Source organism: Haliotis cracherodii, unplaced genomic scaffold (assembly GCF_022045235.1).
Source record: "Haliotis cracherodii isolate W230 unplaced genomic scaffold, xgHalCrac1.p SCAF_2, whole genome shotgun sequence".
Taxonomy (NCBI): Eukaryota; Metazoa; Mollusca; class Gastropoda; order Lepetellida; family Haliotidae; genus Haliotis; species Haliotis cracherodii.
In genome coordinates, this window is record NW_027266275.1 from 49294869 (window position 1) to 49355816 (window position 60948).

General features: G+C 38.6%; 3 protein-coding genes across 10 annotated transcripts in view; 1 reads left to right on the top strand and 2 right to left on the bottom strand.

Annotated features, from left to right (window-relative positions):
• LOC139468166 (spermine oxidase-like) overlaps positions 1-5471 on the bottom strand; it is a 27778-nt gene extending 22307 nt beyond the window's left edge. The window contains exon 1 of one of the 2 annotated variants that reach the window (XM_071249956.1): positions 5359-5471. The gene's annotated coding sequence lies outside the window, so the exon portion shown is untranslated. Of the gene's footprint in view, positions 1-5350 lie in introns of both variants that reach the window. The other variant, XM_071249955.1, reaches the window with a different exon arrangement.
• On the top strand, positions 2846-22738 carry LOC139468167 (stearoyl-CoA desaturase 5-like). Of its 7 annotated transcripts, none has more exons than XM_071249964.1 (6): positions 2846-2979; positions 4577-4644; positions 14826-15066; positions 15762-15892; positions 18827-19032; positions 20733-22738. In XM_071249964.1, the coding sequence occupies exons 3-6, from the start codon at positions 14847-14849 to the stop codon at positions 21154-21156; spliced, it is 981 nt and encodes a 326-aa protein (XP_071106065.1). In that variant the 5' UTR covers positions 2846-2979; positions 4577-4644; positions 14826-14846; the 3' UTR covers positions 21157-22738. The 7 variants fall into 7 exon arrangements, with proteins under 7 accessions (XP_071106065.1, XP_071106062.1, XP_071106060.1 ...); XM_071249961.1 differs by lacking the exon at positions 4577-4644 and adding an exon at positions 5606-5696; XM_071249959.1 differs by lacking the exon at positions 4577-4644.
• Positions 22739-37044: 14306 nt separating this feature from the next.
• On the bottom strand, positions 37045-59530 carry LOC139469202 (RNA pseudouridylate synthase domain-containing protein 1-like). The gene is made up of 4 exons (XM_071251336.1): positions 59297-59530; positions 53921-54044; positions 52997-53204; positions 37045-38480 (listed from the first exon to the last, which is right to left on the bottom strand). Exons 1-4 carry the CDS (start codon positions 59467-59469, stop codon positions 38146-38148), a joined length of 840 nt encoding a protein of 279 aa, XP_071107437.1. The 5' UTR covers positions 59470-59530; the 3' UTR covers positions 37045-38145.
• Positions 59531-60948: the final 1418 nt, after the last annotated feature.

Sequence of the window (60948 nt, forward strand, 5' to 3'; positions counted from 1 at the left end):
ACAGCCTTATGTCATATGACATACCGCACCCGTGTGTACAGCACAGCCTTATGTGATATGACATACCTCACCCGTGTGGACACAATATCTGTTACTATATGTTACACATCTGTCTTTTAGTATATGTAACACATCTATCTGTTACTATGTGTAACACATCTTCCTGTTACTACATGTAACACATTTATCTGTTACTTTGTGTCACACATCTTCCTGTTACTATATGTAACGCCCATCCGTCACTATATGTAACGCATCTACCTGTTACTATTTGTAATACATCTATCTGTTACTATATATACAACGCATCTACCTGTTACAATATGTTACACATCAATCTGTTACTATATGTAAAACATCTACCTGTTACTATATGTTACACGTCAATCTGTAACTATATATGGCATATCTACCAGTTACTCTTTGTAACACATCTATCTGTTACTATATACAACAAATCTACCTGTTACTCTATGTAACACATCTACCTGTTACAATACGAACACATCCAACTGTTACAATATGTTAGACATCAATCTGTTACTATATGTAACACATCTACCTGTTACAACATGTAACACATCTATATGTTACTATATGCAACACTTCTATCTGTTACTTTATGTAATACATCTTCCTGTTACAGTACTGAACCTATCTACCCAGCGTTAGAAATTGGCACTAGTCATATAGTCCTTGCCAAACGGCCCAATGGTAAAGGTATCATAAGGACTAGTAAAAATTTGCCCTTTTTAAGGGTTTTGCTTTATGTTATCATTATAAGGACTAGTGGCCGAAAACTGGTAGTTTCTAACCCTGTGACTACCTGTTACAATATGTTACACATCAATCTGTTACTATACGTAACTCATCTACCTGTTACTTTCTGTAACACATCTATCTGTTTCTATATGTTACATATCTATATGTGACTATAAGGAACACATCTATCTGTTACTATATGTTACACATCTATATGTTACTCTTTGTTACACATATACCTGTCACAACTATATTTTACACATCTGTTACCATATGAAAAACATCTACCTGTTAGTTTATGTAGCACATCCATGTGTTACTATATGTTACACATTTACCTGTTACTATATCTTATACATCTGTTACTATATGTAACACATCTATCTGTTACTATATGTAACACATCTAATTCTTACTATATGCTACACATCTGTCTGTAACAATATGCAACACCTCTCTATGTTACTATATATAACACATTTGTTTGTTAGTATATGGAACACATATATCTGTTACTATATGGTAAACATCTATCTGTTACTCTGTTACACATATTTCTGTTACTATATGTTACACATCAATCTGTTACTATATGGAACAGAACTATCTGTCACTATATGTAATACATCTATCTGTTTCTATATGTTAACCTTCTGTCTGTTGCTATATGTAACACATCTATCTGTAACTATATGTAACACATCTGTCTGTTATTATGTGTAACACATACATCTGTTACTATATGTTAAACATCTATCTGTTACTATGTTAAACATATTTCTGTAACTATATGTTACCAACTGTTACTACATGTTACACATCCATCTGTTTCAAGGGGGCACGGGTGGCCCGTCGCTATTCGCTGTGCAGAGATGCGTCCCTTTGTCCACGCCAGAAACCTATGATTGTGGGTTCGAATCACGGTTCGCCTCGATTATGTTTCTAGGTTTGTCAGCACCATACCCGTGCTCGTGGGTTTCACCGAAGTGGTAAACGCCTGAGACCTGCATCACTTCGGGCCTTCCTCCCACATTAAGCTGACACGCCGCGATATAACTGGAATACTGTTACAAGCGGCGTTAAACATAACTCACTCCATCTGTTTCTATATGTGACACACATATCTGTTATTATATATAACACATCTACTTGTTACTATATGTGACACATCTGTCTGTTACTATATGTAACACATCTATCTGTTACTATATATAACACATCTATCTGTTACTCTATATAACATATCTATCTGTTACTACATATAACACATCTATCTGTTACTATGTGTTACACATCTATCTGTTACTATGTGTTACACATCTATCTGTTACCAAGTGTTACACATATACCTGTCACTGCCGCAAAGGTTGATACAAAGGCAGAAACGCTATTTTGTTAAACACTTATCCAGTTTTCGTTCAAGTGGGATTGTTTCTGGGGTGGAGTAACATTTTAAGCAATACCGCAGACACTAGCCTCTTATTTTCATTTTCTATCATACACAAGATAGGTCAGTATAATTTACAAGTATAATTTATTTCATGATTTTGTTTTTCTTGTTTCATAAAAGTGAAAATGAAAAGAAATATCAAGATTTTCATGGTGAGTCACAAAAACAGAGCAAATGCAATATCCCGATCACCTAGCTAGCGTAATACCTATGTCTGAGGCAGACATTGGTTTTTTTATACCCACACATAATATTTTCTGACCACTTTTATAGAACTATGCATGTTCCTCCTACATGTTGCATCTGTTACTCCCTGACAAGTAACCCACACAAGTGTAAGCTGACAAGCGGTCAGACAGTGCGTGCAGAGAATCCCACTGTGTAATAGAGAAGGTTATGGGGGGGGGGGGGGGGGGGGGGGGGGAAAGGTGGTTACCAAAACAATAAATAAACCACTGACTAATATTTCGGTTGTTCTCACAAACACAACACTGAAGTCTGTCGCCAGTGCTATCTGACCCGATATCCGTGGCAGAGCACAGAAGTTCGACTTTGAACTCATGTCAACATAATTATAATTGGGTTATACCACCGCGAACAGGGTTTTCCCGTGGTTGTCACTGGATATAAAGTTCAACACACTGCGTTGTATGTATAGTCAGTCAACTGCAGATCTCTGGCCCGTCTTTACAGTCCGTCGGAGCTCTATCACCCTCGCACTTAGTCCGGGCTAGTCCGACTTCATTTCACAGCTTGGATCAGACTAGGTAAGTCTGAAAAAACCCCACATTTTTATGTTCGATCTGGTAAACATTAGGCCTATTTGCCTCCCGATGCCTATTTCATGTTTAAACTCACACTATCGAATTTGATTACCATGCCCCCAACACCTGTATTGTCCAACTATCCTAGTCCCCAACACCTGTATTGTCCGACTATCCCAGTCCCCAACACCTGTATTGTCCGACTATCCCAGTCCCCAACACCTGTATTGTCCGACTATCCCAGCCCCAACACCTGTATTGTCCGACTGTCCCAGTCCCCAACACCTGTATTGTCCGACTGTCCCAGTCCCCAACACCTGTATTGTCCGACTATCCCAGTCCCCAACACCTGTATTGTCCGACTATCCCAGCCCCAACACCTGTATTGTCCGACTGTCCCAGTCCCCAACACCTGTATTGTAAGACGGATTTGAAGTGTAACGAGGCGTACGGGTAGACAGATCATATGATACGTCGCTAGCCCATCACTGCCTCGACGTAGTAGTGGGCTGTTGTGGTGGAGGCTCTCGCGTCGGTTTACAAGTCCAAAGTCGAATATCACTTTACTCCATCAAGCTGTCCGCATACAGAGTATGATGCTGACGCATGACCAACTCACACGCTGTGATGTCGGCAGTGCACTTAGGTGACCAGTCGTACTGCATGGCTAGGGCATGCATGCGGGGACTGGTGGGCTGCTCTAACTGCTTTCAGCTTCACATCGTTCAAGCATGGAATGCCCGTATCAGGCATTTTGTCTTTTCGGGGAGGGTCATGAAAAAATGTACAAGGACATGGGGAGGGTCATAAAAAACGACAAGCATTAGTAAAGGGGAATTAATTTCAGTACCTAGGTGCATAAAAACCTCTGACCCATCAACCCCTGTAATAAATGACCTGCCCCTTAATGTTTAGTGGCGAGAACGTTCTTCCAAGAAGACATTCCTTCAGGGCGCTTTCTCAAGAAAGTAAAGAAAAAAATGTCTGAACTGTCGGGGCGGTGGAACCATATGCCCCTGTTAGAAAATGTGAGAAAATGTTTCTTATGCGAATCTAATGATATTGGAGACAAGTATCACTAGATATTTGTTTGCAATACTTTGTAGATTTTAAAGGGTGACAAATCAATAACATATACAACTACCATTGTAGCAGAAAAACAAGTACTTACACCTAAAATAAGCACATTTTATAAAGAAATAAGTAACCTTAATTTACCATCTATACAGTAAATTATGAATTCAAACTGTATTGGGTTTAACATGATATTTACTGTCTAACTTGAAAACCGGAATCTTTACGCACTTTAGGATTTTCGTGGTAGTTGGTTTATCAAGTTGTATAAGTTATGTCCCCTATAGACGACACGTTGCAGTTGTTTTAATGTAGACCGTCAACAAAGATTGAAAGGCTATTTGTCACAAACACTTCAACGTTAATTCGTAAATCAAGATTCTGCGATTCTGTAAATGACTTGGTGACTTTATATTTAAATAAGTATTTCATTGTTGTGACCAAGGTCTAAAGGTGAGGTCAGTGTTCATTTCAAAGTTGAATTTAAAAAGTACCCAAAAAAACAAAACATTTGTTGTATTTTCAGTTCATCTTGCATTGAGATATCAGTAACGAAGTAACGAAACCTTTAGGACATAAATTGAAGAAATACTCGTAAGTATAGTTGTATGAAAATTTCATATGTAACTATACTTGCCTGCATCGAGATTTAGATTGGTGTGGTGTGTAAAAACACATAAAGTAATATCGATTCGGCAGCATATGTCACCAAACCCTCGATCCCTTGCGCGTTTGGAAAATTGGTTTTGCTTACACTTACAATTAGCCTGGTTGTGCCCCTGACATTCTATGTGAAAATTAGAATCTAGTTTACTTGCTCGCACCCTCTGTAGAGTTGCATCTATTTCGAATCTGTTCGTACGATGATAAGTGTTACCATAAATATAGAACAGGGATTTCCCCAAATCTCACCTTGACCCTTCGAGGTCACATCAGGATCATTGCATGGGGTGGTTCACAAGATGGGTGCATGATCGGATAAAGGTTACTATTCTATTAATAACTTTTGACCGCAATCTGATGTCTGCACAGTTTAAAAACATATTTTATCCAAATAAGAACTGAACCAATACCCAGTTTAAAACGATCCATATGGTTACGAAAAACATTTTACGCGATTATTAGGCCTATCCAGTATCGCTATCTGCAATGAACTTGCAAATGGTTGTTCCACAAACATAAAAAAATATCATCTTAGAAAGCAAAGCGTTTCTGTTTCCTTTTAAAAAACGCTGATAAGAGTTCTACAGACTTAAATCGATCGCGATAGAGACATGTTTAAAATAGGAAGCAAACGTACAATTGTACCTGAGTTCTCCACTCCTTACGGTGCCCCAACTACGTCACACCATGAGATCACGCCATTAACAAATGTCATCAGCTGACACTGCGCCTGTAAACACGCCGCACGATCTTACCGGTACGCCACGTGACAATCGTGGGTAGCACATGCCTTCGCTCAGATTAATATTTTTCCTTGGTGAACATATCAACACTAACAAATTGCTAGTGAGTACTGGACGGAGGAAGAACTACATTTGACCTCTTTGTGCAGAAGGGGAGAATCGGATGTAGACAGGCTCCTACTGTCCATGAAGACATACTCGCTAACATTGCCTAACCAGATACAACGCTTGCATAAATAGGTAATTATCTCCTTCCATTATTGTTTTATAGCTTGTTGTTTGAAACAGACTGTCCCTAACTCACATCTCTCTTCCTCATTGTCATGTTGCCTGCATCGAGATTTAGATTGGTGTGGATATTAGCATATTATTACAAGGCGAGCCTGTGTGCTAATACACCGAGCCGACTAACACAAAGTACCAGCGGACGGACTCCAGCCCGTGTTTCTGACCGCTTCGAAGTAAGATTTCCTGCAAACATCTCGACGTGGAATGGCGATACGCACACGAGAATATCTCATTGGGAAACAAAAGGCAGATTCTCTACTGTGGAGCGTGCATTCGTTATCCGGTTCAGCATGCTTCTCTGCTAAAACTGGTTACGTGTTTTTAAGTGTCTGTAGGATGAGTTAAATTGATATATATATAGGCTAATTCATTTCATTGAGGTTTGAAATGTTAATAATGTTAATATCCGACTGTCCTAATGATATTTTGATATGATGAATTAGATCGACTTGACATAGACAAGCACCATGCACTGTCAGTTTGTGATGGTACACATTGAAGCATTTGCTCACCTCCTTATTGGACTTTGTACTTGCTGGCCTAGAATGTCAACTACCAATTGCTGTTATGGCTGGGATGAGTCAAAATTTACTACCTGGGTGACAACCCCCCTATTGACCAACCCCCTATTAATTAACCAACCCCCTATTTATTAACCAACCCTGACTGAGTGCCAGCTGTAGGTCTCATTGGAGAGATGGGTGCAAAATGTCAAGTTGTTTGACTGGAGTACTGGCAGAAAGTATTAAGATACACATATAAAACGATCTGGTCATGCATACACTGAAGATGACTGAATCTTTATCTATTCAAAGATATAAAAGTTAGAAGGAATGTATGCATAGTCAGAAAGAAATGGGAAGATTAGTGACTTGTAGTGTAACCATGGAGTTACAGGGAATTTTTGTCATTAAACGGCATATCATGTGCCTAAACCATGGGTCCTGGTATTCCTGTGGATACCCAGGTCCTACACAGAACCAACCCAACCTGAGTTACCCATCCCAGCTCTAGTAGGTGCATAATAATTTGACTAGGATAAGGGCTATGACGGGTAACTCACGGAATATACTGTTTAATGACAAAAATTATCTAGAACTCTATGGTTACACTACAAGTCACTAATGTTTGCATTTCTTTCTGACTATGCACCCATTCTTTCAGTCTTTTCATATGTTTGAATAAAGATAAAACTTAGTCACCTTCAGTGTATGCATGACCAGATTGTTTAATATGTGTATCTAAATAAATTTTGCCAGGGCTACAGTCAACATATTCCCAATCAGACATTTTGTACCTATCTCTTGAGACCTACGATGGGTAGGGTTGGGTAATAGGAGATTGGGTACCCAGGTAGTAAATTTGGACTTGTACAAGCCCAAACTATAATATAATATAGTGCTTCATTTTTGGTTTCTTTTAATTTTTATTTTATTCTCCTAATTTATATAATAGGGAAAGTGACCCTGTTTAAGGATTACTCTATTTTGGGGGCAGGTAGAACGTAGTGTTGTATTACCTTCACTTACATTTGAAGTATGGAAAATGAACCAGGGAGAATAGGTTGCCACAGCTGTCATTGGTGATGGTGCACTGGTGGTGAAGCTGTGTAGTGTTGTCCCTTAGATGTGCCAGGATGTGCTGGTGAAGCTGTGTAGTGTTGTCCCTTAGCTGTGCCAGGATGTGCTTGTGAAGCTGTGTAGTGTTGTCCCTTATCTGTGCCAGGATGTGCTTGTGAAGCTGTGTAGTGTTGTCCCTTATCTGTGCCAGGATGTGCTTGTGAAGCTGTGTAGTGTTGTCCCTTATCTGTGCCAGGATGTGCTTGTGAAGCTGTGTAGTGTTGTCCCTTAGCTGTGCCAGGATGTGCTTGTGAAGCTGTGTAGTGTTGTCCCTTATCTGTGCCAGGATGTGCTTGTGAAGCTGTGTAGTGTTGTCCCTTATCTGTGCCAGGATGTGCTGGTGAAGCTGTGTAGTGTTGTCCCTTAGCTGTGCCAGGATGTGCTTGTGAAGCTGTGTAGTGTTGTCCCTTATCTGTGCCAGGATGTGCTTGTGAAGCTGTGTAGTGTTGTCCCTTAGCTGTGCCAGGATGTGCTTGTGAAGCTGTGTAGTGTTGTCCCTTAGCTGTGCCAGGATGTGCTGGTGAAGCTGTGTAGTGTTGTCCCTTAGCTGTGCCAGGATGTGCTGGTGAAGCTGTGTAGTGTTGTCCCTTAGCTGTGCCAGGATGTGTTGGTGGTGATCTGATCTGTAGGTACTTACTTTTTATCTTGGCATTCTCAGAAGCCTATATTTAACTGTCTGCAACAAATGTCTCTACCAATTCCCAAATTAAATTTACAGCTTGTGGTATTTTAATTCTGACTAATGTTATATAATTTCAAAGGCAACTTATATTTCATTGACAGCAGGACAAAAAAGCAGAGGAAAGAATTTAATAGTTGATTTTAAATTATTGCATTGAGAGTTTGGAGAGATGCTTTTCTTGATTTGCCTGGTACAGGCACCTTGCTTGGAATCCTGGATATTTCTATGCTGGTAGTGTTTTATATTGTAACTAACATGATCGGTCAACACATTGATCTATGTGCCTCGAATAAAACACCAAATTTTGTAATATTCCTGTTTTATAAATGTGAAAATGATGCACTGAGAAAGATAAAAGAAAGTTATTTTATTAATACTTCCATACCAAAATTAAATGACCTCAAACAATTGAAGTATTTCATACGATTATTGTACATTTTCCTGCCACTACATACTTATTTCTGTATTTCTATTTGTGTCATACGCATGACCCACACAATGTTATGCGTCTTATTGTGACGTCACAATGTTAGATTGCAATGTGACATTGGTATAAATGTACTCTTGAAAATCACATTTGTGAAACCGGTTGACTAAATTATACAGCTCATCTTTGGACTTTTGTATTTTAACCGAACATGCTGAATAACCTACCAGTATTCCAACCATGTAATCAGTGACGGTGGCCTGAGACAGTGAGCTAATTGCAGTTGTTTATTCTGTACATGACCCACGAGGAAAGAAAAACTGTGTCAAGTACATTAGGATTGTCCCTTGCATGTCACCTTTTTGCAGATATATCTCTGGACCTTTTAGGGACCTGTTCAAAAGTTTGATGTCAGATAAAAACTTTATTCCTACTGTTTAGGGATGGGGGGTTAATGGCCCTGCAAATTGTCCATCTGACATAATCAAGCAAATGATTTCTCAATGTTGTATATTGTAACTAAACTAATTAAACAGTTTGATCCTGTTTTTAACCACAAGAAAGTTTTCACTGTCAGGGCAAATTTAGACAAAAAGCAGGCAACTCGGACTGCCATGACACACTTGGATTTGCCAGGCATATGTCTCAACACATAAAGATTAAGTTTGGTATCCTACATTAAACTTTTGTGCTAGTACAGGTGAATTGGGGACAGTCATTGTTTGCTTCATGAAGACTCAAGCTGTTTTAATTGTACTAGTAATGAGAAATGTAGTACAATATTACTACCTTCTTTGCATGTGGTCCAGCTGCTGGCTGTTGCACCTACAACTGCCTTCATCCAAACAGTAGGAAGGAGCTATATTATTAGACATCACTTTATCATTTGCAAGCATCAGCAAAATATAGTGACGTGTGGACACCTGTGAAGTTTCATTTGCTGCAATTGTAGACTGGGAGTTTGCCATCCATGCACCCATTTCAAACTGATTAGTATTACTTTTTAACCATTGAAGTCTTTACCATACACTCAATTCTAATAGTTTTGTTGAGGCAACAGGGTTTAAAATTCTATGTGTCTAACTCTGTATTGCTTATCATCCCCCACCACGTGGTGGGAGTGGGATAAGGAAATGGCTGCTGTCTGTTCCTTTTCTGAACATAACTCGGAAACCTTGAAATTCATTATGAAACTTTGCACATGTGTCAAACACATGCTGAACTGGTGCCTTTTGATGTTTTTGTATTTCACCGAACATACTTTGGCTGTTTCCATGGCAGCAAACTGGAGTTACCTTCCCTTTTTCCGTGTAAATTTACAACTATATGAACTAACAAATTTCTAATGTGCCCCATGGCGGGGGATGGTGGACAAAACTGTTTTCTTGTTTTGTTTGATTGTAAATATTGCTTGTCCCATTCCAACCATTTATGGCTTTCTATCCGCAGGTTTTTTAAGTATTGATATTTGTGGGTATTATCCTGATTATGTGATGCACATGTCAACATCAGGGGTCCGGAAACCGTCATATGCGCCGGACATTCCGATTGGGAATCTCAAATGTCCGGTTTAATATATTGCTTACCGGACATTTAAATTTTTCTGTCCTGACATTTTAAAAAGTATTGTCCGGACATTCTTAAATTTTGACCGGACATGATCAACAGTTAGGATAGTTTCTGTCTGCAGTTGTAAGATTGTAAGATTATCTACACTGACAAGCTTTGCTTGTTTTCATTGCTGTAAATACATCGTACCTACATGATAGTCCAAGCGGTCAATCACTGTAATAGGCAATAAACTGAGTTGACACTGATTAATCGAGGATTAATTACTGAGAACACCTTGTTAATTTGAGTGAAAGGTGTTTACAACTGTACATAAATACCTTGCATCATTGATGTACCTTAAATCTCCAAAGTAAGTAAGATGTACCTCATTATCCTCAAAATGCTACGATACGTAACTTCAGACAAGAAGCGAAAGCGTGACGACAGCCAGTCGACCGATGCAGATTATTCGAGCGGATCTGCCAAACCCTCAAAGTCTGGACGATCATTTTGTAACGACTTTCACTTGGTTGACATACAATGAGGATTTGCATATTTTATTGTTTTCAGTAGCTAGTCGTATATTGAATCTTGACTGACTGCCATTTCAACATGTCAAAACTTTGCATTAGTTAGATATTTTTAGCCACATTATTTACTATAAATGCTGACATTATCAGTTGTTGATGTTTACTACCAACAGCTTTCATATAACTGTCTGCCTATTGCTTCACACATTGTCACAGATTTAGCATGATGAATACTGGGAGAAATCAGGGTGGCCACAACTTTACACAGGGCTCTATGCTTTTGTAAGAACTAAATTTTTTGGTGTGTAAATGCAGTGTGTAGAGATATAGATGTGGGTGAAAGTGTGAAAAGAATTGTGATTGGTCAATAGGGAAGAACGCTACTGTTAGTTGTATTGTGATTGGTTGAAGTGAAAGGGAGGTAACTTAGGATACTTTCACAGTGGTTTTCTAAACATTTCTTTAAAAAAAGCAATTTCAACAATAATATGGCAAATATTTAACAAGTCTTTGACTGAACACGCTGACCGAGTCCTAACATACATGCTCATGTCCATCCAAAATTGTTCCAACCTAATTAAATTCCAATCATTTACCCTGATGCCTTATCTGTGTGATGATTTGACAAGCCCTTTATATGTCACATCAGGTGCCCTTTCCAACCACCCTAATTGCTGATGCTTTGTAATTCTGGATACAAGCAAGTGATACAATAAGAGCACTATATCTGATTTCTGTATCTTGAAACAAACATAAACAAGAAGTTCCAAATGGAAAATAATAAAGCTTCTCTGTGTGTGTTTTTGATATTTGATACGCCCTGTCATTTCTGAGCGCCAGCTAGTTTGTGTTTTGTTTCATTGTTCTTTTGTTAAAAGTGCAATTACAGAATCTGAAAGAAACTGAATTGCTTGAGAGTGCTGACATCTGATTGATTAAAAAATTCATGCATCCTATTTAAGTTGCACAGTCAAAGTTTGCTAAGGGTTTACCTGATTCAGTCTCCTTCAGTGGGTTGGGCAGATCATGCAGAGAGGAATTGTTCAGGAGTAAGATCAGGTTTTAATGAGATTTAAATTATTCTGGAGTAATTTGAAAGTCTATTAGACACTTGTTTGTGAAAATACACTTGAGTATGTCATATAGTTATGATTGTGTTTTGTACTGAAAACTATTGAAACACTGCTTAAAATGTTGTGAAAGTGTCAGAGGAATGGTGCAGCAAAGTTGTGTAGCAAAAATTAATGAGATGTTTTTAATATAATTACTTCATTTTTGATGACATGATTTACAATTATGGAAAAATATTACAAATTTGACAGTAAGGAAGTCTGTTGTGAAGTTAGCATGGTGAATCATGTTCCTGTGTTGACTGCTGGTAAGGAATGTATTATCAATCATGCCAAGTAAATTCATGTCAGCACAGGTTTATAATACGGCACAAGCATTTCAGCAGTGCATTGAAATGCTCTTTGTTAAGTATCTTTGAAGGGGCTTTTGTACATAGGCCACCTTGCAATGGGGACAGCGAGACATGACGCAGCTCACATGCTGTGCCATCAGCAATACTGCTGCATATTGTCGGGTGAGATGTATTGAATTTGAAGTGGCTATGTGGACATAGACGGGATAATATCTGCTATTCAGCATGCCATGGACAGTAGCTTATATCATGTACATGTCAGGAGATTTCATTAGCAGACTATGATTAAGTTGGAAGCACCCAAAATTTGTGTGGGTAATTGCCAGCCTGTTGGTGTGAGTATTTGTGTACCATGATAATCTTGACAATGGATTGGCCTAATTTAGCATTTAGTCATAGAGCCTCATTGAAACAAAGGTTGTGATTGGTTAATTCATGGAGTGCCATTATGTGTTACATAAACATACAGATGTTGAAGTGAAATAAACTCAACCTAAGTCAGTTATTACATTCTTATGGAAGCAAATACAGATAGCTTATGCAGACACAATTCTCATTTACATTTTAAGAATAATGGAACTTGGCAGATTGTGGTTTCAGGTATTTCTTTTATTGGCAAATTTTGAGTTTTGTGGAATAACGTCTCACAAGCTGAACTTGTTATTTTCAGAATATAAATAGGTATTTTAATAACTAATTTGTCATGCTTCCCTGTTTCTTATGTATGAGCAAGTTGACTGCCTGTTTCCTTGTCAGTGCATGTTGGTGCATGTTGGTGGTCACAGACAGATGGACAGGGGGGTTCTGTTCAGTGAGGCCAACTGGATATATTTATGCTAAAGTAACAAATTACCTTGGGTTGGTTGAAATTACAAAATAAATAAGTTTGCATAACTCAAGGTTTTATGCGACGCAGAGATGCCAATTTTTTGGGGTCAAGGTAAAACCCTGGCGTAACTGAATTTATTTAATACTTCAGCGTGAAAGTTTGAATTTTCTCTCAGTGTTCAACGAACGTTATCTGATGCATCCACCTTACTTCCCCCTCACAACGTTGAGACTGCTCAGAACCAGCATCAGTGAGTTCGATGCTTGATGCTTTACTGCTTACCTGCTGGCAGGATGCTTATTATCCCCGGCCCCAATGAAGTTGGCGGGGGATATTATAGAAATGGGTTCTGTCCGTGCGTGCGTGCGTCCCGAAATCGTTTCCGGAGCATAACTCAGAAACCGTTAAATATTTCTCTACGAAACTTTGCATATCTATCAGACTCATGCTGAACTGGTGCCTTTTGCTTATTAGGAATTTTATAAATTTTTATTTTTTACTTTTCCATGGCAACAAGTTGGACTTAGGTTCTATTAGGGTGCTGTTCGTTTCCAGAGTGTAACTCAAAAACAGTTAAATAATTTCTTACAAAACTTTGCATGTCTACCAGACACATACTGAACTGGGCCAGATTTTCAAAACGATCGTAGCCCTGAAATTAGCGTAAATATATCGTAAGGAAATCGTAGGCTATCGTAGCATATTTTCAAAACTATCGTAGCCGTAAGATATCTTAAGATTGTCGTAAATCTAAGATAGCCCCATACCTGTCGTAAGTTTATTTTATCTTCATCCAAGATGGCGGGATACTTTTCCATAGATATTTTGACAAACCATTAGTCTGCGTTATGTTCAAACATTGACATTTCATTTTGTAAAACTGAGTGATTCAAATTAACACTTCGAAAACACGAAGAACGCATCAAGGATTTTACGTCAAAAATGTTCTTAATCGCGACAACGATGCACATAACTGGAGTCGATAGCTTATATATATTTCTATCCGAGTCCATGCTGAAGAAGTGTGAAACAGCATACCTTTTCGATAATTTGGAAAGGATAAAAACGGAAGGTGTCGGCAGGCTACAGTAATGACCGTGACGTCATTGATAACTCAGGGGGAGCTGATCTTAGTTCAAACTCTAGTTGAGAGTGGTTTCCCTTTGTAATCGGGACACCTTCCTCAATGTTACAGTTTTCATAAAGCGCAGAGTTCCGCTGTTATATTTTCGCATTTGTGTCAATGCTTTAGTCTTTATTTTGGCATTTTATAAAATTATATCAATCTACATATGTGAAAAAAACCCTTAAAGGTTTCGCATAAGTTTTTACATCTAAAATCGTGTGGGACGGGTGGTTTTAATAATTGAATTTTAACTATATAGTGTAGTATTTATTGACTTAACAAGGAAATACATGTGATCAAATATTTATATACAATATCTAATACCTATCACTCGCAAAGGATTACTTATAAAAATATGAATTTATTCAATGAAATTCATGTTAAGTGTTCAGCTATCAGGTACCCATATTATCACACATTAATTAAACAGTGTCCACTCTGAGAGAACAGTTCACCTGAACATTCCCACTTTAATTACAGACAGACAAATGCAGTGAGCTGTAGCCCTTAATACAGGCTGAGGGCACAGTGTAGTAATGCTGTTTATTGTGATAATGCAAACTGTGATATGTATGGGGATGAACTTCTGAGAAGACTTTCATCTCCTTAATGAATTTGTAGTGGGGTCAGAGAATTTTTTTGTATATACCATACTTTTGATCAGTAGCCCTTTAGAAAGTTAACTACCTTTAGATATTTTAGTTGTGTTTCTGCAAGAAAGTTTTAATTTCTGATGGTATGTTTTTTTTACTCCTGTAACTCAAATAGTGACTTGGTTGATTGTGTGACATTGTTCCTGACATGAAATGTTGCTCATAAGATAAAACATTGAATTGGCTGGTTCACACTTGATTACTTTTACCCCACTCAAGTCACTCATATTTTCTGTTGTAGCAGCATCGGGAAAACATCAATATGGCTCCCAAGAATGTAATAATGGAAACCACTCCATCGGAGGACATGTTAACTGGATCCTCTGAAGTGGAGCCAGTCATCACAGCAGAAACACATGCTCAGAAACGTCCCCCTATGAAGATAGTATGGAAGAATGTAGTGTTGTTTGCCATGCTGCACCTGGCTGCAGTGTACTCGCTGGTACTCATCCCCCAGGCCCACCTCTACACCTTGCTGTGGAGTAAGTACATGCAGCAGCACACTGTCCTCTACATTAGACTGTCACACTGCCATCAGATGGTGTAATCAGCTCCCTTGCTGTTTTACCAAGGATGCATGATGCTGTAGAACAGTGTGGAATATAATGCAGGATGCTAACATTAAATATCTATGGTGCCAAAAAGTGTGTACTAAAGACACCCTTGTCCTCAGCTATGTTATTTAAAAGTTTATCAGTGATCATTATTAGCATGTAGTAGTTCTTTAGGTAGTTGAATTATCAACTGTGGTGTCCCCATCAGTTTGCTGTGGGAGGAACCAGAACAATGTCATCCTCAGCATGCTCCCGAGGCAAGTGTGTCAACTAAATTATATAAAAAATCTAGTTTTCACCCTTGCCATTTCATACATACTTTTCTGTGCTAAAATAATGAGGGGACTATCGCACATGTCTCCAATCTTTTCGTTACCTGATGGACCAGGTCGTCTATTGTAGTCATCTTTGTGGAGCCATTCAAAATAAGAACAGCAATCTGACACAACTCGTTTTGTAAATGGGGTGGCGCCACAATTGAGCAAACAAAGTAGACTTGAAAAGGCACAGGCAGAATCTAGGCTTTGATTTAGGCTAGCCGACATATGGACATAGGCTTCGGTACATATGCTTCTGGTTAGACAGGACTGACAGTCCTGATGAAATGATCATATCTGCTACAGGTGCTTTCATGTACGTATTTGCGGCCCTGGGCATCACAGCAGGGGCACATCGTTTATGGGCACACCGTTCCTACAAGGCCAGAATGCCAGTGCGTATCCTGCTAGCTATCATGGATTCTACTGCCTTTCAAGTAAGTAACTCATTTGGGACACAAATTAAAGTCAAGTTGAAAATATAGTTCCTATTACTTACAGCCTGTCGGGGAATAGTGAAATATTCATTGCAACTTTCCTCTAATGGTAGATGGAATAGTAGTTATAGCTAGTTAGAACCATCACATCATTCTCCCCACCCCATAGAACCATCTCATCATTTTCCCCCACTCCATAGAACCATCACATCATTCTCCCCCACCCCATAGAACCATTACATCATTCTCCCCACCACATAGAACCATCACATCAATCCCCCCCACCACATAGAACCATTACATCAATCTCCCCCACCCCATAGAACCATTACATCAATCTCCCCCACCACATAGAACCATCACATCAATCCCCCCCACCACATAGAACCATCACATCAATCTCCCCACCACATAGAACCATCACATCATTCTCCCCACCACATAAAACCATTACATCATTCTCCCCACCACATAGAACCATCACATCAATCCCCCCACCACATAGAACCATCACATCATTCTCCCCACCACATAGAACCATCACATCAATCTCCCCCACCACATAGAACTTTCACATCAATCTCCCCACCACATAAAACCATCACATCATTCTCCCAACCACATAAAACCATCAAATCAATCCCCCCTACCACATAGAATAATCACATCAATCTCCCCACCACATAGAACTATCACATCATTCTCCCCCACCACATAGAACCCTCACATCATTCTCCCCACCACATAAAACCATCAAATCAATCCCCTCCACCACATAGAATAATCACATCAATCTCCCCACCACATAGAACTATCACATCATTCTCCCCACCACATAGAACCATCACATCATTCTCCCCACCACATAGAACCATCACATCATTCTCCCCACCACTTAGAACCATCACATCAATCTCCCCCACCCCATGGAACCATTACATCAATCTCCCCCATCCCATGGAACCATTACATCAATCTCCCCACCACATAGAACCATCACATCAATCTCCCCCACCACATAGGACCATCACATCATTCTCCCCACCACATAGAACCATCACATCAATCTCCCCCACCCCATAGAACCATTACATCAATCTCCCCATCACTTAGAACCATCACATCATTCTCCCCACCACATAGAACCATCACATCAATCTCCCCCACCCCATAGAACCATTACATCAATCTCCCCACCACATAGAACCATCACATCAATCTCCCCCACCACATAGAACCATCACATCAATCTCCCCCACTACATAGAACAATCTCCCCCATCCCATAGAACCATCACATCATTCTCCCCCACCACATAGAACCATCACATCAATCCCCCCCACCACATAGAACCATCACATCAATCTCCCCACCACATAGAACTTTCACATCAATCTCCCCACCACATAGAACCATCACATCATTCTCCCAACCACATAAAACCATCAAATCAATCCCCCCTACCACATAGAATAATCACATCAATCTCCCCACCACATAGAACTATCACATCATTCTCCCCCACCACATAGAACCCTCACATCATTCTCCCCACCACATAAAACCATCAAATCAATCCCCTCCACCACATAGAATAATCACATCAATCTCCCCACCCCATAGAACTATCACATCATTCTCCCCACCACATAGAACCATCACATCATTCTCCCCACCACATAGAACCATCACATCATTCTCCCCACCACTTAGAACCATCACATCAATCTCCCCCACCCCATGGAACCATTACATCAATCTCCCCCATCCCATGGAACCATTACATCAATCTCCCCACCACATAGAACCATCACATCAATCTCCCCCACCACATAGGACCATCACATCATTCTCCCCACCACATAGAACCATCACATCAATCTCCCCCACCCCATAGAACCATTACATCAATCTCCCCATCACTTAGAACCATCACATCATTCTCCCCACCACATAGAACCATCACATCAATCTCCCCCACCCCATAGAACCATTACATCAATCTCCCCACCACATAGAACCATCACATCAATCTCCCCCACCACATAGAACCATCACATCAATCTCCCCCACTACATAGAACAATCTCCCCCATCCCATAGAACCATCACATCATTCTCCCCCACCACATAGAACCATCACATCAATCCCCCCCACCACATAGAACCATCACATCAATCTCCCCACCACATAGAACCATCACATCAATCCCCCACCACATAGAACCATCACATCATTCTCCCCACCACATAAAACCATCACATCATTCTCCCCACCACATAGAACCATCACATCAATCCCCCCACCACATAGAACCATCACATCATTCTCCCCACCACATAGAACCATCACATCAATCTCCCCCACCACAATTAACTTTCACATCAATCTCCCCACCACATAGAACCATCACATCATTCTCCCCACCACATAAAACCATCAAATCGATCCCCCCCACCACATAGAATAATCACATCAATCTCCCCCACCACATGGACCTATCACATCATTCTCCCCCACCACATAGAACCATCACATCATTTTCCCCACCACATAGAACCATCACATCAATCTCCCACAACTCATAGAACCTTCACATCATTCTCCCCACCACTTAGAACCATCACATCAATCTCCCCCACCCCATGGAACCATTACATCAATCTCCCCACCACATAGAACCATCACATCAATCTTCCCCACCACATAGAACCATCACATCAATCTCCCCCACCACATAGAACCATCACATCATTCTCCCCACCACATAGAACCATCACATCATTCTCCCCACCACATAGAAACCATCACATCATTCTCCCCACCACATAGAACCATCACATCAATCTCCCCCACCACATTTAACTTTCACATCCTCCTTTATATCCTTCAAAAATAAAAAAGGGAGATGCATTGGGTTTGTTTATTTTCCAGAACTCTATATTTGAGTGGAGTCGTGACCACCGGTGTCATCACAAGTATTCGGAGACAGATGCAGACCCCCATAATGCTAAGCGAGGGTTCTTCTTTTCCCACATGGGATGGTTGATGGTGAAAAAACACCCTGATGTCATAGCCAAGGGAAAACAGCTGGAGATGGCCGACCTTAAAGCTGATCCTGTTGTCAGAGTCCAGGAAAAGTAACTGCATTTGTTTTTGTTACTTGTAATTAACTTGCATTAACATGAGTAGGGAACACAACCTCCTCCTAGATAAGAACATCCAGGCATCTGAGAATGTTTGCTGCAAGTGGATGACAAACTAAAATGACTATATACAGGTTTATATCAGAGAGATATGTACAGAAGTATATCAGAGATATGTACAGGTGTATATCAGATATGTACAGGTGTATATCAGAGAGATATGTACAGAAGTATATCAGAGAGATATGTACAGGTGTATATCAGAGATATGTACAGAAGTATATCAGACAGATATGCACAGGAGTATATCAAGGTTAGATATGTACAGGAGTATATCTGACAGATATGTACAGGAGTATATCAGACAGATATGTACAGGAGTATATCAAGGTTAGATGTGTACAGGAGTATATCAAGGTTAGATGTGTACAGGAGTATATCAGACAGATATGTACAGGAGTATATCAAGGTTAGATGTGTACAGGAGTATATCAGACAGATATGTACAGGAGTATATGAGACAGATATGTACAGGAGTATATCAAGGTTAGATATGTACAGGAGTATATCAAGGTTAGATGTGTACAGGAGTATATCAGACAGATATGTACAGGAGTATATCAGACAGATATGTATAGGAGTATATCAAGGTTAGATGTGTACAGGAGTATATCAGACAGATATGTACAGGAGTATATGAGACAGATATGTACAGGAGTATATCAAGGTTAGATATGTACAGGAGTATATCAAGGTTAGATGTGTACAGGAGTATATCAGACAGATATGCACAGGAGTATATCAAGGTTAGATATGTATAGGAGTATATCAAGGTTAGATGTGTACAGGAGTATATCAGACAGATATGTACAGGAGTATATCAGAGATATGTACAGAAGTATATCAGACAGATATGTACAGGAGTATATCACATATGTACAGGAGTATATCAGAGATATGTACAGGAGTATATCAAGGTTAGATGTGTACAGGAGTATATCAGACAGATATGTACAGGTGTATATCAAGGTTAGATGTGTACAGGAGTATATCGGGCAGATATGTACAGCAGTATATCGGACAGATATGTACAGGAGTATATCGGACAGATATGTACATCAAGGATAGATATGTACAGGAGTATGTCAAGGATAGATATGTACAGGAGTATATGAGACAGATATGTACAGGAGTATATCAATGATAGATATGTACAGGAGTATATCAAGGATATATATATATATGCAAGAGTATATCAATGATAGATAGATAGATCTATCTATCTATCTATCTATCTATCATTGTTATACTCCTGTATATATCAGGACAAAGATAGATATGTACAGAGTATATCAAGGATATAAACAAGAGTATATCAATGTTAGGTATATAGAGGAGTATACCAATGATAGATATATACAGGAGTATACCAATGATAGATATATACAGGAGTATATGAATGAGAGATATATACAGGAGTATATGAATGATAGATATATCAGGAGTGTATCAAGGATAGATGTATACAGGAGTATTTTAGATAAATATGTACAGGAATATATCAAGGATAGATACATATATACAGGAGTGTATCAATGATACATATATACAGGAGTGTATCAGAAGCATGCCCATAATGTAGCCTCTTTGTCCATCATAACTCAAACTTAATTTGCATCTGTTTCCTTTTTCAGATTATATGTTCCATCTGTGCTGCTATTCTGTTTCATTGTGCCAAGCATGGTACCGTGGTGTTTCTGGGGGGAGAGTCTGTTTGTATCCTTCTACCTTGCTGCCATCTTGCGTTACTGCCTGGGACTGAATGCAACCTGGCTAGTGAACAGTGCTGCACACATGTGGGGCATGAGGCCCTACGACAAGCGCATCAACCCGGCAGAGAACATGATGGTGGCACTGAGTGCTGTAGGGGAGGGATTCCACAACTACCACCATACCTTTCCTCAGGACTATGCAACCAGTGAATTTGGGTGGAAAATCAACTTAACCACTTTCTTTATTGACACCATGGCGTATCTAGGACAAGCTTATGACCGACGCAAGATTCCTGCAGATGTTATCAAGGCAAGGAAACTGAGGACAGGGGAAGGTAGCCCTTGATTGAAGACGATGGAGATAGATTGCTGGGTTTTGGTAGGAGTGGACACACAAGCTGCAACAATGGTAGAAATTCACTTGTATTATGTAAAAAAAAAAAGTGCACTATTAGTTCACCTTTCTTGACCTGACTACTGCCATAACAGTGACTGTGAATTGAGCTGGTCATTGAGACATGAGCTTGCTGTATGTTGGAAAGTCACTTTGCCAGAAACAATCAAACATGCCAAATTGATAATTATCACATGTAGTTCTAAATGTAATCAAACCATGGAGTATCAAAACTAATGTGGATGATTTTCAAATTCACTTTGTGACCATGAAAAGAGCTTGCTTTCCATGTCAGGTCCTTTTTGAACAGTGAGGTTTTATGAATGTCATGACAACCAAGTTATTTTCTTTTGATCCTGTTTAAGCCAATATGCCACTAGTTCAGCTTAGTGGGTTGACCAAACTGGTAGGTTGTAAGTGGAACCTCTGTTCACAGTATTGATGGTTTGAGGCCCATTGTATATATGGTTGGTATACTGGAGGAGACTGTCGCTAGTCGGACTGAGCAGGAACTATTCTTGCCACTTTTGAGGACCATTTGTTCAAAACTGAATTAAGAATTTATTTCATCAGATGAAGTACAACTGTTAGAAGGAAGATGTTGCCAGCAAGGACTTGAACTGCCATGCCTGAATCTGGATATATATATGTAACCTTCATCAAGGCTGTTTTTCTTGAATCTGTTTTGTTTTTTCTAGTGAAATGATATGCAGTTAATCATGTTGATTACAGCTGCAGACAGTCCCAAGTAATCCACCTAGGCTGCTTTTGAGGAACATAAATGAGATGCTATCCTTCTCCATGTGTATAGCTATCATGAACACTGATGATGCTATGTGGAATATGCCTCAGACACCAAGATCAAGTATCGCCAGCAGTCACAAAGTGACTTGGCCGAGGGCGGGCAGTTTTCAAGTTATAATGGACACAATCTTGAATGAACAGATATTGATAATACACAATAGTATTGTATGAGTATTAGTCCGAGAACAAATGGCAGAATTATCAACCAACATTATACAAAATTACAATGGCAAATTATGTCAAAATGTCCTGCATCCGGTCCAAGTATCTGCAGATACTCTGCATCTAAATTTGTCACAACTAGTGGTTGTCTGTAGGTTCTGTGTTGTAGGTGACCTTCAGGTTCTGTATATTATAGTTTTGTTTTGGACTGCTGTCCTTGGTTGTCATTGTCCAGCAGGGGCACATGTGCCTGAAGCTACCTGCATATGTGGTTCTCATTACATCAAGTTACCCTTATGTCCATCCTGCTTGTATTGCTACAGGATTAGCAAAATTTGGGTGTTTCAATGTAAATTTCCAACTGTCATGTGTTCTTAGTTTGCTGATGTAGTAAGAACCACATAAGAGCATATTTTGTTGTTTGAGTTGTCTGTATCTTTGAAAGATTTTCATGCCTTTGTTTTATTTATTTCATTGACATACTTACGCCATTTTGTTTATTAAATGATGATTTCATTCAGTTTCAGAAAACAATCCTGGGTATGACAAAATAAATCGATCAAAAGTTGACCTTTTGTTGTCAATTGCACCCCTGTGTTGAATGTCACACTGAACAGAATTAGTTACATCCCAGTGCATAACCTTAATCCAGCACACATACAGCTCTTCGGGAGGAGCGCACTTAATTTAGGCAACAGTTAGTGTTAGCTTTTTGGGCTATCACAAATGCTTTAGTTTAGTAATGTAGGTAATATGGGTTCTGCCGCAACTCCACTGGAGCTGGATTTATATACCTATACTGCTACTACAGGTGGCATTTTTAATGCCAAAATGATTATGCGATTCAATGATAGTCATGAGTTGTATTAAACGAAACATCAATATTAATTAATAATGAATAAAATTTACTATAGCCCACGAGGATATTGGAAAGGTATAGGAGCAATAAAAAAATTAGCCACCGCGGCTAAGGTATCTAAAGATGTGGCCAAGGATTGGTTAAAGAAACAAGCGACGTGGCAAATATATTTACCGGCACCGCGTTATATACCGAGGAAGAAGTTTGATATTTTTACAACGAATGAAGTTCATCAGGCTGACCTCTTGTTTCTTCCCCACGATAAGGTAAAACGCAAAACTTATAAATACGCTTTAACAATAGTGGATGTGGCTAGTCGATACAAAGAGGCTAAGCCATTAACCTCGAAAGATTCAACAGAAGTAGCTAATGCACTGAGCCGCATATATAAACGCGGACCGCTAAAATGGCCCAAGTTATTTCAAGTAGATCCTGGTCGCGAGTTTATGGGATAGATAACTAAACTGTTAACAAAGCACAATGTTGAAATCGTCCGTGGTGAAAGAGAGGCCCACCGTAGTCAAGCTATCGTCGAAAGATTTAACAGGACATTAGCGGAACGTTTGTTTGGTTATCAGTATGGGATCGAAATGAAATCCGAACGATTGAGATCAACCGAATGGGTGACACGATTATCAGGCGTTGTATCAGCGCTAAATAATGAAGTAACGAGATTATTAGGGAAGAAACCATCCGATGCGATTAAAATGAAATCCGTGACTTCCGAATCTTCAGCACCGAGGAGAGGCAAAGAACGAAAACTTCCGGACAGAGTAAGGGTAAGATATTTATACCAGCCCGGTGAACTGGAAGGAGGCCTACGTCGCGCAACCGATCCCATATGGTCCCTTAAGACGTATAACATTAGTCGATTGGTTATGAAAGGAGAGCCTATTCTTTATTATCTTCAAGATGGACCGGGTAGGGCATTTGTACGAGAAGAATTGTTCATAGTTTCCGACGGTACGGTATTACCACCATAACCATAAGCATAGGTAGTTACACCATCATTATCAATCCATCTCTTTGTATCTAATGGGGATAATGATGTCTTGTTCATTCTTAATCCATATATCCTATGATTGTAATTTCTTAAAGAGTTCATCTCGTGTTTGAACGTTCTACCGTTGAATAATGATTCTTTATACTGTTCGTGTTTGATATGCCTTTTTACAACATACTTCTTAACGCCCTTAGCTTTTCTTATCTCTCCATACACCTTTTTATTTACTACGCTGTGCAGTGGATTATCTTTAGGGAAATCGCTCGTGTCATACAAATCTATTTTTTCTGCCATATCTTTATACACATCCTCGGTTTGTATTTCCATCAACAAAGAATCTGTGTCGGTATATAACACCTCAATCTATCGCCATATTGCTTCTTAAGTTCTTTGTAATAAAAGTCATACATTAAGTGTTTTGACAAGTCGAGAATACTCATACTGACGTACACCGGTCTGTTGAATTTTATATTACTTTTCTGCATATGCAACGCGGCTAAGTCGTTATCGAATATCTTGCTTCTGTTAAAAGCCGGACTGGCTATAAGTTAGTCTTTCTTCCTCATTAGATCTGACTTATTTAACATCAACACGCTTCCTTAGATTCTCCATAGTTTTACCAAATGAGTTACCAATGAGTTATTCATGAGCTTATATAGATTCTTTTCGAAATCGCTGGTAGCTATCTTTCTTAAATCTGTGTTCAGCCTTATATAGGGCTCCATCCAAGGGCATTGATCAAACTTTAGAACTCTGTGTATTTTCTTAAGTTTCATACCTAACGATAGATACAACTGGAGATTTCTGTAGTGAACTATATATTTTGTCTTATCCATCAAATTTGGTACGAGTTTTTCTACGTTAGCTAACCTACTATTCCCCATCAATGAACGTTGATATTCCGACATCCAATCTTTATTAATCATTAATCTTTTGGGAGCTAGCGGATAACTGTTATGATCTTTATGTAACGAACTTGGATATTCCAAGTCAACTTCTAGTATGTACCCTTTATTCTCATCATTATTATGGATGTTATGGATATCATTCACATTGATATTATTGATATCATCGACCCATTCAAAACCACCCGTGGGTAAAGGTTGACTCATAGCCCATCCGTACAAATTGTTAGCATCGAGATATAATATATGGGTATCGGGTTTACTCAGATCGTATCCTTCCACTAATTTATTATTAGCCTTAGAATACCTTTTCGCTGCCATCGATATACCACCTCTTAATCCTTTCTCAATAAACAAGTGCATATCGTAATCTGTGAGTAGTTTTAGTTCTACGCCGTTCTTCTTCAACAATGCATCCCACGATAGTCCGGGACTGGAATAGTACCATGCCGGGTCCAAACCGTATTGTTTTAAACAGGTCTTTCTAAATATCTCGAATATATCGGCGAGTAACAGTACATGGGTTTTTAAGTACAGATCGTGATAATCACCTAAATTCTTACAACCTAATTTATCCCAGACCGTCAGAGCGTGTTCATAATCGGCATCTGTTATTTTAGATTCCGTTAAGTTACTATAGAATAATTTGAGGGGTGGTAATTCAGTTTCTTCGAATCTAGACCAATCATCCATATATTCGTAAGGATATACACCTTTTCTCAGCACCAAATGACGAGTTATCTATTCGGTATATTGATTTGTTATCGCAAAGTCATCGGGATTGTTCGCATTAGCTAAATGTCCAGGGAAGATAACAGAAACTGTACGGCGTCTATGAATCTAAGCCCATTACTTTGCTTTATTCTAGATTTCCCATCCTTGTCCCTATAATGTATAGGTTTAGTCAACGAGAACGATATGTATTTTTCCATATTGTTAGGAATGCACGTTAAACCGCCGTCGGTCTTAAACCCCTAAGGTTATGAAACACAACGGGGATGGGTATTGTTTGAGAATTCATTTTTAGTTTCAAGTTACACTCGTTATGCGCGGCTCCCCGATAATTACCCGTGACGTGACAATGATCTCTTACGGAATCCCCATTCAAGGGTTTATTACAATCGTGACAACTCGTTGACTTCTTATGGGCCCTCCAATCATCCCTCGTCATACACATGGGTTTCTTACACGATAATTTTTCCCTGATTATTCTCTCTTCATTTTGTAGATATTCTAGGAACTTTCCCGCTGCATCGGGACCTCTGTAAATCACAGGAGTGTTTGTTTTCCTGTCATACCTTACAACTATATATCCAAACCCACAAGGAATATGTTCTTGAGTTTTGTACGTATTATTATCTTGGTTATTTTCTATGGGTTAAGCGCTTCGAAGTCGGCATAAATTACGTACGGTACTGGCATTTGATTACAATAATGTTCAAATTTTAATATATTTTTTCCCTCTTTAGGCATATCGATCCTGATAGCGGTCTGTCCAACACCTCTAGTCTTCTTTATGCGCTTCTAATAGATCTTGTCTGCTGTATCCATGTAGGCATCTTTCGCAGAAATATTTCTTTCCCTTATATTTAGTTTGATCGTATAATAGCCTGTTTAAACTCTTTATCCACGTATAATGATATTTTTCATCTTTTTCGATCAGAAACGAATTGATTCTGGGGATATGTTCCGGAGCGGAGCTTATCCTGTGTCGACAATTCCTTTAGAATGTCCGAAAACATTTATAGCTAAATTATTTTGCTTTTCCACCTTATCAATTTGTGATGTTGGTGTAGGTCTATACCATCGAAGTTGAGTCCCATCGTTTTGGGGATAGCTAGAAGGTCTATTTGCAATTTTAGAATCTACGGGGAGCAATGCAGATCTTATATTCTTAAACAGTCATCTGATTTATCTTTTACGTTAATAATGGCTTTTTTCTTCTTATAATACGGGGGTAAATCTGTATAAGATTCACCTTTGAAGGGCATATAATTTGCTATATCTAAATATAAACTATCGATTCTATCCACACGCCAACCCGAACCTCTATTAGTCCAGCATTCTAAAGTTTCCTGTATCCTCTGAATTGATGTATCTAATGATGCGTTTATAGTATCGGATTCGGTTATAACTTCTTAATTGCTACGGAAATATGGTTCGGTATATTCAGTGCTATCATCTGCGTTACTTTTACTCAATAACATTTTAATCGTCAGCTGGTATTTTATACTATGTAAATCATCTAACTCCTCGTTAATTTTACTCGATATGATGGTCTTAATATCGTTGACATCCATGTTTGAATTAATATCCATCTTCCAACCTCTTAGATATTTACCAACGCCGGCGGATGTAGGTACTAATATTAATTCTTGTTGTTGGAATATTATCATCATCATCATTATTATCGATATCTAGTAAAGCGATCAATTCAGCTCTTCTCATTCGAGAATAACCTCTCAGCCCACTGTTTCTCGCTTGAGCTTTGAGTTCTCTGACAGTCTGGGGTTTGTTGTATTCCAAACCGAGTAAGGTAATCAATTCAGCTTTTCTCATTCGAGAATATCCATGTAGACCACGTTGCTTTGCCATAGCCTTCAACTCTCTGACAAAAACCATTGTGGTTGAAAGGTATATGTAAAATGAGACAAATGTCTAATTGGTTGTTTTTCATATATTTAAATACGTATTCTCCCCAACCTATTCCTCTCATTGATGTAATCTCTCTTCCTAGCATAAATAATCTGGTTCCTGACCCTATCAGCACCGTGTTCCTTACATAAACAATAACGACCTTTGACCCCTATCCCGCATACAGAACATGTATAGTTTATGTTTCTGCGCCTGATGTAATAATTGTGTATGCCACAGTAAATTTCAACACAGCGTCGGTTACATAGAGTCTTCTTACCCATGAGTGTAAATTTGCAATTATTCATGGTTTATACATCTATCATATCATTTGTCTAAATGCAAATCACATCTACACTGGTGAGGCAGTCAGCCAACGCTCTTTATAGATCATGGTTTATGCATAGCCACAGCTGTGGTTATTTATGAGTAGTCATAGAGCTGAAAATCAATACAGCAGTCAATCCCATAATCACAAATGTGACCTCGCGGTCTTTCTGAGCCTCTGACGGTGTATAAAACGGACTCATTGTTGGTCTCAGTATTGGGTCGAGTTTTTTCCCATAAACGAGGAAGTATTCGTGCATGGCAGATTCGACATCCTTAAACGTTTGAATTGAATGTCCTTCCTTAAGCAGTTTTTCATGAATAAAGTCTAATCTCTTCATTCTCTGCCGCGTATATTGTGACTGGGCTGCTTGGAGTTGTTCCATTGCTTCGTTATGTCGTTTACGCTCCTCTTCAACTTCTTTAGCGTTTGATTCCCTCATACTAGAAAATAAATAATTACTCCCCGAAAAAGCTAGAGCATTAACAATAGCTCCACCGACCATCATCGCAATTAATGCCATAGTTTATATGAATATAAAATATTCAAATGTTTAATTACTTCATTATGTCTTCCGGGATAAGCCCTTGTTTGATGAGCATATCCTTCGTTGCCATTGCTAATCCTATATGAAGAACGGACATACTAATATCATAACTATTAAAATCAAGCTTGGGAGGTGTGGCTTTAGTAATCATTTTAGCTATACGGGCATAGCCAATGGCCAAGCCGATGACCACCGCTGAATGATACGTTGTGTTTACCAACATTTTACTGTCTGTAACTGGTGTAGTCATGCTTCTTATAGCATTATATGGGGGCTAACCTCTAATTGAACTTGTTGTTGCATTGGGGGTGACGTTTTCTCTTCTCCGGTCTTATAAAAGAACCATACAGCCGCTATACCAGCAACTCCTACTAGTGCCCATGTTTTAATCGGATTAATATTTGAATTATTTATTAATTTCGCTTTCCTCGCCAGTCCTCCCTTCCTTCCTGCAGCTATTTTCAAAGGATTCTTTGTCACTCTGGCTGGTTTTTAATCTCTTCGTTGGTCATGTTATCAATTGTTTCGATGGTATAATTTTCTCCCAAATATTGGGAACATTTTCCACCGGCTACCAAAGCCGGGAGTCTTTCTCTATGTTTATCTAAAGATTTATCTGTAACTACTTCAGCATCAGATTCTTTGAGCATTTGTTCGATGAGTTCGTCGCATAAGGAGATATTTAAGTCTAACATAATATAATATGACATATCCAATAAAACCCGTAATAATGAACTGTTGCGAAAGAATGAGGATTTCGAACCACATTTTATGTCATATTAACCGCTAATGTTCAATTTGCTACATTTTGCTATAATTTTGCTACATTTTTGCTACATTTGGCTAAGCAATTGCATAAGCAGCTGGTTGATCATTTTTTAATACGAGTTTACAGTGCTTCGTTGCCGATAACAGTTTTCTGACTTTATCTTGTTCGGGCTTGGTATAAATAACATCATTTTCGCGTAAACATTACTCGAATGAACCTCGATCTTTGCAATGAAAGAGTGCTACCCATTTGGTCTGCTCTCTGAGATCTTTCAGGACAGAGTTGTATTTTTGAGTAAGTACCCAAACGCTATGTTGAGTATGCTGACCGGAGAATGCTAAATACGAAAGCTTATCTTTCTTTTTTGTGAATTCTTTACTCGCGCTGCAGTCGTCTATTACGAAAAGGGTTGATTCTCCTTTTTATTTTTCGTGACATACTCGTAAACAGTCTTGTAAACGATCGCCCGGATCGACTCTGTGTACCCCGTCGTCATTCATTACCCAATCTCTCGATAGGTATGTTTTATTAACGCTTATAGTCGGGCACAGAATAATAATATGATCGAAAACGTCCCTACAATGACTTTGTAAAATATCTAGAATAAAAGCTGTTTTTCCACAGCCCGTTTGCCCGCATATGATAGCGCAGTGCGGATCTTTAGGTAAAAGATTATTAATAGATTGCTTGCACAAATCTTCCATTCTGTATATTAAGTTGCGCATCCATAATCACGTACAAATATATGTTTAATTTACCAGCCAATTCCTGGAGCTTCGTTATCTGTATGGTGACACCCTCGCTAGCATTTTCTATTCTCCTCCCACTGCCGTGTAGTTGGTCATCGTCCGTCATGGTGAGGTATTCACCTATCGATACACTCCCGAGAGACAGATCTTTCACGACCGCGATAACTTCCGGGGAACGTTTTATAGAAGGAAGTTTTTTAATCTCATCCCACTGGTGATACGCTAGCATTCCTTGGCTATATAGTTGATTAGGAACGCCCTCGATAGTCAATTCTACTTTTGTAATCTTGGGATTGTAGAACTTCTCGGTATTTCTTTTCCTCGATTAAGAAATATTAAAATACCCTTCAACGACCTCGTGGGGACGTTAAGATTAATATTCCACATCGTATCTTTTTTGTCCCTCGTGATCTTTCGATGCCGCAGCACGCGATCGTACAAAATGGCTAAACTTCCTGTATAATGGTTACGAATTTGTCTGGCTAATTCTGGATCCGTTATCCTATCGTACTCCAGCGAGGTATTGTCAATAGAATAGCTAGCATCTTCACCAGATCTGATTACTCTACCGTAGTCATTAAAAGTGAGATCGTATTCTAACCTATCGCCTAGGGATGCTTGATAAAAGGGCATGTGGGAATCTAGTAATTCAAAGTCTAGGGGAACATAGAATCGGTTTCCTAATGTGTCGGCAATGGCCTTATCTTTTTCGTGGGTACCATCACCATTTTCAGAGCCCACGCGCAGACTCAATGTGTTCTTATTACAAATACCTTGGTACTGTAAGTTTTCCCGCTCTTTATCCGTTCTCCAGAGATCCATGTAACAATAGTATACATCGCTATCGTCGATACTCAAAACCTCATTACCGCTAATTTTAATGGCGATTTTCTTAACGATAACATGACGTATGTTCTGAACGGGCTCCCTGTTAACGTCTGAAGAAGTCAAAATATTCGTAAATGCTAGTCGGACAGTTCCCGGAACTAACACATCGTGTGCGCCGAGATAAGGAAAGCTAACCAGAAGCGTTTGATTCTGATCGATGGTACTAGGGTTATTAGTTATAGTTACAGACTGACGAATTGCCTTGACCCCTAATGGATCTCGAAGTCTACGTTGTGGGTTTAACTTGCGTGCGTACTGCAAAGACATTGTTATATTGAAATTATATAACCATATGTTTAATATAAAAATGACTGATTTTGATCTAGATTATTTAGATAACCCGAATCCAATTGAAGAGGGTACTGATGAAACCAGCTTTAGTGGCACGAATCTTAACGATGAACTTTTGAACCCAACCGTAAATGATGAACTTTTGAAACCAGCCGTTGATGATTATTACGATACCTTTAAAGATATCCCTATTGGTCGTGACTATTCAAAAAATAGGACTACTCGCGGCTTCCCGCGAAGACTACTAAGGTTCTTAGGACTGTGCGGGAAGAACTCAGTAACACAGATAATTTGGAAGCTTCCTCGATGGTGGCCTCGAACGGACTTGGAGAAATCTTAGATACCTATTACGATAATTCCACGTTGCAGGTACCATCCTTGGAGTTTAGTATTAGGGAATTACAAGGCATTACGAACAATGCAGGGAGAACTCATGAATAATACAGCCAAGATATACGAGCATATAGATTACGAGAAAACAAAACTTGAACAGGCGGGAGATGAGTTCAGTAAACGTCGCGTAGTGGAAAGATTGCGTAACTTAGAAGACGAAAGATCGGCCCGCCTCGAAGCAGCTTCCAGTAATAGAAAGGCACTTCGTTCGCAAATCAGTCGAATTCAAGAAACTATCGATCAAGTCCTCAACGATGACACTACACTGGCCGATAAAATTAAAACATTGTTCAAAGAACAGGGAATAACAATTGCCAGTATTTTAACCGCGTTGGGATTTATTATATCGACTTTGACTCTCGCGTTAACCGCAGGTACAGGTGGTACAGGTGGTAGTACACCGCCTAGTGATAAAAACGGTATAAAAGAGTGGATAAAAAAGCATTTAAAAGCATTAGGTTCAGCACTGGGAAAGCTCGCTGAGAAAGCCGCGGCCGCACTTCCCGGTATAATAGGGAGTGTTGTTTCCTGGCTATTGAATTTATTAGCTAAGACCACCACTTGGCTTAGTCAAAACTTGTGGGGGCTGATCATAGCAATCGCAGGGCTGTTGTACGTATCCGCTAAGAACTATTTAACCAAATCAGTTCGCTAACCAAATCATGAGTAAACCAGCCGCGACTCCACCTAATACAAGCGCTGTTTTTTCCGCAATATGCGGTGGTACTTGTGCATCAGTAGATGGTTGTGAAACGTGGTGTTTGTGGCTTGACTATTCCCTTTTCGCCTGTGATTGTTTGCGTTATTAATTCAACGTTAATATCTGAATTTATACCTGGTTTTTGTTGATCGGTAGCAATAACAATTTTATTATTATAGCCTATCACTTGACCGATCTTAAGTTCCATATTACTCGGAGACATGTATAATCCCGGCGCATAAACGAAGTCCACTTTGGATTAAGCGTACTGTAATACATCTTGAAAACGCTTTGTAGACGATGGTATGTCAACTGGTGAATTAATGGCGTCCTCCACGTTTGAGACAAACTGTTTTTGTGCATCGAGTGCCGTCCCAGAACCGATAATGGACGTTCGTGTTTGCGATTGTGCTCCGAGAATTGCCCATACATAAGTTCTTATCGATTCATTAAATCTTACAAATCCTGGGTTAGTAAAAAAATTTTCCGTTTTATCATTACGAAATTCATTCCAAGCGTTTGCGGTATCGTTCATTTGTATAAATTTTGTAACAATATAAATTAAACCACTCTTAAAACTCATAATATCCCCTCTCCAATCGTTACTATAAAGTTCCCAGCCTTTATACCAATCACCGATGATCAAACATTCTTGCGTAAAGTTTGCTGGTACTCTCCAACTTACCAAAATTAACATGAAGTTTATTAAGTTCTTTATATACATAATCGCTTTCTTCTTTGACGGATATTTTTTCCTCTGTGTAAGGAACACCTAGACCATGGTTTGCTCCTTTAATACGCCAATCTTTACTCGTAGAAATATTAAATTCCTGACAAATACGCTCATATTCGGACCTATCATAATTATTATTTGTGGAATTCCACGCTCGATCCTGCGGTAATGGAGCACTAATTTCTTTATTATACGTCTAATCTGATAGTACACGTGAAATGTTATAACAGACTTATTCAGTTCAAATCCTGGAGCATAAAGAGATACGCCACATCCCGTTGTGGCACACCATATGGCAAAGTTTAACTGATTCTGCCAAAATTGCATCGGATTGTGAAACCAATCGTGCACCATTTTATCGCTAGTTGCCGTGCTCCTGTACTTTCCAAAGATATCGGGGAATTTAACGAAAAATTCAGCACCAGAGGCAGTTACTATAATTGATTGATTAGTAATGTATCTCGATTTCATATTTAAGTTATGATATAGTATCATTGTATATTTAATGTGTATGTTACACTCCCGGGAATAACAAATGGTCAGTCTATTGAACTGCTTCATACTATCGATAACTCGGATGGACAACTCGAAGTAGCTATCAGTGATGTGACGTATTACCCACGGTGGACCAACATAAATGCTGCGAGGGGTTATAATAATGAGACAGAAATAAATGGTAAAAAATACATTATACCTGATGGGTATTACAGCGTATGCTCACTCAACGATGAATTTTTTAAGCCTAATGGAATTAGTCTATTACAAAATGAGTCGAATGGGTTACTGATTTTAAATGCTGGAAAAAAGGATGTAAAGCTTTACGAGAACCTAGCATACACACTTGGATGGAGAGGAGAAATAACAGTACTCAAGACATCAGATCATGGACTCAATTTACCCGATTTAGTTCCCTATAAAGAGTTGTGCATCCATCTTGATCAAATCAGTACGACGGATAATATTCAACAAGAAAGTCCTTCAACTCTACTCAGAAGTGTTCCAGTCAAAGATGAAAAATACAATAGCGGTAGAACGGAATCTTTTTCAACATTACAATATAAAAAATTAAAGCGGGGTATTATTTCAGACCTCTGTATTAGATGTAAAACACCAACCTGTACATATAGGATACTTAAGTGTAACACTCCATATTATAAATAATGGTTGATGCATCAGGCCCTGGAACGCTCAGACAATGTAATACAATTGCGCTTTCCGATCTCGGAGACACGGAAGGATTCGATAAACCCGGTACCAATGATTAGTTATACGCTTTACGCTTTACACGATAATGTATACAAGCGGAAAGAAGTTACATTCCCGGAAAATCTAGAAGATTTAAGCGATGTCGACGTTAGTAGACTCCTTAAAACCACTTCGTACAATATTATTCTCAACGGTGAGAATAAATGGACTATGGTCGAAGCAAACATCAAGTGGCTACTGAATATCGTCATTACCCCACCTTATGTGATGATGGGTAAGGGACATAATTAAACTAAGATGATAAATAGTGGCATTGTACTCGCGGCTTATATCCCGTCAAAACGAAAAAGTGTGTTAGTCACTCCCCTGCCAGAAAACCCAGGTCATATGTTATATAGTCGTCCGGCCTTAAAAAATGTAAGTTTAAATTTGGTTACAGAATTCAATGATATTAAAGTTAATTTGAGTGCAATACCTAATATTTCTACGCTTATTATTGAAGTCTTGTTCGGAGATGTACCGGAAGATGCCTTCAAAATATTACCAGGTCTATCGATTAAATGGCTCAAGAAACAGGAGCGTCAACGTTGCAGTATTATTCATATCGGAGCATCGCCCGTTGCAACCCTCGAGGGGGTCCAAATTATTAAAAGTGGTAGTATTTCTCTTTCTAAGATATTCTTGCCGTATAATATACATTTGATAAGGTTGATATATACTCTCAAAACATTTAAGCAAGACCAATTAAAGACTATTATATATTCCTAATATACACTATGAGTTTATATCCAGCGCTCGATGAAGCAATTGAAAAGATGGAAACTGTTGATGGATTTCGATTACATCAAATAAGCGACATAAATCATCGAATAGAGAAAGATAGGGAGTTGAGACTTGGATTGTATCAAAAGTATCGCAGAGCCGTGAATGCTCTGGACGGAGTTGACACCGCGCTTGTAGCAGCTGGCATGGGACTCGGTGTAGCCGGTGTCGGTTTACTATCAACTATAATCGCCGTGCCTATCGTGCTCGGCATGGAAATAATCGCTGGAGTCTCGGGACTGGCAGGAATAGCGATAAAATTCATTTCTTGTAGGTAACAAAAGAAAGCATTAAAACACGATAGTATTCGGATACTCGCCGAAGCATTGAGGATCATATTTCGACAGCAATGGTCGATTGTAAGATATCCGTGGATGAGTTTCGTTTAGTGCTGTCGGAACTCACCAAATACAACGAAATGAAGCAGGAGATTCGATCAAAATCTCGTAAGACCAGTGGTATTAGCGAAGACGAGAAAAAAAAGTTCATAGAACAGGGGAGGCAACAAGCGCGTCAATTATTCCGTGCCAAAACCAAAGAACTGGTTGGAGATTAAAAAATAGATTGCTTACTATCGTTTGATCACATTTAGACAAATGCTTTCATAAATGTATATAATAATGGAGATCGAAAAAACTATTAAATGGAGAGAATTACCACAAGGTTTTTATTATATCAGTGATGTCAAACAAACCAAATACGGTTATCAATTGTTTCTTATCAATTTACAAGAAGAGTGTAATTATATAGTCTGGTCTCCTAGTAAAATGAACGAAGAACTAAATAAAAATGTTGAATATCGCTTTATTGATAAAAATAATGAAGAATATTTTTATTACCATTTAGGCTCATCTAAAGCAATGACTGGCCCCAGGTATTGGTGAGCTAGAGCCAATTTAACTTAATCTCATGACTATCATTGAATCTCATAGTCATTTACGCATAAAAAATGCCACCTGTAGTAGCAGTATAGGTATATAAATCCAGCTCCAGTGGAGTTGCGGCAGAACCCCTATTACCTATACTACTAGTTTCTTTTTAATACATCATGTCCAGTATGCTTAAGAAAAGGGTGGCATGTACCCCTTCACCACCTCTCTGAACTCATTAGTGTTGGAGGAAAGCCAAAGTATGTCATATCTCCCTTCTCATACATATACTGGACTCTTCTCCTGCTACTGCTTCATTTTGAATTTGGTTCGAAGAACACATATAGTTGTTAAATCAAATTACAAATTCTTTCAAGGACTGAAACTAGTGCATACTGTCTCCTGTACAACTAGAAATCTTTTTCCAGCAAACAGTTGATTGATGCTCTGCAGTCTCATTAAAATCAGACCTTAGTTCTCGCTACTGCTAAACAAAGATCTGAAGACATCCCATTAGGTGTCACGTCAGAACGACCTTTCATCCGACCAATGAGAGCGTCACTTACCAGATCACGAAATTAAAGTGACAGTCGGAATGTGATTTCAAATCATACAACCTCGAAAAATTTAACACAGGGTATTCCGAAAGATAGTTACAGGTTTAACGACTGAATCCATTCAATCTAGACCATCTATTAGCCATTCCAGAATGTTCATTTGCTTAGGTTTCAAATTTGTAATCGAGAATTTGTCCAAATATGTTTTGAAGCGTAGTTGCTAATTAGTGCTGTAAAGCATGAGAAAGCTGCCTTCTGATTGTTCTGACGTGACCCGTAATGGGATGTCCTCAGATCTTTGTTTAGTGGTAGTGAGAACTAAGGTCTGATTTTAATGAGATTGTGATGCTCTGTGGATTTGATTAAAAATATCGAGGGCTTGCTTGAGTGAATGAGTTAGAATGTAATATCGCATCGGCATTATTTCAGCCATATAGTGACGGCTCGCTAGAACAACCCAGCAGTTTTGAATGTGGAACTATGCCTTCAGACTAAAACTGTCACTTTGAGTTCATTGGAGTATGAACGCCAAACATTGCATGAATGTCGTCCCAAGCTCTGACGTTCATAGTTTGGCCCACTCTCTATGAAGGTTTCATACTCCAATGAACTCAGCCAGTACTTCTGTATATATCTGTGCTAGGGAACTCCCAGGAATGTCGAAGTAGTCCGTCGGTGTTTACGTTTCAAGAATGCAGTCTTGTGAAAAATGTATGAATGTCAAATTGTGTCTTTCATAGACTTATGACTGTCAATTTCGTGGTCATGTGACCAACCACTCATCCAATGGAAAAAGACATATATTGTGTAAATTCACATTAAAAAATTATTCATACTTTGTATAAATGTCCGATAGCCATAATACACAACTCTAAAAGAAACGGGAATTTGAAGTGGTGAAAGTAACATGCTACAAAAATGAGTTTTCAACAGAAACAAATCAAAAGTGGCAGGGTTATAGCAACATATTTAATTTCACTTAGCATTACATGAACTTCATGTAGGATTCAAAGTCACGTTGACGTTTAAATGTCGTTTTGAATCACCTTCAGTGATAGGTGGGTCATTCGAGCAGTTGTTGCATGTGGGAATCAATCGCTTGATGTGATGTTCTGATCTTGTCTATCTGATGTCTCACGCGGTCAGCCACTTAACTGATGATAATCTGCAGTGTTGGTCAACTGATGATGTTCCTGAAGCCTGTAAGTTGTGGATGATGGACATCAAGGTGTCTGGCAACTCGTGACATGCTCCATCCAGCTTCAGCAAGACCGACTGCCCTCGTCCGGTTTTCCTCGAGTTAGCTAGGACATGGTGTTATGGTTTTATCAAACTACAAAAAAATAAATAACACCATGTCCTATCTAACTTCAAAACCAACAGCTATTGTTGGATCCCTGATGTCTGATGAATCGACAAAAACCTTCTGGTAAAAAGGAATGTTCCATGTTTATGCATTTATCGCAAGTTGCGGGTTGGAGAATTATGTGAAATAAAATGGAACATTGTCTAATTAAAAATTCAGTTACCCGAGTACGCTGTATTTTATTTTTCACTTCTGTTTGAAGATATCGAACATTTTTGCATTTCTTTTGGAGTTGAGTATCTGCTCATCCAACACATTCTACAGTGATGCTGTCTTTATTCTCTCAATCCTCAACACATTGGAGTTGCATGTCCTTGTGGATCCTAGGAATACATCTAAGGCACAAAGTTATCTGTTCACATTACTCCTTTAACTTCTTCAACTGTCACAGTCTTTAGACTTAAGTCGGTTAAATTGAGAGCAATATTGTCTGGTCCCTGAGTGTAGAAAGAGTCACAAAACTCCTGGTATGTGGTGTACACATGGGTAGCCTGCCACGATGGGTTTGTTTCTGACATGAAGTAGTCTGGAGCAGTGATGTCCAGAGGCTGTGGCTTCAACGGAACATGTATTCTATAAGAATGCAGCATCATGCGAGGTGGCTGGGTATCAGTGCGGTCACTGTACATGTAGTCGCCGATGATACGGTGACCAATATGACAGCAGTGCACACGCAGTTGATGGGTTCGACCTGCAAATCAAGAAAGAAATAGCACTCTCAGTATAAAAACAAGGTCATTTATACTGCACAAATGTTATAGCTAAACCTTGGATGAATATTTTAACTGACATATGAACTTTTTAATGCAAAAAATAACAGAAAGAATAAGAAAACATCAAGATCCCTTATTGTGAACCAATACAGCAGTCGTAAAAAAACAAATTTAATGACTGCGGTCGAGAGAAAGATCACATGCAGCATGTAGACAACTGAAGTCCTGACTTAAAATTAAACACCTTTTCATCACCTGCCTTGGTGGTTCAATGGCAAAACTGTGTTTTAGAATACTAAACATAATTTGTGCGGCTGCAGGTTCGATTCACTTCATGGAATTGGAACAAGTCAAAGATCAACATTAGATGCATATGAAAAGGCTGTGTATGCAATTCAAATGTAAAACCTCTGAGCAGGTCTCACAAGGTTACTATGAGATAACAACATATATATAATGCTATAGGCAAAAGTGGCTGTAGGTTTATAATTGCACACCAAACATTAGACTAACATCTAGTCTCTAAAATGAACATATCGTACAGAAAAAACAGCTGTTCAGTTATCTTAATAAAAACATAATAAAAGGGAGCCCAGTGACTCTCTTCATGCAGAGGGCTGTATTTGATATATATTTGTATCAGGGTCTGTAAGACAGACTAACCAAACATGGTTATGCTTTTATTGCTACATTATTATTGCCCCGGTCAATGGATCAGTGTTCACTCAATTTTCACCCTCAGATGGGGAGAAAACAGACCCCCAAACCCCCTTTTGAAAACCAAATGTAGTATGAAAAGTTGACAGAGATTTTGATATTTTGGACCCCTCCCATTTTAAAAATGCTGGATCGGCCCTTTGTCATGTAAATGGGGGAATAGTGTTAACAGCAGCATAAAACCCAACTCACAACTGGGTAGAGATGAAAAATCAACAGTCAAATGGTGGGGTTCATGTAGGTCGAGGGGAATAGTTGGATGGGTGTGTAACAGTGTGACCCCTGAGAGTTTCAAGGGCTTTGATCCTGCCCAACACTGAAGCACATGTCGCAGATGTGGTGGCTTCTTAGACAGGTGACTTTGTTCAAAATATGCCTCTCTTCACCCAGAAGTAAAAATGGGTTCCAGGCAGGGTGAGATGGTATTGTGACTGTTAACCTTCTAGTGCCTGACAAGGCAGCTTGAATACTCCAGAGACCCATCGACTGGGGTAATCATGTTGGCGCTTACAGCATAGACCTCGTGTATGGAGTCCAGTGCAATACAAGTACACAACTTACTACATACACGAGGCATATCAAATTTCATCATTTATATCAAATTTCACAATGATGGAAACATGAGAACAAAAATCTCAATTACAAAATGTTACATATTGCCTAAATCCAGTCTTTTGGCTGTCATCACACTAACACATCTTTAGATATTTCAACAAAAGACCTTCACGGAAAACTATCCATAATTAGATGTGCCACTAATAGTATCTCCCTTCCTAAACCTCTTGCACATGCACCAGGCTGGGAAACTGTACATCTTTCCTGTGTGTGCTAATGACAACAGCAAACAATTTTTGGTTTTGTCTCTCCGCACAAAAGTTTTCAATTCACACTATAATTTTCTCAGAATTATCCAGATTAACATAGTTTAAGTTATTTCTTCTATCTATTTCAGACATCATAAAAGTAACAAGAGTTTGCCACTAACGTTGGCCCTGTTGCAGAATTTATGACATAATTTAATCTAAACAAACCCTAACCTTTTTTAACCGAGGTGGAACTTGTCATGGAAATTGTACCCTCACAGAACCTAAGTCCATCTTGTTGCCATGGAAACGTAAAAAATAAAAATTTCTAAAATTTCTAAATAGCAAAAGGCACCAATTCAACATGTACCTGACAAACCTGCAAAGTTTCATGAAAAAATATGGAGCGGTTTATGAGTTAAGCTCCGGAAACGAACCCTACCCTCACAGAACCTAAGTCCATCTTGTTGCCATGGAAACGTAAAAAATAAAAATTTCTAAAATTTCTAAATAGCAAAAGGCACCAGCTCAGCATGTACTTGACAAACCTGCAAAGTTTCATGAAAAAATATTGAATGGTTTATGAGTTATGCTCCGGAAACGAAATGTGACAGACGAACGGACGGACGGAGCCCATTTCTATATCCCCCGCCAACTTTGTTGCTTCTATACAACTGTGTATACCCATATATACGATAGCTATGGGACATCTTTTCGGGAGATTCAAACATGTGCTCGCAACTTGATGACGTATATTGAAGTACATTATTTTAGTGAGGGGAGTGTCTAGTGAGTTGTTCCCAAAGATGTAGCTGGGCAACGCAGATAAATGCGAAGGCTGAACGATCGCATCAAAGGTACAGGTAATCAACATTGGGAGAATATCCACCTGTGCCTAAAATGGACTGTCGGACATTGCCGAGGTCAGTTTCCATTGAGGGAGTTATTATTTAAATACAGGTAAATATTGTGAAAGCTTGCACACTTTATCATTGTCCTTAAAGAGGCTGTACATAATAGTTGATATCTCATATATGAGTCATTTTCAAAAGATGTCACTATTTCTGTCCGAACCCATTAAAAAAATTTAAAAATATATATTGACATTGCAATTTGTATAGATTACACCGTCCTTAGATTTTGTGTCTTTCCTGTAACACTTAATAAAACTTTGGAATAATCAATGATCCCCAATGCAAGGATATCAGTACTTTCTGTCATGCCTAGTACCATTTCCTATACAATAGGAGTGTGATGTGCCATGTGCACCAGGAGATAAATAAGCACTAAAAGTTAACCAAAAAGGTAAGGAAATGATGAGTATTTTCATTTCATGTCTTTCCCATAACGCTATAATTCAATGGAACAGATGCAAAATAGTTATTTCAAGATCCAAGTTTATGTGCCAATTCATGAACAGAAAATTGTGTGAACATTCAGCTTCATGAAGGGACCATTAATTAGTCAATATAATTTTTTATCTAATGATTTGTCTTTCCTGTAACAGTCTTTCCTGTAACACTAAATTTTGTTACAGCTAAGACAGATTTTGTTATGGTTTTTGTTAAGCTATAAAGTAAGAAAACTATTACTTTCTGTTCTTTTACAACATTCCAACTGAATATTTTTATTCACCAGTTTGAAAGACAAAGCTGTATTTTATCATTTTGAGCTACATTGTCAGAACATATGGTTTTTATAAGAAATGTGTTACAGTAAAGACATATTTTGTTATTGTAATGACATTTTGCAATTGAAAAGTTATAAAGAAGCAAAGTAAATTACTCTGTTCTTTTTCAATATTCTAATTTATTATTTCAATCAGGCAGTTTGTAGGATAAACTTGCACTTCATCATTTTATGCAAAATTATTGAAACACCTAATTGTTATAAGAAATGTGTTACGGCAAAGACAGTTTTGCTTCAGTAATGACATTCTACATTTCCATAAGACAATCAGAATTAAAGTAACTACTCTCTGTTATGTTTGATGATATATTGTACTAAAGGGATCAATGAGATTTTAGTTACTTGTTCCTAAGCTTGCTAAAAAAAGTGTTTATGATTTCGGAGTTAATATGGTACCATGGTTATAGAAAAGACAAACTTTACATTTAATACAGAATCATGGCAGTGATCATGAAGTACCTAATAGCTTATGGGTATTTTCTATTTTAAAAGGTCAAACAAGTTTTAGAATACGAGTTTTGGAGAAAAACATTTCTTCACTGCACTAAAATTCAACTCTCTACGCTTCTTTATTTTCTGAAAAGGTCTTTGTTGGCAAAGACAAACACTCAAGTAGGACAATGTATAGATTTCATTACATCATCAAAATAATTTGAAATTCACTAATGCTGATTTCATGAAGGTTTACTGAATAGCAATGTTTGCTTGACTGGAATACAAAGCAACTCCAAAGTGGAACTGTACAACTAAATTAACCATGGCAATGACAAATGGCGAGCTGTATCCTTGTACTATGTTATCAAATGGTAACTGCTCACCATCATGTGGCAGTGTACTTGCTTTTGGGACAATTGACAGAGCAGCAGAAATGACAGTGAAAGTAGTCTCTGAACTTGTTGCCAATGAAGCCAAAGATCTTGATGGAAATTTCCAGTCTAAAGGCATAAAGGAAGGATGTCAGTGTAAAGGGACATAACTTGCCACGTCATTATGCTCAGTATTCTGACATATATGTTCCAGGAACCTGTCTCACAGACAACATAGTCCAAAGCATATTTCGACTCAAAACCCTCAAAGTGAAGAGGGACAAGTCTTTTATGGGAATCTGCCAAATTCACACTTTAGCCAATGTTTTGAACAGACCACTACACACAATCTACCCCAAACGTGGTTAGTGAAGGAGAGAAGGTGAAGGCTGAAGATGCTGTTAGAGATAGAGAGAAATTGAAGATGAAGAGGCTAGTGATGGAGAAAAGGTGAAGGCTGAAGATGAGGCTAGTGATGGAGAGAAGGTGAAGGCTGAAGATGAAGAAACTATAGTGATGGAAAGAAGGTGAAGGCTGAAGATGAGGAGGCTAATGAAAGAGAGAAGGTGAAGGCTGAAGATGAGGAGGCTAGTGATGGAAAGAAGGTGAAGGCTGAAGATCAGAGGCTAGTGAAGGAGAGAAGGTGAAGGCTGAAGATGAGGAGGCTAGAGATGGAAAGGAGGTGAAGGCCGAAGATGAGGAGGCAAGTGATGGAGAGAAAGTGTAGGTTGAAGATGAGGCTAGTGATAGGGAGAAGGTGAAGGCTGAAGATGAGGAGGCTAGAGATGGAAAGAAGGTGAAGGCTGAAGATGAGAGGCTAGTGAAGGAGAGGTGAAGGCTGAAGATGAGGGGGCTAGTGATGGAGAGAAGGTGAAGGCTGAAGATGAGAGGCTAGTGAAGGAGAGGTGAAGGCTGAAGATGAGGGGGCTAGTGATGGAGAGAAGGTGAAGGCTGAAGATGAGGGGGCTAGTGATGGAGAGAAGGTGAAGGCTGAAGATGAGGAGGCTAGTGATGGAGACAATCATCCCAAAGTTACAGAAGACTCCAGAATCATCTCATTGTGAGGTTGACAATAACATTTTGTCTACAGTTAAAAGCCACTATGAAGGGGTACAATGTCTTGGGAAGACAGCTATAATCTTTCAACTTTCTACTTAGATGGCTTGATGTTTCAAGTGTTGCATTCCAGGTTGTAGTTTAGATTCTTACTTGCAGTTGAAAGTTGTGTTCTAATTGTAGGTCATGTGTTTTCTGACCAAGTCTTTATTGTCTCAAGTATACCACAATTCTTTTACCAAATACTTTCTGTGTTTCACAATATTAGTAAAATTAATACTCAACCTCAAAAACTTTGGAGTTGATTGTTGATCATAGAAACCATAAAAAGACATGAAAACTATTCTCTAAATGTCTTTCATGTAACAAAATGTTGTCTTCACCATAACTGTCTTCTATCACATCAGTCTGGAGATTTCACAATGAGATGGAAATATAACAATAACTATATCTAGTGGCACCCCTGTTTGGTAAACCTTTGTTTACTTATGATAGTGAATTAACTAGGCTGACCAAAACTTTGTTTCACATTGTCAGTACTGTAACGTCTTAGGTCTTTCCTGTAACAGTTATAATGTAGGTCATAGGTAACATTCTTCATATTAATCATCTAAAAATATAAATATAACAAACATGTGCACTGTTATTCAAAGTAACACATTTGCTATTACAGTAAAAATGCGGAAACTGCTTGGTGATCTAAAATGTCATTGTATGGTAATTTGTTCTGTCATGTAACAAACCTTTGTCCTTACTGTAACATATTTTAGAATTTATCCTTTAAAAAGTTGGAATAAATTTATCAATACAACTGAAAAAGATAATGACTGGTATTACTTTTGCAAGCATTATTATGTACATGAGAAACATTTAAGATAATCTTTACCACTCTTTTCATATTGATGATATGATTTTGCAATGTCTTTTCTGTAACAAATATAGTCAATCCTGTAACATGCATGTCTTTCCTATAACGCACTCATTTAAAAAATATATATATCTTAATATGTCTTCAGTTTCCGCAATGAGACTTAAGTTGATCACAGTTTATCTTTGTTTATCAAATAAAAAACCTCCAAGAAATCTTGAAAATTTAGAAATCATAATATTTATGTTGAAGGGGTAACAGTATTTCATAGAATTGACACTGAGTATATATTGGTCATTAAGAGACTAAATAAATGCCCTTCATCCTCACTTCAAGTTTAATATACAAAAATATGAAGAAATAAATATGTTTCGTATGTGCTTTTTGCATTTTCATGAATTTCAAACCAAAATAATTCACACAAACATTGTTATGGGAAAGACAAGCCAAGTTTCAGTTGCCATGGTAACTGGTTATTCTTCTTTCAAAAAAGCATCATTAAGACTTCCATTTGATGTTACTGACAGCTTCAGATATTTGTTACTCCATTTAAACCAAAAAAAGATATTATATCAACCATTGGATTTTGTAATTTTGGAAACTCAAATAGTGACATCTTTTGAAAATGACTCATATAAGAAATAAACGATTTGTGATTGTTTAATAAAATATACAAAAGTTCCATTTCTCCTGGTCCTTCTTTTTGAAAAATACATCATTGGATTTGGATTTGGATCGCCAGAAATCAATTATAACTGAACACTATATGCTCTTTAGATAACATGTACATGTAAAATCGTTTCACTTATTTTCAAAAGTCTTACAGTTACATATGTCGTCTGTCAAAAGTATTCATGTTTCAAATAACATTATCTAAACATGGCAAAAAATTGAGCATGGCTCACTGATACCCCCGACCTCAAGTCAAATGAATCCCAACATGCAGTAGTCAAAAACAAAAAACAGTATTCTTTTCAGAAAATCAACCGACAGGACGGAAATTAGTTGTCATGAACAACTCTCTGAAATGCTTTTGAATGTGCAACAGTACATATATTCAATAGTACATTTGAAAGAGAAAGTAACATTTGACACTTCTTCCATCACACATATCTTGGCACTGCACCTCTCTCAATAACATACAGAATGTTCCATCATGATAAGACAATCCATGCATTAGTTGTCAACTAAAAAGGATGTACAATTTTACAGGCCAAAAGTCACAAACTTAAACTGAGTATTTTTTTCAGAAAATCAACTGACAGATGGACAGTTGGAAGCAATATTTTATCAGTAAATGAAACTTTGCACTGCACATCTCCTATTGGTATAGAAACTGTAACCTCAATAGGAAAAGAATCCATTAAGTAGTTTTCAAGTCATAGGGCACACAAATGTTTAAGTAAAAAAGTAAAAAAATGAATAGTAGCTGTATTTTTTCAGAAAATCCAAATATTGAAATCAAACTTAGCACTGCACCTCTCCTCATGATAAAGAAACTGTTAACCAAGTTTGAAAACAATCTATGCAGTAGTTTTCAAGTTTCCTTGGAAGGACAGAAAGACAGACGTACAAACTTCCTTGATATAACTATATACATCCACCCTATTAGGTTATTTAGGTTATTTTAAAGGGAGATATAAATACTTACCTGTTTGTTTAGGTAGTTTTAATTATTGTTTCCAGACTAAATATTTTTTTAAAGCACATTAGTTTACCTCTTGCTGAAATGTGTGATCTGGACAATATCCAATATCCATGTCAAACAAACCCCAGACATAACAGGCATACCAACATTTCATGTGGTATGTATCACCAGATGTTGTTAACAGCCATTACTCATGTCGTAAACAACCACTGTTGTAAACATATAAAAAGTCAATACTAGGGAATAACCAGTCTTGATTTTCCAACGAAACAGATTCCATTGGGTGTTAAAGGCAAAACATAGTGGTGAAAATGATACGAAAATGGATCACTGAAAATCAGTGATGACTCCAGGTGTTAGCAAAAAGGTTAATCCTTCGCCTCAGATGAATATACAAAGTTATGCCCAAACCGTCAGCTCTTAGAATTCTTATCTGTAAATTGAGACCTTGTCAATGTGTAAAATGTATCTTCATGTAGAAAATGTAGAGAGAGTTGATAGCTGAAACATTTTCTACACACGAAGTAGACATAAGATTCCATTATACACATGAAGTTGTTTCCTTTTTAAAGTTTGTCTGTGTTTGTTTGAAGGGAACATGCACTTTTACCAACTATTATCAACCCAACACCAAATGCTAGGAAAGGTATCATATATCATAAAATCATTTCCATGTAGAAATAAAACATAAATAAAATAATCAATAAACATTAAAAACGCACACCAAAATACATAACTGGTTCAACAATTTTTTTATACAGTGTCTTAATAGAAACAACAAAACCTTTTCAACAAACAGAATAATTATCTGCTAAATGCAGTGTCCAATGTTCAATTCCCACTGTATCATAAGCATGTGTCTTTGGATCACTAGGAGATAGGTTTCATCAGTCCAAATTAAGATATTTCTGATGTAAAATTATTGATTTTTTCATAAGTTTGTAAAAAGTGGACAGAGTGTGATAGAGATTCTCTAAATTGTGACCACTTTTGCAGGGCTGATCAGGGGGAAGATGTATTTATAGATTTATACACATACATACCAGAACATATAATCAAACGATGACATCTGAAATGGTAAGGGGTAGACCTGAAACTAGTCCACCACCACCCGGGTACCCGACACCCTATTGTCCGACCCTACCCGGTTACCCGCTGTAGGTCTCAAGAGTTGGGGTAAACGTCTGAGACCTGCATCACTTCGGGCTTTCCTCCCACATTAAGCTGACACGCCATGATATAACTGGAATACTGTTAAAAGCGGCGTTAAACCTAAACTCACTCACTCACTCACTCAAGAGCTGTGCACAAAATGTCCGATTGGGAATTGTATTACCAGAGCCCTGGCATAAACTATTTAGATACCTATATAAAACAATCCCATCATGCATAACTGAAGTTGACTGTAGCTTTATCTTTACTGAAACATATGACAGTCAGAAGGATAGTCATACAGAAATGCCAACATCAGAGACAATGTGAGGGGAGTCATCTTCCCACGTGAGGGTGGAGAGGTCGGAGCCGAGGAGAAGTGATCCGAGCCTTGGCCTAACTCATGCTAGGGTAATATGGGCTAATGGATAATATGACAAAGGGCTTGAGTTGGGCCTTCTACACTTGTAGTGTTAACCTTATTATCAACTACAAATTACCTGATCCAATTTCACCTGTACAAATAAGCACAAACTGGCTTAGTTAGGCTTTTTATCGGGCTAACGGCAACACGACTGTTGTAAGAGAGTGTGTCGTTGACCAAGACATCTGCTCTATATGCAAATGTTTATGAAGTAGATTGAAATATGTGATTGCGACAAGTTAGATGATAATTCCATGATTTAGTACCCGGTAATACTTTCTTACATAATGTTACTAAATTCTGTGTTGCAGCTGCAGGCATCTACCAGATAGAGTTGCCTCCCTTGTAGTAGTCATTACTGTTTACAAAGATCATACATGCAGCTGAATACAGTAAGATATGAGGCAATAACTCAAAATGTCTGTATATTGTAAGCAAGTTAATGAAAGTATGTGATTAATATTGCATGATAATATGAATCTTTGTAATAAACAAGTCTGTTTGTATTTAACAAAAGATACAGGCATCAACACATGTATAGAAAGTATATATTTAAATTTATGTAATCAACTTTGCACCCAAAGATATTACTTAAATAATGTATTTTAATTACTTTAATTTATTTATTTGAGAATTTTCAACAATATGTTATGATTATTGACATGGCCAGGAAGTAAATAATTATCCGATATTAAAAAACGCTAATGTTAGGGAATTTCAAAAAAGATCAAATGACAATGTGTACATTAATTACGTAATAGAATTTAGTTTAGTCTAAATATATATATTATCAAAAAAGGCAGAAAGATGATAGCACTCCCAAGCAAATAAATTGTGACAAAACAATTCTGTGCTTTTTACGTGAAACTGATATATGATGTTCCTATCTCACATTGTGTATTTATCCCACGGTTTGAATGCGGGTGCAGATACTCAAGCCTGACATACAGACAGACGTCAACTGTGAGATGTACATGAGGAAGCTGGTCCTGGAACTATGATCCAATCAAAAGATCGTCACATTATCTAGGCTCATTATGACGAGAACTTGTGTATGGTTTGCTTCTGAAAAACCCTTAGTGCTACTAGGATGAACAATCATGAGGTCGGGTAATTCATGTGTTTTTGTGTCTCCTCGCACAGGACACCGTTCTAAGGAATTGTCGGCCACGACTTACAACATCCCCCTGACTCCAGACAGAACTACCAGTCCTTGGTTCATCTCTGATCCACCAGTGACTTTCTTCAAACTGCCCCAGCATACATCATACAGACATAAGGCGGAACAGTTTGGCATCTCTTTGACCCCTTTGCAGACATTCAACTCCTGAAGCTACCACTGAAGGTGCAAGATGTTGGGAATCTTGCTCTTGCAGTCATTGTTCTGCAGAAATGGTTTCAGAAATGTCTGTAATGGCCAGAGCTGCACTTGACTTCTATCTGTTAGGGCGGGAGTTAGGAGACCTAACACTTCTTGCCACTGATAAAGTGTCCGAGATTGTTTGAATGCCAACAGTATTTGTGATTGAATCTTCACCCATCTGTCCTGTGGAATGAACATCTTGCCTGCTTGGGGGTCGAGCAACGCTCCTATGACCTGGAGTTGTGTGGTGATCATCTCGAATTTCTTTGTAGTGACGAGCTGCCTTGATGGTGTAACAATCTCATGACAAACTGCAGTTGATTCTCTAACTTCTGAAAGGACGTTCAAAGGAGAATTGGCAATAATGCTTCTTCATGAAAGACAAGGAAGTGGACTCTGTTATGTTGAAGCTGTCAGCAGTGTTTAAACTACCCACCTGCCCGACAGCCTAAGAAGGTCAATTTTGCTGACGGATGGTCACTTTTATAAAGTTGCACGCCCGATGGTCGGGGGTTAAAGTTACTAAGTTGACAATCCACCAGTGTTGTGCTGTTACAGCGTAACAGTTTTCCACAATGTATGCTCCCTGGCTGTCGGAACTCTACTGTGCATGAGTCAAATTTGTCGTTGCGTAAAGGTAAGCGAGACAAACCACGCTGTTTGCTCTCGCAATAAGGAAAATTAGGTTTTGACCACTTGTGACACCCCACAGTATGACTATTGGAAGTATATTTATCATAGTATGGTTAAGATTGTTTGTGTACAGTTCAATTGGGCTGTCATAGGATAATATGTCGTGAATTCGCTTTGACAAGCCTTGTAATGTGACTAAGTTTTCGCGCGTTTTTTTAATATGCTGACGCATTCAATTTATGTGTTCGATTTCCCTTATTGTCCCTATTGTCGCATAAGGTTATATGTAAAAGGATATTTCTTACATGTTTAGGTGTGTCTTTAAACTCTGTTTTAAGGCATTTTGGACTAAAAGTTGTTATTTTTGTTGCATATGCTAGCGACCAGGTTAAGTAATCATTTGTGTTTGTATTTCTTACAGCCTTTTACCCTTTATGAGAACCTCCATCTACAGAATAAACACCTTCAAGTCTGATGACACTTGTACCATCATTTCTTGAATGGAAGCTAAGAGGTTCGGGGTTATCTGACTTGTAGCTCGCAAGGGTGACGCAAGTACAAGTGTATTGTTATTTTTTTAGAACTAACATTGATCAGTACTGATCTTAAGGTTACCCCTTTGTTACTCTTTGTTCGAAAATTCCGCACTGGCAATATTTCATCTGGTTTGGTAACTTTGCAAAGTTGCGAGTCTGGTTGTTTGACTGAAATTTGGGGGAATTTTATAAACAGCTGGCATTTGGGGAGATAGACGATCTAGCAGCGTCTTCTTCGAGGTGTAGCATGATAATGCTACTGTCCAAACCCCGCTGGTGTAGGTTTGAGATTCCCTGATCTAGGCCTCAGCAAAGACGTTTGCCGTTAGGAGCGCTTCCTGTGTCCAGCAAACGACTCTTCCTGAGAGCCATATACATAACTTGTATAGAGCTTGAATATCTGCAGGTGAAAAAAGCGATGGATGGGATCGATTGTCAGATGTAAGTAACTGCGAAGTATGCACTCAACTATCTAATTGCTCATGCTGTTGGTGACCTGGTATCATTGCTGTAATCTGTAGGTGATTCTCACATGGACATTAATAACATTGGCAACAACTCATGCAGTCTGGCCAGTATGGCCATTTTCATGGAAAGTATTCAGGACTTTGTACCATGGTTGTTTGTTAAAAGTAACGTCTGGGATGTGGTTGGGTGAGGTGTCTTTTGAAGATGAACAGGTTCAAGGTTGTTTCCACTCATGGATCAGCTGGGGAAACAGAGAAATGCAGTGTGAGATGGGATGAGTTTTAATGTTTTGTACCAATTAAGGGCATGTGGACGGATCATGAAAGAGATCTTCACATCAATTGTCTAAAGATGAGAGCGATCCTGTAAGCTGCAGAAAACACCACAGTAGTATCTTACATACAGAGACAGGGAGGAACCAAGTCGAGTGGATTGATGCACAAGACTATACGTTTGTTCGACTTGGTGGATTTGATTCATTGCAGGACGAATGCCTGACACATACCAGGGAAACAGTTTGTCTCAACCTGGTGGTATTTTGTTGGATGACATCAGTATTTCACACCACATCTGGATTTGTTCACCACATGTCTCAACAACAAACTGCCCAGTGTATGTCAATCTGGTGCCGGATCCCCCAATAGAGGACGCGCTGTCCACAGACTGAATGGGGAATCTTTGCTTACACTTTCCCACAATGGTCTCTCCAAAAAAGTTATTTTGAAGATCGAGGATACAAGCTGCATGATTATTCTCATAGCACCGGTACTGTTACTGTTAATCATGGAAGAACCATTCCGACAACCAGAACGTCAAATTTTCTTTCTCAGAATTGGTTCCCAAGACTGTTACTGTTAATCATGGAAGAACCACTCCGACAACCAGAACGTCAAAATTTCTTTCTCAGCATTAGTTCCCAAGACTGTTACTGTTAATCATGGATGAACCACTCCGACAACCAGAATGTCAAAATTTCATTCCCAAAACCAGATCCAATATAATGTACAACCAACAAAACTAGCTGCAAATACTTCCACTCATATAAACTCTAACTAAATAGATAGTTTTACTATATATCAGTGGACTAAGACTGATACGCTATACGCTGTGCAGAGTTGTATCTCTTTGCTGCACCTGGATCTGCTGTCAGCAGCATACTAATAATCTTAGTGGATTTCACCAAAGTGACAATCACTGACTACCTGCACAACTCTGGACTTTCCTCAAGAAGCTGACATGCATGATCAAAAACCTGCTCAAAGCCATGTTGAACCCAACTCACTCACGAAAGTCATTTAATTCAAATCAGCAACCTACCAAATTAATATTACATGTTATTTCACCTGCCCAGGGTTTTAAACGAAGCACAAATGTGCGTCCAGTATGCACAAATGTAGAAAACAGACGCAGAATTTTTTTTATACTCATTGTACCTACAGCGCATCAAAAGCAGCAATGGGTGTCTGTTTTTTCATCCATCAGTCATGACCACTGTCCACATGATCATTGATTCATTCCAGGCTCTAAGTAATTATCTGAATGTACAGTACACTACACCATTTCTGACCTTTACAGGAACCTCATACTGCCTGCAGGGGCCCTTACAATCAACTATTGGGGGTCCCCTGGCCCCTACTTTTGAAAGTTTGGATTCTTTGGCCACTTCTCCAGAACTAGGTGTCGACATTCAGACGCTCAACCCCAAGAGAACCGGTCAGAATAAAACCCTGCCCACCACTTACATAGCGGTACTGCTTAAGTTCTTAACAGAAAAACAATGGTGCACATGAATTGAATGGTGAATTCAACATTAATCACTTGCATAGCTATGTAACATCAATTATAATATTGACTGTGAACCCATCATGCTCCTTGAGATGCTGAAGGACCTCTATCTAGTGGCCCTTGGGATCTGGAGCCACTCCTCCTACAGAGTTGCGTAGAGTTGGTTTTAATGTAAGGTGCTATATCGGATGTTGGAGCACTCAGTGTCCTTGTCCATCCCACAAGTGTTCAATGGGGTTGAGCTCAAGACTTATAGCTGACCAAGGCAGGTTCAGGATGAGAATCGTGTAGGCTCCTGTTAGCAACAGTTGCTGGGGTCATTCATGCTGAGTTATATATCAGCATGGATGATAAACATCTCATTAAATATATGTGTATGTTGGGCTACATGCAGGGATCTTCAATGAAATCAAAATGGGTAGCATCTCAAGTTTCCATATTTTCATTGCACATTTTAAGCCTTTGACATATCTGTATTATTAGATAAATAAATGTTAGTTTTATCTGCTTTTTCATCAGAGTTGGAATACAGGTACCATACTTTACCTGTCAGAGGTATCAACAGTAGTTTAGATGCAGCTGCCCCATCATATAGACCAGTCTCCAGACGCACTGCAACAGTGCTGCATCTCTTCACAGGCTGGATGCAATGTGGGGAGCTGGACACACACATTCTATAGATGTCAGTATGGATGGAGCTCTGGCCAATAGGAACATCAATAAACAAGCACTTGTCTTCCAAATGACCATGTACCTGGCAAACAAACACAGGTTGTTACTTCCAGGTTAAATTCTTCTCTAGTTTTATTCACAGAATACCAGAAATCCTCAGACCCTCAACTGTTGGCATTAGTGTGGCTTCTGACCACCTAAATGTTGCCCAACTTAGCTGGCCAATTCATATATTTTCTGCATAAATACCAAGGACTAAAATCTGAACCTAAAATCGATGATTTGAACAAGATGTCATCAAAAGCAGAGCCATATAAAGTTCAGCTGCCCCAATCTGGCAGTTTCGCAGCAGAAAAAGATTACAATGCATTTTGAGAGTACACAAGAGCATACTAAATTTAAATGTGTTGAATTCCACTACTAACAACACCAAATACTAAATTGCATTCCATTTTAAACAAAATGACTGAGTTATGGCCATAAATAGCCTCTTCATTGATTTCTGAATGAGTGAGTGAGTATGATTTTACACTGCTTTTAGCAATATTCCAGCAATATCACAGCGGGGGACACCAGAAATAGATCAATCAACCAGGTCACAAAGCCTGACCACCCTGTCCCTATGTTAGTGGCTAGCATGAGGTTCTTGGAACCTTTTTTGACCTGGAAAATCCCCCATCTGTAACCTGAAACAAGTATAAGAATGGTTATTTTTAACAATTTTAAGTCACAAATACTTGATTTCTCATAAACGGAAGTGATGTTCATCAGGAAACATTAGAGCAGACGTCAACTTACAAGAGCCAGATAATGCTTCAGTATCTTCCTATTGCTGAAACACTTCTGGAAGGTTCCTGCTGTGGTTTTATTTAAAGCAATACACAGAACACCACTGGTTGCATAGTCCAAACGATGTGCAAATCTGAAACAACAACAACCTGATCAACTCTGTAACCTAGACATCTGATCAACTCTGTAACCTAGACATCTGATCAACTCTGTAACCTATACATCTGATCAACTCTGTAACCTAGACATCTGATCAACTCTGTAACCTAGACATCTGATCAACTCTATAAACTATAAACTAATCAACTCTGTGAACTTGAGACTGATAAAGTCAGTAACCTTGACAAGTGATCTCCTTCTGTAACCAGGACAACTGATCAACTCTGTGACCTTGACAACTGAAAACTCTATTACCTAGACAACTGATCAACTATGTGACCTTGACAACTGAAAACTCTATTACCTAGACAACTGATCAACTCTGTGACCTTGACAACTGGAAACTCTATTACCTAGACAACTGATCAACTATGTGACCTTGACAACTGCAAACTCTATTACCTAGACAACTGATCAACTCTGTGACCTTGACAACTGGAAACTCTATTACCTAGACAATTGATCAACTCTTTAACCACCAGAACTGAACAACTCTGTATCCTTGACATCTGATCAACTCTGTAACCTAGACATCTGATCAACTCTATAAACTATAAACTAATCAACTCTGTGAACTTGAAACTGATAAAGTCAGTAACCTTGACAAGTGATCTCCTTCTGTAACCAGGACAACTGATCAACTCTGTGACCTTGACAACTGAAAACTCTATTACCTAGACAACTGATCAACTCTTTAACCACCAGAACTGAACAACTCTGTATCCTTGACATCTGATCAACTCTGTGACCTTGACAACTGAAAACTCTATTACCTAGACAACTGATCAACTATGTGACCTTGACAACTGAAAACTCTATTACCTAGACAACTGATCAACTCTGTGACCTTGACAACTGGAAACTCTATTACCTAGACAACTGATCAACTATGTGACCTTGACAACTGCAAACTCTATTACCTAGACAACTGATCAACTCTGTGACCTTGACAACTGGAAACTCTATTACCTAGACAATTGATCAACTCTTTAACCACCAACTGAACAACTCTGTATCCTTGACATCTGATCAACTCTGTAACCTAGACATCTGATCAACTCTATAAACTATAAACTAATCAACTCTGTGAACTTGAAACTGATAAAGTCAGTAACCTTGACAAGTGATCTCCTTCTGTAACCAGGACAACTGATCAACTCTGTGACCTTGACAACTGAAAACTCTATTACCTAGACAATTGATCAACTCTTTAACCACCAGAACTGAACAACTCTGTATCCTTGACATCTGATCAACTCTGTGACCTTGACAACTGGAAACTCTATTACCTAGACAATTGATCAACTCTTTAACCACCAGAACTGAACAACTCTGTATCCTTGACATCTGATCAACTCTGTAACCTAGACATCTGATCAACTCTATAAACTATAAACTAATCAACTCTGTGAACTTGAAACTGATAAAGTCAGTAACCTTGACAAGTGATCTCCTTCTGTAACCAGGACAACTGATCAACTATGTGAACTAGACAACTGATAAACTCTGTTGAGTAGGCAACTGATCAACTCTGTTGTGAACTAGATAACTTATAAATACATAGAGACATATGGTCCCACTTAATCTTTGCGTATTTGCCACACCGTCATCAAGTTAAGACGACTGCCAGTCAGCTCAGTCATAACCTCCAAATGGAAAGCAGAAGTTTATCCAGCTATAAATCTATGTGTACATGTCAGATATACTTTATTTATTTCCTTCTGTATCAATAAAATATTATGTGTTCATCGAAATGTGGTGCCATTTTTGCCAGATGTTTGATTTTAATGTTCCATTTAGCAATAATTCCAGTTACATGACCATGGCAAATAAACAATCCAGTCTGGACCTGGCTAGTCAGTGGTGGATGCTAGCAACAATCCATGATGTTGAGCATGATGACATGCAATAGATATTGTGCTCTTTTCGCCAGTTATTTGTTTCTTGTTTAACGCCACACTCAGCAATAATACCACATAGAAACAATCTATATGATGGCAGCCTGTAAATAATCAAGTCTGGACCAGACAATCCAGTGGTTGATGTCGTAAGCAACGATCCATACCATTGGGTACAATGACACACAATCAACCAAGTCACCGATCTTGACCACCTGATCCATCATGTCGACTAATATGACCAGTGTAGGTGCCTGGGAACCTTTTCTAACCTTGAAATTCGCAAGGGGCATTTTCGCCAGTGAAGTTGGGAGACATTTGAGTCGTTGCCGTTATAGCCTGATTTGGAGAACCTTTAGTGAGTGAGTGAGTGAGTTAATATCTAACGTCACATCAGCAATATTTCAGCCATATTGTAACGTGACCAATTTATATATCAAGAGTAAATACATTAAGAGTTTATAAAAATCTGTCGACCGTTGACAGTAAAACAACTAGAGTATCACAGATTTGTTTTTAAAAATAGCATTCATCCTTAAAAAATTACATACTATAAATGAGTAATAGATCACCAGCAACCAAAGTTAGGTCACAATACTATGGACCATGGGGACTTGCGCTACTTCTGTTACCTACATAGTATCCCAGCAGGAATTACACTATCCCTCTGGCTACTAGCAATTGTCAGAAAGTAAATCGACAAAAATACTATGATTAAAATCACAGAGAAATGAAAAATAATTCGGGACCACCTTTAGAATACAGTACCACAACTTCTCCTGAGAATGATCTCTGCCATAGGTCAAGTGTCTCAAAGAGAAGCAACCAGTTTTTGTGAGAATCTGTCGGACGCTAACTCATGACCTTCGGATTGTTAGCCCGGCAGCTAACCGGCTGAGCTACGTCCACACTGTAAAACTATGTGCAAATTTACCTAGTCATGCCTACACTGTTACGCACTTGAACGAAAATGGTTGACTAGGTGATGGACACTTACAAAGGTCACAGGTGGGCATGGTGTCTCATGACAGATGACACTCGTCTCATTCCGTAATCTACATGATACCAAGTGGTGAGGAATGAGCCGATATTGCGGGAACTGAAAATGGTAACAGGCGTAAGGCATCAAAGTCGCGGGTATGCATGAATGACATGGTATTTAATCATTTGTCAGGTAATTTTTGTGACAGAAAAGTGTGGTAGGGAACACTGTAAGGATAATGTGGATCATAGTAAGGAACGAGGGAGGCATAAGCATGGTAATGAAGCAACAAGAGTGAGTCCGCTTTTGAATCATTACTGAAAAAACGTAGCGGGTGAAAGTGGCTTGTATGAATATTCCAGGACAGTTTCCAGTGGCCAAAATGTTTTACACTAAACTATTTCATGCTGCTTTCTCAACGTTTTTGTATGAAGAATATTAGGAGCCACTATTGAATCAAGAATAGCCACTAAACGGGTACCTAACCCTAATGATTGTAAAGCTAGGGTTGATAGATCGTAAAGGGGATCCAAGAGCTGAGGATAGAGTTCGGGTAATCTAATAGCCACTAAATGGGTACCTAACACTAATGATCGTAAAGCTAGGGTTGATAGATCGTAAAGGGGATCCCAGAGCTGAGGATAGAGTTCGGGTAATCTAATAGCCACTAAATGGGTACCTAACACTAATGATCGTAAAGGGGATCCAAGGGCTAAGGATAGCCTACCCTTACACTCGCGACATGTGGATGTGTTGAGTGCCAATATAATATACCTAATAAACTGCATTCCTGTGCATAATAATGAAAATTAATGAATTGAAAAAATAATATATGTATATTAGTTCCCATTATAATCATTTTAGCCATTTGAATTAAGAAAAAACAAATGAAAAATATATTGAAAATATAAGTGCTTTAAGAAACTAATGCTTCTTATAAAATGTGCCGCCGCAGGTTATATTTAGTAAACAAATATTTAAAACTGTCAACATTGCTGGACTTATTCAACAACATTGCGTGTGGAGATGATAGATTACTGAGATGAGCTTATGCACACTCGATGACCCCTGACATCACAGCATTGTTTCACCGGTGTGACTGGCAACAAAATACATAGAAGATATTAGATATAGAGAATCTCACCCATGTGTCTTTTGATATCAAATATATCAACGCAAGTTGATAAAAGTAGAAAAACTTTGAGGCTTGCTGAGGAGTTTTTCCACTTTTATCAACAAGTGTTGATATATTTGATATCAAAAGACCTGAGTGTGAGATTTTATTTATCATCCAACATCACTCTTCCAACGATTTTAGTTTGTAGATGAGTGTTCCTGTCGTACTATGTTTACAACATGAGTGTTTAAATTCTGGTATTTCCTGAGCAAGAGCGAGTGAAATACTAGAATATAGGCACGAGTGTCGTAAACATAGTATGACATGAACACTCATTTAATGTTCTATTTATTACCGAAGAAGATGTCTACATATAGAGACAAATTTTAGTGTTTACCTACAAGGACAGCAAGTCACAACAGCAGCAGAACCACAATTTGTCGAGTGTCGTCAACAATTTTCAGTATGACGATGTTTCTAGTATGACATCATTCCGTCCTCACGTCACAGTAAGATTCAAATTTTCATCAACAATGCCGTCCAGATGACGGAAATAGTACATTGTTGTCTCATGACGTGATATGACCCTAGGACACATAGGATTATAATGTCCTCATAGTTAATAATGCAACTTACATCATAGGGTATTGTGACATGTTTGAAAAGTTTCTGGTACTGTATTCTAAAGGGAGGTTCCATATGTATGCAGGCTTTAACGGCACGTCAGCAAAACGTCACCTCTATTTATAAAAAAAGATATTAGCGAATTATGTAGTAGTATATATCCTTTATTTACATGCTTTATTATGTTATGTTGAAGTATATATGCTTTATTTACATTGCCATTGTCTTATCTTCCACAGTTATTCAGTTTCATAATAAAATTATAAAAAATGCATATTATATTATCATATGAATTTGTTTTAACACTTCAAAATTATTTCTTTTTGCAAGTGACCATGTGAGTTTAGTTTTATTTATTTCAGTACCAAGGATAAACAAATATAAGGTGCCGTTTTCGGCAGGCAATAATAGTTGCCGTTTTCGACTCAGACGAGGTACCGTTTTCGCCAATCGATGCCGTTTTTCAATAACCCCTCCATATTACACATTGGTAACGGAAAGGGGCGAATGCTGACGATCATGGTTGCACTCTTTCAGTGTGGATTTTTTTTATCACCCCAGTATTAAGAAAACACTTTTCTCTATGGTCTGATTCCCAACCTCACCTGAATCCGAATTCAACCGTGTTATCTATTAGCTGGGGGAAGTAACTGGCTAGCTGTTTTGCAACTGTGACTTCGTTGATACTTTCATCGTTTGAATTAATTTTAGTATCAATATTTTTGTCAACAACCAACACATCTTTACTTCGATAAAGTATCTTTAACTGATCACTCATTGTTCGTCCTAAACGCACACTCCTTCCGCTGCCAGCCACACAAACCCTTAGCTTGTCGTGTTCGAGAAGGGTCAGTAGTTAAAACGTCACCGAGTCAAAACGGCACCAAGCGAAAATGGCACTGTTTATTATATATACTTCTGGGGAAGACTGATTTTTAGCTCACCGGGTCCGAATGACCAAGGTGAACTTATGGGATACCGTGGCGTCCGTCGTCCGCCCGTCCGTCGCCCGTACGTCAACAATTTATTCAAACGACCTTTTTTCGGAAACACTAATTGGAAATTAACGAAACTTGACTGGAAGCATCCCTAGGTGGTGGGGATTCAAAATTGTACAATTGGTGGGGTTAAGGGGCGGGGCCAAATTTGGCGTTATTGCTTTAAACGACTTCCTCTCTGGAACTTAGAGTTAGTTATCAACCTTATTTGGTTGGAAGCATTCTCCAATGGTGGGGATTCCAACTGGAAAAATGGAGGGGCGGAACCCTTCCCTCACCCCCGGAGAGTTTATAACTTGGACACAGTTAAGATCCTCACCGCATAACCATATGTTGATTGTTTGGTTTGTTGTTGAACGCCGCACTCAGCAATATTCCAGCTATATGACGGCGTTCTGTAAATAATCGAGTCCGGACCAGACAATCCAGTAATTGATATCACGAGCATCGATCCACGTGTAGCTGGCCACAGATGACATCCTTACCTTGTCAGCTTGCTCAATTGGAATCGATGACATGCATCAACCAAGTCAGCGAGCCAGACCACCCGATCCCGTTAGTCGCATCTTAGGACAAGCATAGTCACCTTTTACGGCAAGCATGGGTTGCTCAAGACCTATTTTACCCCGGAAGACCTATAACCTATAACTATAACTATAACTATATGTACAATTGAGAGTATAATGAGAGGAATGCACAGATGCTACCAGATGCTACCAGGACTGTCCCTTCTGTTCATCTGTCCGGCACTCCCAAAGGAGTTAGAACCTTGACCATAACATGCAAACCGGGCGATATTATCCCCATCCTATAATAAACAGATACATTGTATACATTTGTTTGTTATGAAGAGAATAATACCTTTGATATTATCGATCCTGGATCATAACATGGAAAAGGTTCAGATCTTTATGCTACATTTGTATATAGAGAAATACACGTTCATGTTGTCAGATTTGCCATTCACCCATTTTTAATGCTGACAGAGTCAAAATTACGAAATATTTGCAGTATTATATACATGTACAATGCATATGTATATTTTGTCATGATTGCGTAAATATCCAGGTGAGCGATACAGGCCAAATGGGCCTCTTGTTCTGAAGTTGAAAAACAAAGATATTTTTATTGCAGTGACCATAACACTTGATATTTCACTGCTGTGAACATAACACTTGGACAAAACTATTGCCATACAAGAGCTACCTCCCCGCAAATTGTCTCCTTTCAACATAAGTGTCCGTTAAACCTAAACTTTA

Excerpts from the sequence above, each read along its gene's own strand:
- LOC139468167 (XM_071249957.1), top strand. The coding sequence starts at position 5,780 with ATGTTGCCTGCATCGAGATTTAGATTGGTGTGGATATTAGCATATTAT. Across the intron at positions 5,918-14,825 it reads GTGTTTCTGACCGCTTCGAA|CAGCATCGGGAAAACATCAA; the intron begins GTAAGATTTCCT and ends TTTCTGTTGTAG. Across the intron at positions 15,893-18,826 it reads TGGATTCTACTGCCTTTCAA|AACTCTATATTTGAGTGGAG; the intron begins GTAAGTAACTCA and ends TTTATTTTCCAG.
- LOC139469202 (XM_071251336.1), bottom strand. The coding sequence starts at position 59,469 with ATGAGTGATCAGTTAAAGATACTTTATCGAAGTAAAGATGTGTTGGTT. Across the intron at positions 53,205-53,920 it reads TGAAGCATTATCTGGCTCTT|GTACATGGTCATTTGGAAGA; the intron begins GTAAGTTGACGT and ends TTTGTTTGCCAG. Across the intron at positions 38,481-52,996 it reads ACTGTTGATACCTCTGACAG|GTCGAACCCATCAACTGCGT; the intron begins GTAAAGTATGGT and ends CTTGATTTGCAG.